The sequence below is a fragment of the Syngnathoides biaculeatus genome, chromosome 2 (assembly GCF_019802595.1).
Source record: "Syngnathoides biaculeatus isolate LvHL_M chromosome 2, ASM1980259v1, whole genome shotgun sequence".
Lineage (NCBI taxonomy): Eukaryota > Metazoa > Chordata > Actinopteri > Syngnathiformes > Syngnathidae > Syngnathoides > Syngnathoides biaculeatus.
Window position 1 is genome coordinate 43,976,651 of NC_084641.1, and position 70,216 is coordinate 44,046,866.

The following is a 70,216-nucleotide window of genomic DNA, read 5'->3' on the forward strand; positions in this document are numbered from 1 at the left end:
ACATTGTGGCTCAGTGTGCCCGTACTCATCTTGATGACACGCTTCTGTTTGAATTCACATTTCATTTTTGCGTGTGTGTGTGTGTGTGTGTGTGTGTGTGTGTGTGTTGTGTGTGTGTGTGTGTGTATACATATGTATATTTATATATATATACACATATGTGTATATATATGTATATATATACACACACACACACACACACACATGTATATATATAGATATATGTTAGCGTGTGTGCAGTCGAATGTTCAAGAATGCATCAGTAAGTACACAGAAAACGATTTTTCTTTGCAGTTTCAAACATTTGAGTTATGTGGTGTATTTTTTATTGAACTATTTGACAATGTCACAGAATCGACTTTGGCTCCAAAAGTAAACATTCATAACTGTGATGATTGCGTCATGGTTCGTTGCTTTGATCAACAAATAAAATTAGTATCAGCAATAATAACACGAGACAAAACTTTGTAATTTGCATTGTTATTGTACAGCCTGGTCACGACTTGACTAAGACGGGGAGTGGGGGGCAGAAGAAAAAGGAAAAGAAAAACAGAAAGAAAAAGAGAGAAAAAGAACAAGCATACCTTGCAATGGTTGCACCGCGCACGTCTTGTTGTCCTCCACTTCTTCAAGCTTCTCCTCGGAGCTCCTGGGCCGAGACGGTCCACGTCCTTCCTGGTCCGGAACGTGGACCTCGCCACGAACCCCTGGCAGAAGACCACCACTCTGTCCAAAGAGCAAAAAACAAAAAATAAAAAAGCCGACTAAAGAGCAGAGACCAAATGTCAACGCAAGGCCCCGAGACGTGGTCCGAAATGCGGCCAGAGGATTTCGCCCGACTTCCCCCTTTTTTATGTATTTATGGCACGCCATTAAGCATCAAGCACGGCTGTCTAGACGGCGAACCAACACCTTGTTTGGCCACAAACAAACCGCCTGCATCGCTGTCCAGCCCCCTATTTATTATGCACATTCTGCCGCCATGTCAAGGTCAAAGTGACTGCGTCGTCATGGTCAAGGGTAAAATCAGGCCGGCCAGCAGCAACTTTTTGCACAAGACCAACGAACGACGACATCTTGGATCGCAATCCACACCCTAAAAAGATATGGCAGGGTAAACAAAAAAAAAAAAGAAAAAAAAAAAGAAAAGTTTGGGCGCAGTCCGAGCAACTCGCAAACCGGCGATTATAGCAGCTTATTTTATTTTGAACTGAATGTCTCTGCGTTTTACTCACCAAATAAATCCGGCCAGGAAAACAATAACAACGTCAAAGGCGGATCGATTATTCAGACCAATAAAAGCGCAAGTGAAAAAAAAAAAAAAAAAAAAAACAGGTAATGGAAAGTCATCTCAATTTGACATTACAAACGTCCTACTTTTCTTGACTTCAAGTCTGCTTTGGAGAAGGCACGAAGCCTCGTGGTGTGCTTGTGAAAAAGAAAACAAAAAAACATTTGGCATAACTAAGACCAACTATTTTCATATGTCCGTGTGAAATTCTGCTTTTGATGAAACATCCGTTCGTTTGCTACTTTGGTGAAATAAGGACAACCGGGACTGACAATAGTAAACGCGAATCTAAAGCGAAAGCCTCAAGTTCAACTTGTGTCTAACCCACATCTTGAATTAAAAGACGACTTCAGATGGGACGCTCGCGCATACACGCGCGCGCGCACACACACACACACTCGCTCAAACAAATAATTTTGCGCTTCTATAAACGTCTATCGTACCGTACAAAAGTTGGAAATCAGCAACTACTCGACAACTTCGTGTATGTATTTGTGAAATACACTTTTACAATTAATACAAAACTGTACACGCCGTATGGAAGCAGAAAAGACGACGAAATAGTGATGGAGTATTTTCATAATTGCGCAGGAACCCCGCGAATCCTTTCCCCTCTTTGCTTGGCTACTTGGATCCGTTTGGTTGTTGCTCATCGACAACTCAACACGACTGAGACAAAAGAATCCCAAACGCCGAACGGCAGAGAGAAAATTGGAAGAGTCACCGCAAGATTTTCGTTGCCTTGTGCCTTTGGCCGCATTAAGCATTTGCAGTCATTTTCATCCCCGCTAAATGTGCGACTCATGCAAAACAAAGTACGAAATGATTTTCAAAACAGCAATAACGCGTAAAGGCAGGAGACCAAGACGACCACGAATGCGGTGTTTTTCTCCTTCCATTTGCTCTAAAGACGTCGACAACAAAACAACAGAACAGAACAGAACAGAAAAGGGGTAAAAATGTAGACGGACGGCAAGCGAAGCGGCTCAGCGCGGCGGGCGAGCCAGCGGGCCGACCGCCGCCGTCCGAGCTCGGTGCCACGGGTCACGGGTCGACTCCTCGGAATCGGGACTGCCGCGAGCTCGCCGCGACACAAAGAAGAAAACCAGCGCCGAAACATCCAATGTGTAATACTCGCTGACTTTAATGGCGTACAATCATTGCAGTTGCATGACAGAATCCTTCTTTCAAAAACAAAAACAAAAGGAGAACATACAGGTACTGCATACTCTAGTTTACACTTCGGCCGTACTAGGTAATAGGAATTAAATAATTAAAAGCCATTGCACTACACAGATAAACAACATCGCAGGCTTCGAACTTACGACCCCACGCAGACGATCGTCGCTTTTAAATTCAAAGGGAATAATAAAAGAACGCCAAAACTCCTCTTTCCCTTCTCTCTCTCTCTCTCTCTCTCTTTTTTTTTTTTTTTTTTTTAAGTCGTTTGGGTGCAACCTGACATAAAGTCCAAAAACATTCCTGTCTGTATCGGAATTATCCTTCCCGTATCAAATGAAATGAAAATGTCACAAATCAGTCTTCTGTCTTCTTTTTCTTTTTCTTTTTCTTCTGAATGTCATTAGTCCATTGATGATTTGGTTTGGAGAGAAGAAATAAGCTAATAATAATAATAATAATCATGAAAGAAAACACTTAATACTTGACTTTGAAATACAGATATGCTTTTAAATATTATATATTTATATATGTACAGGCATATAAAACAAATATGGAGTCAATTTTCAGTTTGTTCACAGTTTTTACAGACTTGATCTCGATGGGCCGGCCCTCTGCCGTTTGGATGGCCATGGAAGTGAAATGAAAAACAGCCAAAATGAGCTTTGACATTTTCGTTCCGTACACGTGACCCAGGAAGAAGGGAAAGGAAGCAAGGAAGCAAGGAAGGAAGCGGGCCGTCTCCTCAGGTGGCGTGCAGGTGGTTGCTCTTGGATTTACTGACGAATTTCTTCTCCTTGACCCGCCGGTTCTGGAACCAGATGGTGACTTGGCGTTCCGAGAGGTTGGTGGCGGCCGAGATGCGTCTCCGCTTGTCTTTGGTGATGAACTTGCTGGCCGCGTACTCCTTCTCCAGCTCCTTCAGCTGCACCTTGGTGTAGGGGACGCGCTTTTTACGGCCTCGGCGGTAAGTGCTCACCTCGGGCGGCAGGGGCACCACGTCTGCGTTCGGAGAGAGGAGAGAGGAGAGAGGAGAGAGAGAGGGGAGGAAAACAAGGTCAAACGCGCGTCCATAAATGCGCACGAATGTCAGCTAGCCACGACCAAAGAAAGACTGCTGCCGTGTTTAGGAATGGCGGGCCTGCCTCCAACACGCCAGCAGTCGACGCCGCCGGTGCCTTCCTTCCTTCCTTCCTTCCTTTCCGGTCTGCGTCTTTCTGGCCCAGGTTCGATCGAGCTCTCTTTCTACCCATGAACCGAGCCAGCTACCCATCGAACGAGCGAGCCCACTGTCTCGCTAGCTAGGTAGCTAGCTAGCTAGCTAGCTATTCTCTCTCGCTGTCTCTCTCTCTCCCTCCCTCCTTCCCTATCTTTCTATCCACACAACTGTCACGTCACGGTGTCATTTGGCCAAGGCGAAACGTCAATATCCAACCTGCTTTGCTAAATTAAAGCAGCGCCACGTTATGTGCGCAAAAGGTGGCTCGGGGAATTGTGGGTAATACTGTCAAGCACAAACAACTCCAGTGTGCTTTGACGGCGACACTGCAATTTGGCCATCAAAAAGTCTTTTTTGTCGTGTGTGTTCCATTTTTCGTTTTTCTCGCAAAGGTTGTTTGACGAGCTTATTTGTGAAAGCTCTCCATATTTTAAACGCGCTATTATCCTTTCGAAATTCATATTCAAATCTGCAAAACGAGTGTTAGGTCAAGACAAATAAGATGAATATTTTTTGATGGGGGGGATTGGGACACAAAACGATAAGTGTAGTCAAAGCAAAACAACAGCACACACAAAAACCAAAAGGTGCACGTTCGATGAGGCTAACTGGAGCTTCTTGGGTTGCCATGTTGAAGTAAAACCTCACGTGTGTCTCTCGCGGCCCTTATAGAGGAGATAATGTCGTATATGGGCTGGGGGCGGGGGGGGGGGGGGGGTGTCTTCGTACGTGAGAGCAACACTGCACGTCTGCATGAATACTAATGATGAAGAGGTACAGTAAACACCTTCTAACACAGCTTCGGCGTCGTCCATGTCAATTTCGACGAGAAGTGCTTTTGACACAACCGTAAGTGAAGGCAAATTCACGTTCTAGAATAAGTCAAGCTGCGCACTGAACCATTTCTGTGCGTGTGTAACACGATGCCCAAGTATTTAGACGTGTGTGTGTGTGTGCGTGTGTGTGTGTGTGTGTGTGCAACACAAGCGGGTCCTGATATATGCAACCCATCACAGGGCGTTGAGGTTTATTGGCACAGTCCAAACAAGCTCAGTCACTATCTTGTCATAAAGGCGGAGGGGGGGGGGGGGGGGCAAAGGTTCGCTCACTGCTCTTCCCTTATTCTGCGTGACTTGTGTTCATCCATCGAACGAGCCCAAAAAGGTTGTTTTCTGAAGGAAGTCACGCCACTAAGTGCACTGGATACCCCCCCCCCTCCCTGCCTCCATATATTTTCCCTTTTTGTTTTGATTGAGAGCACGGGTTCTGGGCTTTGAGAACCCGGAACGGAATTTTTAATAACAGTCGATAGACACGAATAAATAAATGGAGGTTGCGAGACGTTTTTGCTCGTTTGGCACTCTCGGGGCACCTCTGTCGATGTTTTGGTGTGTTGCGCAGCGGACGACGGTGTCATTCAAAATAAAAAAAAAAAAAACACAATAAAAAGAAAACAAACAAGGTAAACATAAATACAAAAAGACGCGAGCGCTCGCGTTGAAAATAGCCCCGGTGACTTGGGTACAAAATGGAGAGAGAGAGAGAGAGAGAGAGAGAGAAATAAAAGCGAGATAACACGGACCAGAGTTCTAAAAAAAAAAAAAAAAAATACCTGGAAATGGCGACTTCCACAGATGGTTGGACTGCGTCTGGTCCTTGGAGCAGTACACCTGCCCGTCCCAGCCATTGGACAGAGCCCAGTGCTGGTAGCCCTCCACGGGGATGAGGGCGTCGTGGCGCGGCTCGGGGTGGCCGCTGATGCCGGGCACCACCGACACGTCCAGGTAGCCCGGCACGGCCTGGTACGAGCCGGCGAAGCCCGGGTAGAAGGCGAACTCTTTGGCCCGGCTCGACAGTTCCTCGCCGGGCAGCGCCGCGCCGGCCTCCGCGTATTTGTCCGCCGGGTGGTACGAGCACGGCTTCTGCTGCAAGTTGACGTTGTGCGAGTGGGACAGCCGACAGCCGTAGTAGGGGCCCCCGAAGGGGTAGCCGTAGCCGAGCGGGGCGCCCGAGGACGACTGCGGGGCGGGACACTGGCGAGCGGCGTCCGGCGAGGACATATCCGAGTAGACGGAGCCCTGGTGGGCGGCGATGGTGCCGGAGTGTCGTCCCTGCAGGGCGGGGTGCGACATCAGGTCCCTGCAGTGGGTCGCGGGGCAATTGGCGCTCAGTCCCTCCATTGTTTGGTTTTTGTGCGGCCCGCCTTCATTCGGGCTTTTTTCGTAAACGTACATCAAGGTGTCCGCCCAGCGTGGGTGCACGAGCAGCGAAGTCGTCATATCAGGGGGCTGCCGATGCTTTTTAAAAGTCGACTTGTCCGAGACGGGCACCTCATTTCCAAGCGCGTGTTCCACGCGGCGCATGCGCGCACGGGCGCCCCTCGCCTGTCCGCTTCATTAAGGACGGGGCACGTGACACGCGAACAGGTCCTCGGCTGGGCTCGGCGCACATATGCGGCGCCACGGAGAGCCGCGGAGCCCTTTAAGAGCCGCTGGCTCGCGCGTCGGCGCTCCTTCCGCACGCCACGCGGCGCTGCCATTGGCTCGCGGCGGACAGCCTCACGCCCTTAAAGGGGAGTGCGCGCGGTGGGTGCGAGAGCCGCAAATCAAAACAATCTGGGGAATTTTAGGACGCACGCGCTCCGCTTCTTTCGGCTCTCTCCACAAGTTCCGAATACGGAGGGGGAGGAAAAAAGAAAGAAAAAAAAAAAAAAAAAGCAGATCCGCTTATCGTGCCAGTGTTGTCAGCGCGCGTTCGATCCGCCTTCCGCTCCAGCGGCGCTCTCCCGAAAGCGAGGCCGAGTGCGCGAACGCCTTGCGGCTCTCGCAAATCTTGCAAAGCTCCGCTGAGTGCGACTGAGGGCGACTCTCAGCCAGCCGTCGAGGCGTTCGAATCAGGGTTCGGGCTTCATCTTCGCCCGAAACTTTGAAAAGGGCGTCTGGAAGTGCTGCCTTTACCTGTTGATTTGACGAAAGGAAACCCAAACAAACTGTACCCTACCTACCTACCCACCTACCCACCTACCCCCACCTTCCCCCCTCCACACACACAAACGCAAAAAACAAAAACAAACAAACAAAAAAAAAAAAAAAAAGATATGCATCTTTGAAAGGTCCCCAGGTACTTTCATCTGGATTCGGAGCAAAATGGGAAATAAAACACAAACGCACCATTGACATCCTTTGCACATAATGAAAAGGGGCTTGCAATTTTTATTTCACAATATTTCCAAATGAACTTTTACTTCATTATTATTGATGCAAATACTCCCAGAAATATTTGGAGCTAAAAGGCAGATATTTCCTTCTGTCTAGACTTAACAGCAGATGAATTTTAAAAATATATATAAACACTCCGTGTGAAATCACATCTCACGGCCATACTGCACATTCGTAAAGATATTTTTTAAAAATCAGATAAAGAGTCACGAATCCACTCAATTTGAACTCGGATTTAACAAGTCATATACAAGCCATTTCCCAGCAAGTCAAAAATAATACTTTGATTAATAATGATTACTGGAGCGAGAAATCGACTCGTGCGTGGTTTTTTTTTTTTTTCTTTTCACAGCCATGTCGCAACGGTTTGGATAGATAGATAGATAGATAGATAGATAGATAGATAGATAGATAGATAGATAGATAGATAGATAGATAGATAGATAGATAGATAGAAGATAGATAGATAGATAGATAGATAGATAGATAGATAGATAGATAGATAGATATTTTTGAAGCGACATTACTTTAGCACGTGAACGTTTTTCTTTCTGTAATAACAATCGTCCCCCCCCCCCCCAAAAAAAAAAAACTGAAAAACATTTCTTCTTCTTTTTTTTTTTTCCACCGCAGTGTGATCGAAGTGAAGCTTCGGCGCAGAAGCTGATGCTGGCGCTTCGAGAGCCCGAAAATGAAGACCAAGCCAGCAGGCAAGCGCAACGCTGTCTTGAATTAGACGCACAAGCCTTTGACGAAATGTTTTGGGAGTTGAATCCACTCGCGTCCCAATGTTGACAAAGCCAAGATGGCAACTCCGCCGTCGTGGACAAGGAACATGTATTGATAAAGTGCACTTTTTGTTGATTTGATTTATATATATATATATATATATATATATATAATATATATATATATATATATTTTTTTTTTTTTTATTTTGCAAAGGCTATCTCATGACTTATTAGTCGATCAAATTATTTTTTTTTTTTTGCGGGGTTGAGTTATCCTGGGAAATTGTTGCCGTCGTGTGTGTGTGTGGTGTGTGTGTGTGTGTGTGTGTGTGCAGGCCAATGAGGAAGCACAGCCCCCCCCCCCCCATTTTGAGGAGAGGGACTAAAGCTCTTTTGTCTTAAGGCAAAACACAGGCACGAAAGGCGCATCTAGGCGGCAGCTGCACGGAAGTCCAAGGTCAAGGTAAAAAACACAGACAAACGGGGTCGTAATCAAAGTCTAGACAGGCAAGAATGAACTTCACACTATGCAAATGAGTTGTTATTTGGAGGCGCTGAGTTGAGTCTCAGTGTGTGAAGGCAGATCCACATCTCAAGTGGGGGGAAAAGAAAACGAAAAAGAAAAAGAAAAAAGGGAGCTTCGGCCCCAAGAAGGAAGTGGTTCCGCTCCAACTCGCTTTGCTGTACTCATACCAACTGTTGGCCTATTTGTTTCGATTTCTTCATTGTCACTTTCTGGATTTACTCAACTATTTCTTACTAGGATGTTGTGTTTGTCGCTAATCGTCGTCAAGGAGTGCAAAAACGTTCACTTTAAAAGAACCATCAGCATATTTATAGTTAAGCACTTTGTAAAATTGTTGTAAATGAACAGTATTCAGTTTTTTTTTTTTAAAGAAGAACATAACCACCACATATCGACCTTTCATCTACTCTCGTCAAGACTAACTGCATTTATTCAAAACAAATGATTAAATAAATAAGTCTGATTTTTTTCAGGGACAGTAAAAAAAAATGGCCAAACTTAATAATTCAACAGCAACAAATAATGAATATTTCCAATCACCGTATTAAATCTTTTTCCAACAGAGCACTTCGAAATCCTTTTTGTAAAGGTGAAAATTCCTTGTGACGGAAACAATTTCAGATGCGCAGAAGTTCTTTTGCAATTTGAATGCAAGTTCATCGTCACAACCTGCAAACCGTCCAAATCGTACAAATGCAAGATCATTTAGGGGAAAAAAATGTTTTTATTGTTAGCAGTCAGCAGAATGTGGACGAAAAAATAGCGAAGGAAGGAAGTGAAAAAGATGCGTGTTTTTAAGGATCGTTTCTAAAGTCTATATTTTATTGCATTCTTGCGACAAGTTTGCGAACTGACGTCAATTTGTTTGGAGAGGAAGTGAGCGCGCGTAGTTTGCAAATAGCGCCCAAAAATGAAAGGTAAAAAAAAAGAAAAAAAAAATAACATGGCAACCTGCGCATTTTACAAAACCCGTGCAAATGTTGTTTGTGTATAGAAAATGTTGTTTGTCAACATTTGAAAGTGGAAGTCCGCCCCCCTTCCATTCAGTACTTCTGGTCACCTCACCGCCGACTGCAAACTAGTACAGTACTATCTTGACGAGCAGACTTGGTGTGCCCCCAGTCCGAAGTGAAGGTTGGCGCAAGAGTGGTGGTGGTGGTGGTGGGGTCGGGGGGGCTCGCATCCACGCCCACTGAAATGTTGCCTACCTGCGGCTTTTCCGCTCTCAGGAAGTCGGCCTGCGCGGCGTTTATCTCATGAGCCCGTTTGGACCGTAGACAAATTTTGAAAAATGAATACTTTGCTACATTTCGTGGGGGCGAGGGGGACAATCTAAATTGCATACACACATTTCGATTCCGTTGAATAAAAAGGGGCTTAAATCTCAGGTGTGGACTGGCTGGACCGAGATACGTTGCGGGAGAGTTTGGCATCAGGTTCATAGCGGGGATGGGGCCGTGGGAGGGGCGGGGGAGGGGGGGGGTGTCACGGCGCAGCACACACAACTCGAGCTTGTAGTCAAGCCTTCAATAACAAGACGGCAAAAAAAAAAGCAGACAAAAAAAATATCCATGAGTGAAACCAATGAACACAAATGAGAGTGATTCAATTCATTTGACCGGAAATGAGCTTTGCGTGCGTGACACTATCTTCCGTTTAGCTTGTGCCACGTGACTGCATGCACTTCCGGCCCTCGTGTGAGGTCTCCTCATCGGCCACAACATTAGGTACACCTGCAGAAGCAAAATGGACCCACAACGTCGGGCCGTGTGCGGGAAAATAGCCAAGATCACAACGCGCCATTTGTGACATATCATCGCCTTTCTAATACTCGCATCATTTTTGCGGTGTCATTTCTCTACACAGAAGTTATGGATCAGAACAACCGCTCTCAGCGGTGCACCCGCAAGATTTTTCCTGGAATAACAATATGGCGCCAGGTTTCAGTCCAAATTCCCGTCAATACGCAGGCAGATGTTTTCGCTCTCCTCTCGACTGCATTTCAGCCTGCAGGTGTACGTACCTACTGCGTAATATTCTGGGGGGGGGGGGGGTGTAAGCACATTTTGACGTGCAAAAGGAACTTGAAAGTAGTAAGTTCGAAGATGTTCTTTCTCGTTTGACCTAAAAAAAAAAAGACAAAACTAAAGCTGGGTTCGAAGTTGTTTGTTTTTTACTTTTGGGGTTGGATTCAAGATGAAAAAATGTTGGTCGAGCTCATGCCAGAGTGTGGAAAAGAATGCGCGGGGGGGGGGGTAAACACAACTTTCAGATGCGCAAACACAAATGTGTGCTGAGGTTTTTTTTCCTCTCTCTCTCTCTCTCTCTCCTCTCTCTCTCTCTCTCTCTCTCTCCTCTCTCTCTCTCTCTCTCTCTCTCTCTCTCTCTCTCCTCTCTCTCTCTCTATCCCCCCCCCTTTTTTTTTTTTTTTTTTTTTGGACGACTTATTAAGATTGGCAAATTGCTGCCACATTTCACGAGAACTTTTCCATCGGAAACTTGACGCCACGCCACGCCACGCTGTTGCTCAAACTCGGTGAACTCCAAACAACTCACGTCCAAGTCACAGGAAGTTTGGAGAGGTTTCGTGGCCGTCGGCCCAAACCTTCGCCAAACGACAAGAACAGATACCTAAGTGGGCTCCGTCGGCCTTCGGTGCTGCCGTTGCAAGGTTTTGGGTGGCGCAAATATCTTCAAGCGTTCACTTAAATGAGAGTCCTTTGAATGCGCTTCATTTCAATAAGTCGATCGCCCCCGATTGCAAAAGGCGGTAAAATGACGCAATTTACTCCATTTCTGCCCCCCCCCAAAACCTCATAACACCGTTTTGAAACCGTGCAGCCGATGCACATGTTGAAATTCTTCTTTTTCACGTGTGTAAATTGGCTTCTTTCCGTTATCCGGCGCGCCACACGTGCGCGAGTGTTTTCTCTTCAAAACAAAATGACCACGCAAGCTCGTCACGACGGTTTGCCGTCCAAGACAACACGTTTAAAGACGCCCCCCCCCTTTCCCCCCTTCCCCGGCTCCAAAGTGGTTGGACGTGGAAGGCTTTTACACGGCCTGCATGGAGCAAAACGTCTGCTCCGCTCTCTGGGAAAACACACACGACGTCTACCGCACACTCGGATGAAGGAGACCGATTGTCTCCCTAAAAGGGTCCAAACACCTCGATGTTATTCTTATTTTTAATCTGTATGTATTGTTAGTTCTTACTATGAGAATACCAATAGTAAGACTGGAAATACTGCGTGTGAATGTGTACTGGTTGGCTGTTAGCACAATATACACGACAGGATTCAAAATGTCCAATAGGGAGAAATTTGAAACGTTTTTTTTTTTTTTTTTTTGTCAGCATTTTTTCGCATGCCGTGACCATGTTCGAAATATTATATGGCAGCGTGATTTTAAAAAAAAAACCTCCTGTGCACAGCATCATCTGCGGAAACAAATGTGAAAAAGTAGTGGAAAATCAGGTTTTGCAAAAATGAATTTTGTTTTTGTTTGATTTCCATCTACTGTATGCACACGCAATTTTTAATGTTCTATTAGTGCACACGGTTGAATGAATACGCACAACTACGAGACTGTTTAAAACCCGTATCATTCCATTTTTGAATGATTATTATTATTATTACTGCTATTATGTCACCTGTGTGTATTGAGCACGCCGAGGCCACAAGATTAGGAACACCTGCTCATACACGCACACGTTCACCAAAATGCAGGAGATGCACCCAAAATGTTTTGAGATGAGCGCTCCTATTTTTTATTTTTATTTTACTCCTACCTAGCAATTCATGTAATATGTTTGTAGTCCATCATGTGCACCACACTGCAAATTTTCTAACATTTTTCTTGCAACTAAAGCCAAATTTGCACGAGACGAACACCGCAATGTGGCGCTTTGACGGTTTTTCAGTGTTTTGTCCACTTTGGCGCTGCGTTGGAGTTGCGCGACGAAGAAAGAGGAAAACACACGGCAACAATTGCACTGCACCGATGATGTTTTGCTACTTGCGTGCACTCCTAAACTGTCGGGCTACGTCGCAGGTTTGAGCCCCGTCTGGATTTTCGATGGACCTCATCTCTTTGCCGTTCGCATCAAATTGAGAGTTTTGCGTTCCTTTCAGGGGTCCGCGACCGACACGAGCGCCCCGGCGAGAGCGGCCCAAATAAATCCTGAGCACGACGCGGCTCGTCGAAGTCCAAGTTCAAGTTAAGAGAGGCGGCGGCGGCGGCGGCGCTGGCGGCGCTGGCGGCGCTGGCGGCGCTGGCGGCTCCTCGCAGACAAAAGACACACACACACGCACGTTCGTCGTCAATCATCTCGGCCCGCAGACTGCCAAAGTGCCAAAGAGCTGAAGGCTGCCACGCTGACCCTTCCTATCGCACCCCACGTCACGACTTAAGCGCAGCTCGGAAAACAACTGGAATTATGGCAGCATTTTGCACCAAACCTGTCCAGGTAATCTTCAACAATCTTTTCTTTTTTGTTGTTGTTTTGAATTCACGTCACAACTGTACGAGGGGGCAACTTTGCAGTGCATGCACAAGCCAAAGGTGGGCCGCGGCTCAACTAACTCGGAGCCGCAGGCAGGCAAATTTCGCAGCAGAGGAGAACTTCTCTTCAAACTCAGACATTTGTATGGAAACACACACACACACACACGGAATATATTGTCAGGTGGCATTCATGGGCCGACTTGTTGATTTTGTGCTGAAAGTTTGGTGCGTGTCAGCGCAAAAATCAAATATTTCGCGTGACGTTCTGTAATTTCACTCACCGCCAAGCACAGCAATCAACAGACAGAACAAAAGTGAACATTAGTACGTGTGTGACGGCGTGTCAGTGTTCCCGGCGCGCACATTTTGTCGCCTCCTTGAAAGGCGACCTTGAAAACATCCAGACGGCAGCTGCCCACATTTTGCAAGTATTTCATATTTCGGGTAACTACCGCGTCGAGCTCAGTCCGATGCGATGAATTGAAGACTTTAATGCTCCGAGAACTCCAATGCTTGTTGTTGTTGTTTTTCAAGGAAGAGCACTTCTCAAAATGCAGCTACCAACTTTTACAAACAGAAGCACGCCAAACTGAGTTTATAATATTTCCCGAAACCATTTCACGCAGAATTCAAGTGTTCTGCAAAAAAAAAAAAAAAAAAAAAAAAACATTCCACACGCATCTCTTTTTGAATTAAACGTCCCAAAGCTTTTGTAAAATCTCAATAGCAAGGGCCATTGAAGACGACATACTGCAATCCCAGTTTTTTTTTTTCTTTTCCGCTACTTTATTATGAATCATTCTTGATATGCCGTTTCCGAGCATACACGAAGAGTACAACCAACTAAAGCTTACCAAGAAAGAAAATAAAAACATCAAATAAAGCAGAGAGAGAGAGAGAGAGAGAGAGGAGAGAGAGAGAGAGAGAGAGAGGAGAGAGAGAGAGAGAGAGAAGAGAGAGAGAGAGAGAGAGAGAGAGAAGAGAGAGAGAGAAGAGAGAGAGAGAGAGAGAGAGAGAGAGAGATTAAGGCTTCTCCAAGAAGGGCAGCCCTGCCTCAACAAACCGAACCGCCTGCAGGAACCTTTGGGCCGGCAGGTAGGTAGGTTCGGGCCTCTCTGCTGTTGTGCTTTTCGACAAGGTAAAGCGATTTCAGTTTGTGGCTGCAAACGTTCGATTCTACAGTTGTGACGCAAGAGGGGAAAAAAAGCACAGCGATGATTTGTTATCCAATAATATTTCGGTTTGGTGCTGGCCGGACACAGATGCTCGTTTAGATTTGGTTTCATTGACAGTGGAGGACGATGCCTAAATTAGAATGAATGACTGAACGTTTTCTTACAGTCCGCACTGCGCGTGCACGGGCCTCACTTGTCCGTGGAGCAAAGTGGAAGGAAAAAGCTCGTTTTGTTTATTTCATTTTACGTTATTTCTTTTTTAATTGTTTATGTTTTTTGTTGTTGTTGTTGTTGTTGTTGCTCCACTGCCGCAAACATCGCCCGTCGCGCGTTTGCATTGCAAACATGTACAAGTACAGTGCAGCTGTGCAAGTGTCGCAAGGGGCAAAATCTGGGACACTTTTATGCCTGACTTTATTCAAATTGACGTCAAAAAATGTGTGGCCTTCTCTTTTCCATTCGCAAGCTGACGTGAAGTCTTTAAAAGATAATACTACTAATAATAATAATAATTAATAAAGGGCGGTGGATACGGACGTCTTCTGAAGTGCATCCAGAGCGCACCAACTTGCCCGGGAGGCACACATTTGAGTGTCGAAATGATCCCCGATTATTCAGACAGAAGGAGCGAAGGGACGCTCCGATCAATGCAGAAGGAACAATTAGCGCAGCCTCGCAATATGGCCAAGATGAAGTTCAAGTTCAAAGTCACCTTCCGCGGCGCTTCCAAAGACCACGTCGGAGACGCTTTTTCAAAAGAAGGACAGCAGGCGGCCTTCGACTATTGCTGAGACATTTTAGTTTCGTCTTGGATTTGGAAAATGCAACCCGCGGCGCTTTTTTTCAAATGAACGACAGCAAAATGCAGGTGCTTCGTCTTTAACCAGCGACGAATATCGTACACGCGTGAATAGAAAGTCATATAAAAGGGGAGCGGAAATGATCATTTCCTCGATGATCAACCGACATTTACTTGGGCTCCAATCGAGCGACGATGTCAGCGCACACCTTTGGGAAAAACCTTGCGCCAATTTTGTCAACGAAATGTGCGCCGACAACAGCGCAGCAATTTGTGACCTAATCAAACAACAACAAAGGGGGGAAGGCAAAACGGGCCACTCGACTATAAAGTTAAGTTCCAAAGTGCCGTTTCGTTTTCTATTCGAACTGTATTTCCTTTTTTGAGAGTCGCATTTGGTTATTACAGGGACGAAGGGGATGTCACGTGGTATTTATACAAACGAATTGTATTTTGTTGGGGCGTCGCCGTAACGCCGAGCGTGAAAAGAATCGTTTCGAAACGCGTGATTTTCTTCAAGCGAAAATACAACGAAAAAAAAAAATCTCTCTCTCTCTCTCTCTCTCTCTCTCTCTCTCTCTTTCTCTCTGTCACACACACACACACACACACACACACATACAGTAATGCCGAGTGCATTCTTATTCGGAGGCTAAAACTGTCGCAAATGAGGACCACGTGTGGCGTTTTCGGCACTCAAGGCGATTTCACGTTGTCCTAAAATTGTCCCGCAAAGGTGCTGCAGGCGCCAGCCGGCATCAGTGCGGCCTGCCGGCTGAATTCGTTTGTCAGTTTTCCTCCCGCCAGCGTGGAGGTCGAGACCCGTGCGGGATTCGAACGGCTCTTGCCCAAACTCTTCCGGGTCCCTTTGGACTCTTGCTAAACCATGGAAATATCCTCAGGGTGAATATTTGTTTGCAGCCATTTCATGGCCAGGATGCACAAAGTGAGGCTAAAGCTGCGTCAGCACACATTGTTAAAGCGTCAGTGCGGAGCACAAAGACCCCCGAGGTCAATAATGGCAGCCGCGTGTGGGTCGGATATAGAAAATGAAAGCTTTTCACTGCACAGCCCATCTTAAATATGAATAATAGTGGAGTTTGACTGTTTTTGCTGGCAGTTTGAAGTTGTTGCTGTCATTTCTGAGTGGGCTTTCTTTTACGTTGCCCCCTCGCGACGACCATTCCGCGCACTCGTCAGTTGGCGCTGAAGCGATCGGCTCGCCCCGAGCGAAGGGCCCCCCCCCCCCCCCCCCGAAAAGCGCGGCACTTTTGCCCCCCAAAACGATTTGAAGTTGTCAGAGGTCGTGCAATGCAGAACTGCACACCAGTGGGCTTCGGTGCTACGTATTTGGCAAAGATGAAAGTTGTACAGATCCGCCCAAGCTCCACACAATCGAGTCTTCAAACGGCACCCGAGGACCCACTTGGTTCTTGTTTGGAGCAAGGCCCAAGGCAAAGAACCTTTTGAGAGCCTTCCCGTGTGTTTCTGCTTTCACGCCGTCAAACAATTGTCACACTTGGGATTTCAGCGCTTAAAGTCACGTCATCTGAAGCGCGGGTGTCAAAATCAAGGCCCGGGGGCCAGATTTGGCCCACCGCGCGCATGATTTGACGTGACCCGCCAAGGCCAGTCAACGTCCATCATTGTTGTTCAAATCTGTAGCAAAATATTGCCAGCATCAAACATCAGCACGATCTGAATAAGCCATTCCTTCATTGGGTTCTCATCACAAAAGCAGTCCCTCAATTTCATGCGCAAATACGATGAGGCCATGAAACTATTTGATGGTTTCACCGTCGTAATGGCCCTCTGTGGGAAAGCGGAAGCACAATGCGGCCCGCGACAAAACTGATCTCAAGCTAAGAATCACACTTGAGTTGAGTCACATTCCATCCGTTCCAGCCGTTTGATTGCTCGATTGATGTCGAAACTCAAGTTGAGGATTTCATTGTTTCCTCTTCTTGGTACACTTTGTGGTGATTTAGTGCATCGTGGTGACAAATGTCAGCCATATATTCGGTTCTCTTATCCAGCCACACATGATACAAACTTGCAATATTGATATGAACTTGGATTTTCTTGCATGGGTCTCGCTGGAACTTTTGGGCTCGGATTGCGTGTTGAGGCGCTCGTTTTCGCCAAAGAGGAAAATCCTTTGCGCTTGCCCCGAGACACAAACAATTATGCAAAAATAGCCTCTTAACTTGTCCTTCGTTTTCTCTGGATAGTCAATTCGCAAGGTTGTGGTCCGTGTTTGAAACCCTTGCAAACCTGACCACTTTTAAGTGCAGCAAAGCCCCAAATCATATCTGACAATACCTTCTGTGTGACTGGTGTTATTCAAAATTTGCAGCTCAAGAAACATTCTCCCAGGCAGATAACAATGGCGCTCACCTGAATGCGGGTCAGATAAGGCCCCCGCGGTGACCCGGCACTCACCGGAATCCGGGCGAGTCCGCTGCCCATCTCCCCATCAGCTCACTCTTCAACGGACGTGCACCCGCAAACTTTCTCGCAACTTTGATTGAACGAGATGGGGAAGAGATCGACATTGCCGTTCAAGACTGGACATTTGTGCAGGCGTTGACGTTTTCGATCGGTCGCCTCGACAACATTCCTAGGAAATCACAATGTCCCGTGACCGGTGAGCAAATTTGAAATCAAGGCCTGGGGGCAGGTCATGCGACTTAGTGTAATCCTTTTTGTTTTTTTTATAGGAAGTTAGTTTTTCTCTTCTTTCCTTTGCACACAATGTTTAATGCACAACACGGGATTATGTGCAACAATTTTAGCCCGACATTGTTCAAGGTCTATTCGAATTGGGCTGCTCTTCAACCTGCCCAAAAACTTCAACATTTAAATCACAATTCATTACGGGAATCAAATTTGTCTTGAGCACTGACAATAACAGTTTTGCTGCAGGAAAAAAAAAAGAAAAACACACACACACACACACACAAGTCAAGTCATGCGCACATCCTACGATATAGACCCCCCCCCCCCCCCATAGAATCGAATAAAATACAGGAAATGTGCAATACGAATGAGCGAAATCGCAGTACGGCGGCTTGCAGCGCAGCGGAAGCGAGTGATCTTGCTGATGATTTTGGACCTTCGGCGCACACCTTCTGCGTCTGGATGGGCTGCCTAACCCGCTTCATTCCTGCCACGCCGGAGGCCAGTTTTGTCCTGTAGCGCACCGGTGCCAAACTCAAGGCCCGGGGGCCAGATCCGGCCCGCCGCATGATTTGAAGGCGGATCACGCGGATCAACTTCCAGGTTTTTTCTTCAAATGTCTACCAAAATTTCAAATTGTCATTTTATAAATGATAATGTTGAGCTATCAAAAGCATTTTTCTATCACCAAACATTACGGCTCTCTGAGGGAAGCTGGAACGACAAAAACTGGCTTGACACTCCTGCTCCGGCAAACAAAGAAATAATTCAAACAGAGAAAACAATAAAAGTAGAGTTCAAACAGGGTGAAATGTAAGAAGTCAAATTCAAAAATGGAAATATTTGAAAAAGCACAAGAAAAAAAAAAGTGGGGTTTTTTTGCCACAGTTTGAACTGGCGAGTGCGAGGAAAAGACGTGGCGGACCAAAAAGTGCGCGCGGAGTCTCAACAAAATCAGAAGTTTACGTCCAAAATAGGCAAGCCCGACACAGTCCAATCCATCAAAGTGACAAAGAGAGCCTGAAATCAAGCACGAGGACGGACAGCGACATCCAACCGAGCCAGCGGAAGCACACCTGGACCGGGCGCCGGTGGCCGCGGGGAGCCCATCGGTCGACGCCAGCTAGGAGGGGCGGGCACAGGCAGCCGAAACACGGAACCGAAGCCGGCCAGGCAAAACGTTAGACGGTGACATTTTCAAGCCAAATAGCGCTTTTTTCCCCGTTTTTTGTGTGCGGCATAAAAGCTCGACGCCGTTTGCTTCGGACTCGGCGCCGCACTTGAAGAAGTTGCTGTCCGGGGGTCCAAAGGTCAGTTGGACTGCGAAGGTGTCGTCATCTCACAAAGTTGAATTCTTGGCAAAAAGCAAAAGTCATGTTTTTTTGAAGATCATCAGCAAGAAATGCATTTCCAAAGTAGCAAATCGATTTTGCTTTTCGTGGCGCACGCCAGCAAAAAGAAAGACAAGTAGCGCCGACGTTTCAAGCGTTCAAAATGATTTCTACCTGTGGTTCATCCCGTGGCGCAAAATACGCTTGTGCACATTAATCTATTGGATGATTTGAAAGAAATATTCGTGATTGGGAGGAAACCCCGCTTCATCCCTTTTTGGTCTTTATGAGGACATTGCAAAAATGCTGACTGGCTCTTCTCAAGTCTTTGTGGACTTTTGATGGTTTCAACCCTTGAGTGTCAACCGGTGGGACGGGACCCAAAAGCCGGTGATGGGCCCAGCTGGCGGTATTTTTCCCCCGGTACATTATAGCAAGTTCCCACAGGGAACCAAGTGTCAGGAAACGTTCCCCACTTGTACTTTAGACGCGAGTTTCGTCCTCATACAAATACCGTAAGGTCTCCGGCTGGTGAGTCCACAAACGATTCTGGCCTCCCGCAAAAAGTCAGACGCTTTTGAAAAACATAACACACCGGGTGTGCTTTCGTAACCTATTGTTATTATGGTGTAACCCTGTTTATAAAAAAAAAATGCTACAGTTAGAATATTGTTGGATATTCTGGTAAAAAGTTACAAGTTCAAAAGAAGGCAGTCGCCAAGAAGTTCTGGCTTCGTGCTGAATTGATTTTCTTTTGGAAGAATTGGTATTGAAAAGTGTTTCGGTTAACATGTGGAAGAGAAAACGACTTTTGTTTGTTCGTTTATGATTCGAATAAACGTAAACGAACGAATCACATCTGAGGTCAAAGGACAACAAGTGACGTGAACGTAGGGGAGGAGCCAGCGAGATGGGCGGGCCAGAGGACGTTAAAGTGAATAAAAATGAGAATCATCATCAGCGGGGTTCGACAAGGACTTCTGGAGTTCCGTAGGGTGTCGTTTCAGGTGGACTCCTCAAAATAAGACGTACGTTGTAGGCGTTAGCCGCGAAGACACTGAGAGGCTGACCGGAAGTTGCGGACTTTGCTAGAACGCTAGCGACGAGCGAGACGCCGCCTGGCTTAGGTCGACGACGACGACGACGACGACGACGACAAAAAGCTGCTTCCACGGAGAAGGACAGCGTTCCGACCTTGCCGACGCCGGCCGAGGCACTCAGCGTTCTTCACTACTGCCTTTTGGACCGCGACCGTGAAAAGGTTTGTGCCTCCGTCGAAGAAGCCATCTTCCTTGGCTACTCGGCACGCCAGCGGCAATGCGGCCAGCGACGTTGCGTTCGGGTTCGTCACCTTCCATTGGGCGCTTGGTTTAGTTTAGTGTACGCGGACATTCTGTCTTGACTTTATTTAAAAGAAGGTGGAATTTTCAATGTTTATTCTAATATTAAATGTTCAGGCTTGGGGGACAGGTTGCAGCCAATCCCGCCCCCTCCTGTGAGGACTACGCATGTCCTCCCCGAGCCAGCGTGGCACTCCGGTTTGCTTTTGCAACCCCCCCCAACCCCCCAAAAAAATGCATCCATTGGAAAGTCTAAATTGGTGTGATTGCAAGTGCCATTGGTCGTTTCTATGTGCCCTGTGATTGGCTGGCAACCAGTTGAGTGTGTAACCCCGCCTCCTGCCCAAAGATAGCTTGGATTGGGTCCAGCATTCTCGTGACTCTCTTGAGGATAAGCGGCTCCAAAAATGGATGGATGTTCAAACTTGGACTATCTGAAATTCAGTACAAAAAGTAGCAATTTTATGCTTGGACCTCAGCGGGATTCAAATGCGTTAAAAGTGCATATTTCATGATTTGCGGGGAAAAGCTGGGTGGGATTTATGTCATATCACATTTTGATCATGTTGAACCAAGTGTCGTCTTCTTTGAAAGACTGAATTACTTTTTTCAGCCTCACGTGAACAACATTCATTGTTTCAGAGGTGACAATAAAGCGGAACACATTTGAAATCCAAAGAAATATTGAGCTGGTTGCATTTCTTCCGTGGATTGCGCCACTCGGAGACGTGTCCGCATACGAAGTTCAATAAATGAACTCATAGACTCAAAAGGTTCTCTCTTAGCACATAATTACCACAGAGCAACAAGGCATCCAATCCCGTGACACAGATGTGATGCTGATGCCGCCCACGGCCAATAGGGGGCGTATTTGCGCGCATTGCCATTTTTCACGACCATTTTTCCATTTTGGTCTCAGTGCTCAAATTACAGTCAGGAATACAAAATAGTGATTACAATACAGCGATGCCTCTACTTACAAACATCTCTCGTGACTAAAAGTTCGGTTTATGAAATGCCTCTTTGCAAAAATAAGGTCTGTAGTTATGAAGGAACATTTGTGGTACAAAAGAGGAGAAAAATAGGCACAGCTCTTCGCAGCCCCCAAATTGCCCATCCCGTTTTTGGTTTGTGCTGCTCTCCCATTGGCTATTGCCGTAGCCTCTTCCTGGCATCGCGTTGGCACTCGACTGTCGCACGCTTTGTCACATGGGCGGCGTTTTTTGCAAGTTTATATAAGTTTCTTCACCATGGGCCCCAAGAAACTTTGATGGAATGAAGGCGTGTACGTACGTGCACGCGTGCGTTTGTACATGTGTCTTCTCTCGGCTGTCACACGTTTGCCTCCTCCTCCTCCTCCTCCTCCGTCCCCCACGATTGGTTGTCAGCAATTGCGCTATTGTGAAAAGTGAAGGCTTCCGGCGTGCAGTCGTGGCGAGGCATCGCTCGTCAGCACTGGGCGGGGCCCGCCGAGACTTTGGGGAGGGAGAGACCGGGTCGCAAAAGACCCCTTGCGACTTCAGAGGACTTTGGCGCCAGTTTGTGTCCGGAGAGGGTGGAGCACGATGCAATTTTGCCTCATCAATGTCATTCCACTGCCTCTCATTCATTTATACACACACACACACACACACACACACACACACCTGGCGCCTCATGTTGTTCTCTTGTCACGTTCCAGCCTCTTCCTTGCGCCTCAGTCCCGTCTCGTATTTCTCGTTCCACGGTTTTGACTCCGGGGAATATGACCTTGCCTTGTTTTTTTGGGTTTTTTTTTTTTTTTTTGCGAGCGAGCGCAAGCATACTGCGGGGCATTACATGGCAGACTTATTCAGTAAATTTTTTTGTTTTTCATTTTTTTTCCCTTTTTTTTGTGTGTGTTTATTTTGAAACAATGTTTTATTACACTTTGACAATAGATCGGGACAGAAGTTCTTTGATCAAATGAAATCAAAGTTACGGGAACTTCTGCTGTCACGGATGCAGATTGTTTCCACACGTCACTCCCTGTTCTGCCCGTGTTAAACGGAGCACGCAGGGAATTGTCGCCGGGCCGGCCACGTTTCAGCTTCACGGCGGTTTTTAACGGTGTGGACGTTCAGACGTGGCTTTAGTCGTAGTCGACCGCTTCGTCCGTCCCGACCTTTGGGGAATTTGAAAGGATTGCTGTGTCGGACAACGCTAGTAGGAAGGACGAGCTGAAAATATAACCGGCATTCAAATTATATTGGAGAACTTTGAATGGGGGGTGGGGGGGGGGGGTGTTTTTGAGGTGTGAACAGCTACTCCAGCTCTCCCGTAAAGTATAAACTATGGCGTTTAGAAATACCCTCCTGATAGTGGCTGCAGACACCGTATAGAAGAACCGAAACCGTCAAATCAAATTCATCCAGAGTCTCTGGCGGTCCACCACCTCGTTTTCGTTTGCCTTTCCAAACAATATACAGGAAGTAATAGTCGGTATTTGGTCAAGAATGGAAGTGCACAAAGTGTTGCTTTTTTTAATCTTACATACTCGTTTAGGTCTAAAGATTTGTTCATATCGTCACTGTTATTTTATTTATTATTTTTTTCTTCGGGGGGGGGGGGTGACTAAGCTTCAATGTGAAGGCAATCTAATTTTTTTTTTTTTTTGCAGATGACAGACACCCCAAGATATTGCATTTTACTCTTGCGAAACCATTTTACTCCAGCAACTTAATAATTGAATAAACACTTATCCTTGTCTTCTGACGTCAGAAGTAGGTGATAAAGAATTATGAATTGGTGATTATGAGGGAAATCATAACTACCTTGCGAACCGAGACAAAAATGAGTTTGAAGGCCCGATTTACATCAACCCACATGAAAATTCTACAAACTTAATTTCAACCTGTTAGCCGTTCATACAGCTGAAAACATTAATTTAAAGCATAACTTTACGAATATGTTTATTTTTCAAAACCCTATAAATGCATGCATTTATTATTTGCGACAGACCGTTGCGCTGATTTTCCTGTAATATTAATATATTGACTTTGCCAAAACACATGAGAACGCACAACGTAATACGGGTATAAATCAAGTGCATTTTTATCTATACGGCATAAGACAATTGCAGTAATATCAACGGGGAGCAGCAGTCGAAGCTTGCAACCCCCAACGCGCAAGCACTCCACCGGCCAGTGAGGCAGCAAACGGTTTCCTGTCGGAGGCCCGCTCATGCTGCTTCGACAAACTCGTAACTTTCTCAAAATGTACACAGAATGGACGGGGGAGAAGCCCGGAGAACCTAAACGTCCAGGCCGGCGCTCGCGCGCCACGTGAAGACAATTTAAGAAGCCAAAGGCTCACCGCATAACCCCCCGACAATAAAAATAGAGTAACAATTGTAATAAAAATGTGCACTTTAGCGGGACCGCAAAGCAAGAAGCGTGATATAGTGGAGCATTACTTTATCCGTATTCTGTGACGATAAATCGTAGGCACTCGTTGTTTCCGGTTTGGGACTCATTGTGTCCGAATCGGAATCAGAATCCGCTCGAATGGCCAAGAGTGGAAACGACACACAAGGAATTTGTCTCCTGTGGTTGAGCCGCCCGAGTACGACATCCATGTTGAGTAACAGAAACAATCGAGACTTTTCACGTGACGTCATGAGTCGCGTGACTTTTGTTTACGACGCCTACTGGCCGGAAAAAAACTACAATACAACTCGCGTGTTTTAGTGATCTTTTTGTGAACATTGGCTCGCTTCTAAGCGTCTTACGGCCTTTTCATTGCGTGACTTGTGGTTGTAAGAACAGACAGAAAAAGGACTCTGTCGCTTCAGGCGTTGTTGACCTTTTGCTGGGCGTTCAGCTCGTTTACCGTGGTGTCCTCCGCACTTGTTTCATATCTTTACCGAGGTCTCTGGCCTGTCACTATGCCTACTAGCACCCGCAGTGAAACTTTGCTTTCCAGGTTTGCGGTGGATAACGTGAACCTCGTGGCTGTCGCTAGCCGTAGCCTTTAGCTGCACTTTTGCTAACTCGTGGGAGCGGGCTATGCCGATGGCTTTTTTTTTTCGAGCGTGAGCTCCGGCCCCTGGCTGAGTAACTTTTCGCGCACACTCTGTGAGTTGCTAGTGGAAACAATGCGGTCTCTGACCATCTCATCGCTGGTTTTTTTTTTTTTTTTTTTTTTTTTTTTTTTTTTTGGTGTAGTTAGTCTTTGAGCAGCAGCTTGAGTTCTGTCACAGAGTGCTCAAATGACTCACAGTTACCTTGCGCCTTCTCGTGAAACTTCCATCTAGCGAATATGGAGTTTCCTTTTGGAGTGAGGTAATCAGAGAATTTTTCATCATGAGTTTTCAACAACTTATCCTCGTCTCCTGTCAGCGTCCACGTATTGGCGACATCCCGTCCTTTATCTCCGGTCCGCAGCAGAAGGAAACTGCACTTCACCTCTTCAGCTCTCTTTTTAAGCGGTCCCGTGAACGTGAGTTCGGCGTGTTGCTTGAATCTCCGCCACGCGTCTGCTAAACTGGATGAGTCCCAGTCCGTCCTCAGGCTTGGCGCACCGAACGTACGCCTCCGTTGTGGTCAATTCGTCGTCTTCCCAAAAGGAAAAACCTTTGTCGGTTTATAGTACGTAATTGTTCTATTAGGCAATGCAAACAATTTTGTACTGACCGTGATGTCGAGTCCGCGGAACCTCTGGGCTTGCTTTCCGGCTACTCGGCGGTCCCGTCTCGGGGTGATGGGAGCCAGTGACAGTCGAATTGTGTTTCCTATTTCCTGTTTACGCCGTAGTCTTGTTTTGGTGGCTGTCACCGCAGGAAAGGCCACCTCGCAAAGATGGGCGGTTGGAAACCCAAGACTTGCGCTTTGACTTGAACTCGGAATGCAAAGAAATTGGATGGATCACAACGTCTGGCAATGTCAATCCGTTGTTCCTCTTTGCGTAGCGGGAGGCTTGGTTGCAAATGGGCTGCGGATCCGTCTATTTGCCATTTTGGGGTCTTTTTTTTTTTTTTTTAATGCTGAAATTCTTTTGAAAGCTGCAACAGGTGGTCCTGCACCGGCTGGCAGAAGGAAGGTTCGACCAGAATCCCCGCTACTGTGTGGAACGTGCAAAGTCCCTGCGTTGACGCTGTCGGAAAGCCATCTAAAGTTCTGCGTAGGATGGAAGGCGTCCATCTCTTCACGGAGCCGATCAAGCAGACGTGAATCGAAGGCATTTACGTCGATGTCCTTCATAACTTGAATCGCAACTCGGGTGACTCCGTTTTGGGCTCGCCAGCATTTCCCAATGAAGGATGACACAGTGCGAAGACTCAGTCCCATTCTAAAGCAACCTGTGTTGTCAGACCCAAAAGTCGTCGTCGCGGCCGCCGACGCAAGACCACCGTTGAAGTCTTTCCGTTGTGGAACCCTTCAAGGACGTCACTAATTTCTGCTGCTTGCTGCGATGTTAAATTGGTCTCCTAATAATTGCTAGTGCACATCCTCTCGGAAGACAAAAGCGAGCAAAATTGCCTCGTCATCAACATCAGCAAAGTTGTATTGCGTACCGCGGTGAATCATTTCTCCTCCTCGTCCTCCTCCTCTAACAACTATGCCTCAATGTCTTGCACTATTTCATCAATTCTTCTTGTGGTGGTCATAGGTGAAATGGGCTCATTTGCAACCTTTTTTTTTTTCTCGCCTCCTCCTCTCCCAAAGGTTTGTGAGAAATATCCCTCGCGACGGGCAGAATCAGTTCTTCCCCGATTATGAAAGGGCTTCTTAGCTTTAGCAGTGCGGTCCGCAACTCCGAACGAGTCTTTCAGGGCAGACACGTTTGTCTGCTGTTCTCCTTTCAAGTTGATGTTTTCTTTTGTTTCAAAAAAAAAAAAAAAATGCAAAGGCATGTCCTTTAACAGCGGGTGTTTTGTCTGAATAGGTTTTGATGGTTTGATTGCATCATTACTTCGCTGTTCAACACCAATACCAAACAGCGGGTGTGGCTCTTGTGTGTCATCTGTTGCCATGAACACGTAACTTAGGAAGGAATCTTGATATTTTCTTTTAAATGAAGCCTTCTTTTTGCTAGCAGTCTGCGATGGTTCTGCGGTCTCATTTCCTCGTTTCCTCCTCCTGAAAAATCTCTCCAGTAAGTTCTGTTTTTGACTCGTTTTCTTCCAGTGTTGGCTTGCGATTAGCTTAAGACTGTAATTGCGGTTAGCTAATGTGTGAAATGATGCAACAGAAGTCAACTGCGGCAGGAAGGCCAAGGTGGAAACAGTCGTTTTTCAAAATAAGATCCGGAAGCTTTCATTAAAAAAAAAAAAAAGACAGTACCATGACATACACCGAAGGAGAATTTCCTTTCGGCGGGCGAAGAAGAAGAAGAAGAATCTACAGCAATTGTATGTAGAAGTGTCCTGAAGAGAGGATGCTGCACGACGCCCTCAAAGGCATTTAAAAATCTTTCACAAAAAATAGCCGTATGTGAGGCTCTTGCGGTACATTTTAAATGCGTGAAAGAATCTCCCATCACTAAGGGATTAAAATCCTCGAGGAAACGGCACAACTTGTGCAAATGACGATGGGAGCGACTGGGAGACTGAAATGACATGTGAAAATCTCTGAGGTGCTTCCACGCCGATACTTTAGTGGGATCAGTGACCAGGAAGACGATGGATTTAAAAAAAAAAAAAAAGTATTTCTGTGTGAATATCTCATTTTTGCAACGTACCAGTGTGTACAGTTACAGGCGCTGCGCGGCTCCTGTATTGGGGGAAGGGGGGGGGGGCGAACGCTACACAAACGGGGCGCGGCCTATGGAAAATACCATATTTTGTTTGCGGAGCGGTATCAAATGGTCCACGGACCGAGGTCGGGGACCCCCGTGCTAGCCTCTTCTAATGGAGTTTCCGCTTAAGGAAACTCAGCGTACGAATAATGCGTTCCTCCCCCAGGTAATAGCCGAGCAGCTGTGAGGACAGAGCGCGAGGTTACCGCTGCGGAGCATACGTCTTTTTATGAGTTATTTTTATGTCAGTTGGGGCGTGCACGCGCGCAAGGACACAATGAGAATATGCGGGCTGGCGGTACACACCGTGGTCAAGTGGAACACAAAGAAGAGTCGTAACGGCTTTATGAAGTGAGGAGGAAGGCCGCAGACTGACCGTGAAGCCTTCTAAACAATCTTAGCAAAGCGCCGGGATAAAAGTCGACACTGGAAGACGGTGACCGGTTCTACGGACGGCACTTTGTGCGTTTGCAACAAGGCCCGACGTAGCGCGCGTCAATTGGTTCCAAAACCCCACCCGGAACATTCTGAAATTCATCCGTCCAGATCCCCAGGACAACACCAACCAAACAAAAAGAAAAATAACATTTCGATTGTGCTTGAAAAGCTTCTTTGCAATGCACCCAGTCCAAGTGTTTTGGACGCAGTTGCTCCTCCCATTCAATGGACGTCGTGCTGCTTGCGTGACCTCAACGTCCCATTTGGCTTGTCGCTCTGTTTGTATTTGGTAAAAGCAATACTCTGCGTCGTAACACGAGCATGTCCTCGTGACCGATCTGGGGGCGTGCCTCGGCTTTTTTGCCCACATCAGGCCAATCGCTCATCGGCAACAATCCCAGTACGTGCTTGACTTGTTTTCTACTATGGAATCTTGTTGAAAGGCGTGATGACGTGAAATTTCAGGAGAAATAATAGGCAACAGTATGAGGCAAAATTGACTTTTATTTATGATCCCTCCATCCATTTTCTGAGCGGCCAATCCCGGCTGTCATCGGGCAGCTGAACTGGTCGCCAGTCAATCGCCGGCAGGACACATAGAAAGGAAAAACAAAAAACAGTTTGCACTTGCACTCACACCTTGGGGCGATTTTAGAGTCTGCAACGAATGCCAGCATGTTTTTGGGATGGGGGAGGTGAGCGAAGTCCCCACCCAGAGAAAAGCCACGCTTGCAGCCACGTGGGGGGGGGGGGGACGCTTAGCGGGTGCTGACAAAGGAATCTTTCTGTTGCATACGCCAACGTCGCAAAAAAAAAAAAAAAAAAAGTGGAACATTTTCCTCCTTGCATTGTTGAAAAGGATCAGGTGCGATGGGCACGGACCGGCGGAAACCGCGCGAGCTCATTTGCGGCGCAGGCCAGCCGCAGGACTTCGGTCACCCAAATGCAGGCGTGCGCTCGTTTGAAGCGTCTGCAGCCGACCGAACCCCAAAACCAATTTGAAGAAAATGTTGATGATCCTCTGAGGGTCAACGTGTTCATGCCTATTCTTTGCCAGTCGCTCTTCCTCTTCTCGTGTCAAGAATTTGGATTCTTCCTGTTCCTCCAGAAGCTTCTTCCTCCCTTTGTTAGGCCGTCTCGTAGCGACCGTCAGAGACGAGCTTGCCTTCGAAGGATGGCCGTGTTCAAAGCAACCAACGGAGTGAAATTTGCAAGCTGCCGCAGTGAGACAGGTGCCATATTTCACATGGCTCTTAATATTCTGCCGATTCATTGCCATTCAACTTGCTTGCCCACGTTCTCCGACGGTCTCCCCTTACAACCCCAAAGCTGACATTTATAGTTTTGGAGCCAAATAGCTTCACATCTCGCAAACGATTTGCAATGAAATTTTGCTTCAGACTTTTACGTTCCGCTCAGCATGGATCAACGGGATGTTTCAATGACAATTTAGTGGCGTCTCCTTCAATATTCAAATCGAATCAAAGTGAAAACGAAATTTAAAAAAAAAAAAAAAAACCCAAAAACGTGATGGCGGACCGTATTTGTGTCAGCGGCCTTTTCTGCGAGAACGAGGCACAAAGCAGAACTCTGGCGCGCTCCAAGCCAAACGTAAGATCGGATGCTAAGCGCCACACGTGACTTTTGTGCTTGACTCTGATCACGATAATTTTGTGGGAACTGAAAGCCAAAACGTGGGACTGACGTGAGCCTTTGCATTTGTTTCCGTGTCCAAGCTTTTTGGAATGTTTGTCAAAGTATACACTGCCTAATACTTGTGTATAAATTTGACATCAATGCCCACATGTGACCAATATGGTGGGATCGAAATGGTACCGTTAGGTTTGAAAATCCTTCTTCTTCTTTCTTTCCAGCGTGCCATCTTTTTCCATCTAAGCCCATCTTATCTGGTGCATCTTCCTCTCGGACAGCCGACGTCCTCATGTCCTCCCTCATCACGTCCAGTGACCTTCTCTGTCTTGCTCTCTTTTGCCTGGCACCTCCATCCTCAGCACCCTTCTGCCGACGTCGTCAGTCCCTCACCTCCGAACACGTCCAAACCGTGGAGGTCTGCTCTCTTCTCTCTAAGCTCGTCTCCAAAACGTGCAACTTCGGCTGTCCCTCCCTCTAATGAGCTCATTTCCAATCCTATCCAACCTGTTCACATCTTCATTTCTGCCAAGTCCGGTTTTGCTTCCTGTTGTTTCTTCAGTGCCACACCGTCTCCACTTTTTTTTTTTTTTTTTTTAAATAATCTTTGCTCTTCATCCTGGCGGATACTCTTCTGTCCCGTAACACAGCAGACACCTTCCACCAACTGTTCCACCCCGCTTGGACCCGTTTCTTCACTACTACTACTACTACTGTGGCCTGAAAATGGATCTTGTCTCAAATTCTTAAATTCTTTGCACGGTTTCTCCACTAAGATTGTCAAACAAATATAAATAACCAAAGTGAAGATAAAATTTGAGCTAGCTGACCTCAGAGATATAAAGTACTGTATCTGTCTGGAAATGGTTACAGAGCCATTTCCACAGTTCTAGGACTCCACAAAACCACAGTCAGCCATTATCCCCAAATGGAGAGAACACGGAATCGTGGCGAAACTTCCCAGGAGCGGCCCGGTCAAAGTCTGGACTCGAACGCGATCCAAATGTTGGAGCGTGACTTTCGAAAGGTCGTTCATGCCGGAAAGCCTCCGTTATTGAAGCGTTTTGCAGGGAAGGCTGGCCCAAAAGATCCCGACAGAGAAGCTGCAGACTTCCTCTTTCCGGTTGGGGGCGGGGGGCCCAGGCGGTAGAAGGTCTTGCCTTGATAAATCCAAATCGCCATCTCAGAACTGCATTTGTCACCTCCCTCACGTTTTTTTTTTTTTTTTTTTTTGTTGTCATATCTCTCTCTTGGGCACTTTGGCAAACATTTGAGAAGGAGGACAGAACTCTTTCACAGCACTCTATCAAATTTGCATTTACACTTACGGCAATGAATGTACTTTGCCCGTCTATGGCAATCCAAACCCTTTTTTTTGTCCTTTTAAGAAAATGTACTCTGTGGATGTGGACGTTTTCACGTCCACATTTTAAAATTGTGTTTGCGATGCTTGCTGATGATGTTGTGGTGCTTCTGTGCAATTTTGTTGGGTTTATATGCAATGATGATCAAATGTCAACTTAAACTTGAAACTTGTTCTGATATAATAATGATGTTTTTTTTTTTTTTATTATTTTCATTCTTCCAATGAAATTGCTCTAGAATCCGAAGAGGCTTCAAGTTTCTGAACATTTGCGAGTTATAGATCGTAAATACACGCATCCATCCATCCATCCATCTTCTTTGCCGCTTATCCTCACGAGGGTCACGGAGCTGTCGTCGGGCAGGTGGTGGGGTACGCCCTGAACTGGTCGCCAGCCAATTGCAGGGCGCACGGAGACAAACGGCCGCGCGTCCAATGAATGTTGCATGTTTTTGGGATGTGGGAGGAAACCGGATGCATGCAGGCACGGGCAGAACACGCAAACTCCACACAGGCGGGGCCGGGATTGAACCCGGGTCCTTGGAAACTGTGAGGCCGACGCTTTACCAGCTGAGCCACCGTGCCGCCCTTCAGTGACTACGGTGAGGCTCAAAGGTCGGATGTTATCGGCTTCAATTGACGGAACAAAGGCCAACTTTCGAGTGTTGAAATATTTCAATGACGCATAACGAGAATGTGTTGAAACTATTACAGTATCATCCAATAAGTAAGCCCTTTGAAAATACATGGGGAAAAAAAAAAAAAAAAGAAACGAACGGACGTGCGCGCACACACGTGCCTGTAAATGTGGCAGCGGACGAAGTTTCAGCAGGGAAGCCGAAATGATCCCGATTGATTTGTCCGGGTCAATCGCTTTCGAATCGGGAAAGAATAAACTGCATTTTGATCCTAGATGATAATTGCAGTTTTCAAATGTGGATTTGGAGAAGCCATCACAATGCAAATGGATCCCACTTCTGTCGGAGCAATGCTGCTTTTTTTGTTTTGTTTTGTTTTGTTTTTCTTGCCCGTTTCCAGTTAACGCCGTCGTCGCAAACTTTTGATCACGCCGGACTTTGAGCGCTTCAATTGTTGACACGAAGAAAGTAACGTTTACTGCAGTGAGCAGCCGGCGGAGATGACATCATTGGGATTTTATGACCTGCGCCAAGGAGGAAGCTCGTAAAATTGGAGGTTAGCTTTTCATGACCATTTGTTTGTTGCTTGTCCACCTCTGACTGATATCAAAACTTGACTGGAAAACATTCCCCCGCCGCAAAAGGAAGACTTTTCACCTTCCGCCCTCGCAGCAATCGACGGTTTTGCACGGCAAACGTGGAAATTGGTTGGCCGCGGCGCTGAAGCTGACCGCTGCCGGCCGCCCGGTACAGTGACGTGAACGTCTTTTGTTATGTTAAATGCGGAGAATCCGCGTCGAGGATTTTGTAGAAAGCTGTAGAAAGTTCTCCAAACTAACCACTTGGAGACGATTCTAGACAGTCGAGTCTTCTCATTTGTATCGGGTGTGCTTAAAGGGACACGCCGAAAGAAACCCACCACGAGGATTACGGCCGTTTCCTGACTCCCGGCATTTCATCACCGCTCCAGGTTTGTGTCAAGTATGTTGGAATGTTCCATATTTCAATTGAAATATTACTCGTATGAGTTTGACCATTCAGAGTCTGTGTCGCGTTGCAGCGGTCGCTAACGCTTGTCCCTGGATGCTTCATCGTGCTGCCGCTGGACATACATCCCAAGTAGTTTTTGGTTTGGTCTTTGTCCAATCTAACGAAGGGACTTTTGGAAACCGAATGTGCTTAAACGGCCGTAACACGTCACAACACACGGGGACTTTTGGTCTGGACTTCAGGAACTCGTAAGACTTGTTGACTTTCCTTTCTTTTTTCTAATGAAAACCCCTCAAAGAGAGGAAAAAAAAAGATGTGGTCCATTCAATAATTCATTTTCCTGCAATTGTTTTGTCCGCCTTCTTCTCGGCACAGCGTCAATCAAGTTGACGCTTTTGCGCGGCATCATTTCCGGCGGCGGTAGAAACGCCCGTTTTGGCTTTGAAATTCCCTTCATCCGTCCAAGTTTAGAGGTTTGGTTTTGCCCGTCCACGTCCGGCGCAGTAACGAGCGCCTGTGAATAATTCCTCAAGTACGGCGGCGCAACTTTGTCGTGGGGGGCCTCGCAAAAGGCAACTTTTCTTGAAAGCACCACAGTGTTTGCCGCTTGCTCGGCATCGTTCGGCTTTGAGGGACCGATTTGGGCGTGTGGGAGGAGCTTTAAACACACACCAAAAAAAAAAGGTGTGTTTGGTGGGGGAGGGTTGCAAATGGTGGAAAAAAAAGCTGCGACATGACTGCGTTGAGTCATCTATTTGCGCAATGATTGTCCGTTCCATGATCAAATTCAGTAATAACCCAATTGGGGGGGGGGGGGGGGCATTCATCCATTCCCACTGTTCCTCGTGTCGGGGGTGGGGGGGCTAAAACGTTGGCATTTCTTGAACTGGCAATCGACGCCTGGGGGCCTTTTCCAGCATCAATTCTCCCCAAAATCTTCGATGTGTGATCGTGCGTCTCCATCCATAATTGATTGAAAGAGACTTTTTGCAGATAGTTTGGGGCTGTTCCTGCACTAAGCCAAATAATTTGAAATATGCAGGCAGACAATATATGCATGCATTTGTAAATTTGCATCCTGTTGTCACTCACGTCCTCGGATTTTATGTATCTTATCACCTTTTTATCGTTGTGCATCGCTGTAAAAAGCAGTAAAGCAAAAACCACATTGGGGATAGTTTGCCCATCTGCTCATTTCCATTTTGCGTTCCAGCTATTATTGGATTAACGACGTCGATCGAGCTTCAGTGATGTCTTTGCGTGTCGCTCAGAGTGGGCTTGGGCCTCTCTCGATAAGACGCCATCGCGATGCTTGAAGAAGAAGAAGAAGAATTGTCGACTGTTCATGCTTTGACTGTAATCCTCGACCTCAAAAAGGAAAAACACCCCCCCACCCCCCACCCCACACACACACACACACACACACACCCCCCCCCGACCCCCTCCAAGTATCAACATTGACTTTGGCTATTTTGAAGACTTTGCATCAGTCAATCAAAGCTACGCCACCTCGCGAGGACTGACTTAAATGAATCGAGGTTTCCGGCTGACTTTGACAATACCGTAATTAATAATTTGAGGGTGGAGGGAATCTCAGCACGTCGCTTCGGCCATTCCCGCCCCCCTCGCGCTCTTGAAACTTTTGTATTCAAGCACGGGCCAGATATCACTTTTGAGGCTGCTCGGCAGATGACGAAGAGGTCTGAAGAAACAAAGACTTCGGGGCAAGCAATAAATCAACAACGACCTGGTTTCCCTGGGGCTATTCAGACACTCGGGGTGTAAAAGTCTCAAAGGCAACGAGCACTCGAAAGTCCGGAACTGTGGACGGATTCTGCCCGCGCGCACCCTCAACGCCGCATGCCAGATATCTGCGGAGTTCTTGGGCAAGAGTAGGCGTCGCGGGACAGACGTCCGGACGGGAATGACCACGGCTCGGGTCCTAAAAAAAAAAAAAAAAAAAAGAGCACGCTGACACGTTATTGACGACCACGCGAGCGACGACCGGCGACAAAGCGATTAAAAACGACACAACTTGCAGCGCCGCTCACTTGTTTTGTTACTCGAGACAGAAACCTCGGAAAGGTGCGCATCCCTCGTCGCCTACGCTTGAACGCGAGCGCCGCCCGGGGACGGCGCCTTTGCTTTTTGGGCTGAGCGGCACCTGTCGGGAGGATTGATGTCTCCAGCTGCTGGGTCAAGAGACACGGGGGCAGGGACAGAGCGCATTAAATCTGACGGGCGAGGCGAGGCGAGACGGGACGGGACGGGCGCGGTCGGGGCCGCAGATGAGGTACGACGGAGCGCCGGGTGATTGCTCGAGAGGGAAGGGGCTCTACCTTGAATATCTTCAAGGTGACTCAGTATTGCCTGGACATTCCCGGTGGTTTACTACTGCTGAAAGGGATTGAGCGCGATAATTTCAAGGTGCAAAAGCTTTTTGCACATGTCCAAATATGCAGTAAATCACTGCAAGGAGCCGAGGTGGCTCAAATGCGTTCTCCGGTGAAATGGCTCAAACGCTAACGGAAGCGTTCAGGGCAGCGGCGGCGGCGGCGGCGGGGCTGCCCATCCCCCCCCCCCCACCCGTCGGCAAACGGGAGGAGGAACCAAAATGGCCTCCGTTCGCACGACGGTCGGCTCAACCGGGCAAAGTGAGCGGACCGCGGGCCCGGCGTGTGTGCCCACCCTGACCCGTGAGGGGACGTCTTGCGTGGCGCGTTGCGCTCGCTCCAAAAGAGGAGAAACGGAGACGTTCCCGCTCGGCTTCGTTGGAGCGACGGCGGCGGCGGCCTTGACAAACCAGGATGGCAGATGCGCGACCGCCAGTGGAGAAAAGAAGACAGAAATACTCCATTTTTAAGGAACATTCTGCGTACCTTTGCGTGATAGTGACAGTAAATTGCGCTACCGGCCTCGTGATGTGTCCTTTTACTTATAACGTAGACATATAAACATATGCATACGTTCAATTTCATAAAATGCAATATTCTTAGATAATGGACAGAGGGACGTCATGTGAAAACGACTCAATTTGAAGACGGCAGACCCGTCAATCAGCAAAGAGCAGTCACGTATGATTCGAGTGATTTTTTTTTTTTTTTTTTCCCCTCTAAGTATATTAAAAGATAGAAATAAGGTATGGGTGAATATTCAGTCAGACGTTTAGTGCTGCGCCATTATTCAAATGTGCTGTAACATTGACGTGTCTAATTCTTATTGCTCATAAATGGCTCGACGGTAAAATGAGGAGTATGAAATTCTTTTTGAACACTTTTATGGGCATAAAATTACAACTCTACATTTTGAATTCACTCGCACTAACTTTGGAGCGAGCGTAAATGTTCTTTTGATGTATGCCGTCGGGTGAAAGTTTTTGCATGGCGCACTTTGTTTAATTGAGCATCTCCTTTGCATCCCTCTCTTTGCCTCTTCTACGCTCGGGAAGAAAAATAAGACATAATTTAATGCCCGCGTCCTCAACATTGATCGGGAAGTAAAGCCGTATAATTATCAGAGACTCACCAAGCTCTCACGGTGATCGATATATGCGGAGGGGGGGAAAAAGTGCTCTTCTTGACCAAATGAATACCTACAATTGCAATTTGCTCTGTGCTGCCAAGTTTTGGAGCTTTGAGGGGAAAGCCTCCAAAAGTGACGGGCGTGTCGTGCTCTACTGCCCCCTGGCAGCCGCCGATGTCATTGCACAAAATGGCTCGAGACAAAAGACCACTCCCTCGAGCCACAAAACCACACAGAATACAACAACAAACGACCCAAGCCTCAGAAAGGCGTCATTTCACAACACCACAGAAGAAGAAGCCGCCTGGCTGTACCAATGCAGATATGATGTCAGCCTTGTGGGAAATGGACACGTTCCATGGTCTGCAACGACACAAAAATCCCGAGCGCTTTCCAAATCCCTCCTCTCGGGTAGCCTGACATTTTATTCACGCTTCCTGTCAGTCGGCGATTTGAATACGCAGCATTTGAGTGGCAAATTTTCCACACGCCGGATTCGCCAGCACCGTGTTTACAATCCATGAACAGCCAGGATCCGAATGAGAACTTGTAGGACAAGTCAGAAGGAAAAGAAGGAGAAATTGTCTGTCACCAAGTTTATTCACGTTTATCGACGTGCGCGTGACTTGCATGCACAACAGCAACCATCAAGGCTACTTGAAATGAATATTGTTCGGCACCGCGGCCGGTCCAAAACGGACACGGCGCAAAAAGATCATCTCATCTTTGAAATGACGGCGACGGGGAAGCTTTTCCCCACAGCTGGGCAATCAATCTGCCTGACGGAGAGTTTCACATAAAGCTTGCATGTTCACGGCCGCGCTGGCTGTAATCCGCTCAGGTTAGACGCGCCATTAAAGTGCCCTCTGTCGCAAACGCGGCTGCCGAGTGCGGCAGAAAAGGGCAGTACCGCAGCCGAACCGAAGGTGGCGGCACAGGCCCTGACAAGAGCGTCCGCCCGTCCGCGGATCCCTTCGCGTCAACGTCCGCACCTCCACCGAGTGGTGACTCCCGACTGCGCGGACCTCGCGCAAAAAAGCCCTTCCGGCCTTGGGGAAACGCGCGATACGACTTTGGGCGTCAATGACCGATCGATAGCGTCGCCCCCATTTGAGGTGAGAAACACAACGGCGTCCCCAAAGAGACTTTTGGGCTCTGGTGACTCCCGACTGCGCGGACCTCGCGCAAAAAAGCCCTTCCGGCCTTGGGGAAACGCGCGATACGACTTTGGGCGTCAATGACCGATCGATAGCGTCGCCCCCATTTGAGGTGAGAAACACAACGGCGTCCCCAAAGAGACTTTTGGGCTCTGGTGACTCCCGACTGCGCGGACCTCGCGCAAAAAAGCCCTTCCGGCCTTGGGGAAACGCGCGATACGACTTTGGGCGTCAATGACCGATCGATAGCGTCGCCCCCATTTGAGGTGAGAAACACAACGGCGTCCCCAAAGAGACTTTTGGGCTCCGCGACACCCGCCACACTTTGCAACCTGATGCTTTTCAATATTATTCATCAGTCCTATTTAGCAAAGTGTGTGGGATTGTACTTTGCGCCGCCTCCCACGTTCTGTTCAGCTGCCGTACGCGAGGCAGGCTTGATATCACGAGTACTGTGCAAGCAAAACATCTCTTGACAGTGGAAAATATTGGAGTGTGTCGGTGGAAAGCCTCTCAGTCGTACGTTGGTTCGTTAAAGAATATCCATCTTGATGAGAGAAATTGCCCCCCCCCCCCCCATGATAAAATCCTGAAATAAGATGCAAGATTTGATTTGGAGAATGCGCTAGCTCGCTGTGGAGCCTCTCGGGGAGACAACTTAGTCACAAGGTTTGTGAATCTGGTCTTGTGGGCAGAGGATAACCAGGCCTCAAGTAGGAGATCAATACAGAAAGCGTGGAAACAAAACGGGGGTGGGGGTGGGGGGGGGGTGAAGAGGAGATGGATACGAGAAGCATGACAAGTGAGCGTGACCACTAGTGCTTCAAATAAAGATACATCGCATTGAGGAGCAGCGGGAATGCAAATGAGATGAGATGCAAGACGCTGGGCCACAAAGGAGAGAAGAGGAGAACGTCCCACGGAGATGGGAGGGGGGCAACAAGAAATGGAGGGACAGAGGAAAACGCTTGTGTATAAGTGATTTATGCTAGTTGTATAATTTTCTACAACAGTCGCTCCCCCCCCCCCCTTACACACACACACACACACACACACACCCACCCTGGCTCCCACCCTTCCCTCTGTGGCTCTCCTCCCATTGCCCCCCCCCCGCCCCCCCGCCCCCCCACTGTCACACTAAGAACCGTCCCCGGCCACGCTGGCAAAGTGATTAAGATTCTGCCGTGATGCGACTGCAGCACTTGGCAAATGGAAGACTGGACATAATTTCCCTAAAATGCTGTTTTTTATCACCCATTTCCCCTTCATCAGCTTGCCGCACACGATTGATAGCTGATGGCACCTCTGACAACTTAACGATTTTATGGTTAGATTTATGGGCTATCTGCTCCTCTCCTTTTACAGCTCAAACTCTGTAAAAATGCTTATTTCTTCGATAAGGAGAGGGAGGGCGCGCCTCCACGCAGCAGCGGCATCGCCGCATCGTAGCCGAGACGGGCCTTTTCGGGACCTGCTCCCGTTTCCAGAACCCAAATCGTGTCTGCGCGTCACCCGACTGTCTGCAGCTTTTGATCGGCACGTTACAGAGCGACGAGGACGACCTGTTACGGTGCGATCTTTTCCGTGAAGCGCGTTAACAGGAGGCGACTGCAAAAGCAACAAGACGCCGAGTGTCATTTTTCATTTCATATCACACACGTTGTCCAAGTAGACCGACTGAAAGTGTGAGTGATGGACATTGGGAGCTACTGTACATCGTTTCTCAAGTCAGGACAATCTGGTGGACTTGAAGGAATATACCCACCCCCTCCCTCCCCGGCTGGCCTCCTCCTCTCCCCGTCTCCACCGACGAGCCCGGCAGATCGCAAACGGACGTTTGTGGCAGGCAAGGAGAAAAACCGGAGCCAGCCAAGGAGGACACGCCCAGGATTGGCGCTAACAGGGCGTGGCCATGGTTGGGCAACGGTGACCGAGGATACGACGGTGGGGGGGGGGGCACCACGTGCACCACCGGGTGGCTAAGTCACATTTGGGCCCCGCGTGGGGAGCGGCGACCATCTTTCATTCCATCCAAACAACGCGTTTGTTGTCTTCGCCATCTCAATTCGGTTCACGTTTCCCGCCTTCCACAGAGGGAGCTGCTCACATTTTTTTTCAACCAAATTAGACGTTTGGAACATTTGCCGTTCAAGAAAGATTCCAACCCGTGCTCGGCTTTTTCCACAGTTGATGGCCGCAGACGCTGGCTGGAGCTGATTGTGACGTTTGCTTCTTGAGTCGACAAAAATAACGCCAATAACTGTTGTTTACGTCAAAAGCGTCGAGAACATTTGCATCAACAAAGAACAAAACGCTTTCAAATAATTCACCGGGTGGGTGCCCACATCCGACATTGGCAGATTTCACCGATTAGCGAATTTTTGAGGGAAACTATCCTCGCTTAATAATCGGAGAGATGTGAACGACCGTTTGTGTTGACGTGCCCTGCAATCGCCCCCCCCCCCACCCCCACCCCTCCCCTTCTTGGATTATACTGTCTCTTTAAGTGACACCATCACAAACAAACAAAGAGCAAAATTCAAACCAGTCGCCTCCCCCCCAGTCAGAGCAACAGGACGGACGGGAAGCAGAAGGTCCAACGCTAACCGGCGCCGACTCACTCGTCCGTTTGAAAATCCGATAACTCGGACACGGGCGGGAGTGCGCTCCAAACCGAAGACCGCCGCTTTTGCGTTTGCGTTCGTCAGGAGTAGCGAGAGAAGATGGCTCCGCCCACGTCAGCCTTGGCGTTTGCATCATTTGAAAACAAGACTGAAACTTTGGTATATACATTCAGGATATGGAAGTTTATCTAAACCGAACGAGAACTTGACAAAGGCTTCCCAGTCTCGGTTTCCAACCCGAGGCCTAACCTGCTCCCTGCGTCTGGGCAGCCATTTTGTCTGCTGTCTAACTGGCTGAAATTGATAACCTTTAGGGCCTTCGAAAAGCTCGTATTCTTCACCGTCTTCGTGGGTCCCTTCACAATAGTCTTCATCGCTCGAAATATCGGAAAGTTCACCGTCATTCTTACCACGTACTCCGAAGCTCGCCATTGTTGACACCTGCGATGACGTCGCGTTCCCACTCGGCAGTTTCCGCTTCATTTTTCGTGAATCCAGCAACGTGCGATCATTTTTATGTTTTTTGCTTCCTTCGTAACGGAATTCTGATTTTTTTTTTTTTTTAAAAACGGTCTTATATGAACAAAAAGGTGCACTGAGGACATTCCATACACTTGAAATGACAGCCGTGAATGAAATACCGAGCGAAGGAATCTCGCTTGGAGCGTTCTGAGGACCGATCCCGGTTCGGCTGGTGTGGAGTTGCCACGTTCTCCCTGCGCCTGCGTGGCTTTTCTCCCGGCACCCCTAACCCGTTTGCTCGCACATCGCCAAAAACGCATTCATCGGAGACTCTAAATTGCCCGTAGGTGCGAATGAATGAGCGCGTGTTTGAAAACTGCCGAGCCGGTTAGCTGGCAGAACATCCTGGGTGGGTTCTGCGAAAGCCAATCTTCATTTTGGGGAAAACGTCTTGGCGTCACGATTGGGCCGACCCAGTGTCATTTGCAGCCGCCGTCAAACGTGGCGTCTCGCTGCGTGCAACCTTTTCAAAATGCTGTTTTATGAAGGTTAAAAAATGAATTCCATAAATGTTAAGAGAGCGGATGTATGTTTCGCCAGCAGTTATAGCCTCGAAACTTCGGTCTAGTCTCCTATTGCACGAGCCTGTTTGTCGCCCCGCCCCTCCACGCCGGGTGTCAATCTGTCAGTCCCAAAAGATTGACAGACTCTTTGCGGCGCCTCCTGTCGACTCGCTATTCTTGCGCCGCTGTGCCGACTTGTCAAATATTCATCGTTCCCGCTTTAAACTTCATTCGGGAGCAAGTTGAATGAATTCTCATTTTGAAGCCGCCACCGTTGGATCTGAAGATCTGTTGCGCTCAGGTAGATTCCTGCCATCCGGCCAGTCATTTTCTTCGCTGCTGATCCTCACGGGCAAAGGCACTCTGTACAAGCTCAACACAATGTGGGACGTTGACACGCTCTTTCTTATCTGCGACTCGCTCTCAACGAAGAAGATTTTACATCAAGACTTCCCATAAACACAAAATGTTTCTTGTTCTTTGTTCCGATTGTCGTAGCGGGACAGCCCCGACCGACTGCCGGAGACAAATTGCTCGTGTGTTTTTACAATAAAGCTGATTCTGATTCTGACAAGGGTCGCAGGGAGTGCTGGACCCAATCCCAGCTGTCAACGGGCTGGAGCCAGGCCACACCCTCAACTGGTCGCCAGCCAATCGCGGGGCAACTGGAGACAGACAAACAATCACACCGACGGGGCAATTTCATGTTGGATGTTTTTGGAATGTGGGAGGAAACCGGAGTGCCCGCCCGGAGAAAAGCCGTGTCGCCACAGGGAGAACACGCAAACTCCACAGAGGGGGGGTCTGGGATTCGAACCCCGGTCCTCAGAAGTGCGAGGCCAATGCTCTATCCAGTTGCGACACCGTGCCACCCGAAAAACAAACCATCATCCCTCAAAAAGCTACGTAAACACTTTTGCCTAAAAGAAATCCTCAGCGATTAAATCCAAATGTAGTCAAAAGTAAAAAATAAGGGAACAGAAAGTGCACTTCCAAACAGAACCAGTTGGAACCTTCAATTTGGATCCTTTCAGGTAGCACCGGGAGGAACTTGCGCCGTAGGACACTTTGACCCTAACCCTAACCTTTATGTTGTTGTTTTGTACATAATTGCTCTTCGTGTGCGCCTCATGGGATTCTAATTCCGATATTTCAAATCGTGCCCTCCCCCGCCGGAGTGACGACAAAACGTCACGGACCGCGACGGACCAAACCACATTTGTCATCTGCGCCCCGACAAGGTCTTTCCAATCGAAATTCCGCATCAAGCGTGGTAGGGCGGCTCAGTGTTGCCATGACGATTACTTCCGGGAGGACAATGAAAAAAAATGTGGATGTCCGAGCAAGATTGCCCCCACCCCAGTACCTGCAATGCTCCGTCCCATCGATGATCCTTCACAACTGGCCGATCCGGAGGTGACTGAAGCGCTCCGATGATGCTTTGCACTCAATTTGGGCTCATTGCGTTATTTCTGCTTTTGCAAGAGTCGGCCAGATTTCGTGACTACAATCCCCCCGGAAAAGGGTTGAAGCTGTGACTGGAGCGCACTTAGCGTTGATCATGAAATGAGTGATTCTCCGAAACGGGAGGCTTTAATCACGATCATGAAAACTGCCGCGTGCTCTGAAGGCCTCCGACTGCTTTCACTTGGAAAAACAAAGACATAAGCGGCCCAGTTGTAATGAGCTGCCACACGCGTGCACGTGCGATGAGACCAGTTTTACAGTGAGAAATTGCAGGCGGGGGGCACGTTGAGATGGTGGCCTCTTTTACCACGCGCTGCTCTTTCGGATGTTTCGGATTAGTGTGAATATTAATGCCGACGGGAAGCGAGCGCGGATGTACAGAAATGTAAAAAAGGAATTTGGAAGAGCGTTTTAAAGAGGGCCATTTCATCAGAATCATTATTTTTTTGCGGTTCTCCAAAGGCTCGTAACTGGCGGCCTATGAAGAGAGACGTGCCGCAGTGGGGCTTAATTTAAAACCAGAAAGGTCACCGCACTAAGAAAGGTCCTCAGCTCAGCCAAAAATATAAAACGGGGAGAAAAGGCAAGCGGTGGGGGGGGGGGGGGCAGAAAGAAAGAAAGAAAGAAAGAAAGAAAGAAAGAAAGGAGAGCAGAGGGTTCTGACTGAGAGTGGGGCCCGGCCGGGCAGGGAGGAGGGATGCGGCTTCCTTCCTATCATTTGGAAAAAGGGATGGCAATGCAGAAGCAAACGTGAGGCAAATTGCAAATGAACTGGAAGCGGCCTCGGATCAGACAGATGCACCGGCGGCGGCGGCGGCGGCGTTGTTTGCTCGGATGGTGCTTTTGCAAGTCATTTGTTCTAATGGCCCACAATATTTGGGAAAAACACTGCATCGCACGCAGTCTGTCCAACAATCTGTGTTGGCACAAACGCAAGCGCCCCGTCCGTGCTCAGAACTGGACCCGCGTTGTAATGGTCCGACGGGAAAGCGCTGGGACTGTTGACATTTGATTTGGCTGCCAAAGGTATGCCTGTCATGTGTTGCATTTGGCCTTGTTAACAATTGGAAAGTGATGGGGACCGTTCCCCCCGTCCGTCCCCCTTCACGCTTTCTACAAACGAACATCCATGTCTTCAATCACTTGTTTATCTCTCAGCTCGCTTTAGTTGTCCGCCGGGTTTTTGACTGCACGACATGACATAAAAACTCACAGGAGCCTCATGGCAGCGGCATGACAGCCTCTGATGGAAAGCCTCATGCTTCGCACAGATAAGGCGGGTTCAATTTTAATGTCGCCAGCACACCGAGACGCACCGGGCTCACTTGTAAAACGGAATGCCCCCGTCGCTTGTAAACGCGGCAACCTAGGATGGGGGCTGGGGCCGCATTAAGGAGGAGAGGAATTCCGCCCGCCCGACTCCCGCCATACGTCGGCGGATCAATTTGGCCTCTCAAATCCCCGTCTCGTTTCAAAACTAATACCCAATTCCAATCACAAGCGCACTAAAGCGCATCTTGTAAAAGGTCAGCGCGGCCTCGGAGTTCTCGCTTCCCTTTGAAGCAGCGCCCAAACAAATCTCCGCAGAGTCCGGGCCCGAACGCGAGCCGGCGGGACGTTCGGGGCCGAACGCCGCACCCCCCACCCCGCCCCGGCCGGGGGAGCTGATCAGATGGACGATCAAAACGCTAATCATTCCCTCACGGCCCATAGCGAGTAAAGCTGTCATTAATTTTGCGGAATTACATCAAATCTGAGACATTCTTTATGTGGCCCACGGCCTGTCGACAGTTATACGACGGGGACTGCTGCGCTAAGCAGATGGGGCAGCTCGGTCGTGCATGCTAAATACCTCCGGCCGCCTCCCTCCCTCCCTGCCTTCGCCGCTACCTATTCGGAGGCATCCGCCGTCTTTGTTTTGCATCGCTGCACCCCGACTGCGTGCGTCACCCGCCTTCGATATTTCCCCAAAAGCGCCGCAGATTGTTTAATTGGGGCTCGTGGGCTGAATGTAAGACGAGGGAGGGAAGGAATTGCTGGCTGCTTTTCCTCTCCGACGGCGACAAATGTAATGCTTGCGCACAACAGAAGGTCATCATCCCATTTGAGGTTTCCCTGGCAACTGATTGCCGCTGGAGGCGATGCGCAATTTATGGCCGGTGACACATACCTGCCATTCCCTTTGAACGAGACATGTGGTAAGCTATATTCGGAATGACCACCCCAGGTAATGAAAACGCCAGTAGCGCTCGGGGGCTGCGCCATTTCCCTATATTGAGAGGAATTCCGGGCCAGGTTGGAAATAAATACAATCAAGAGAAGAAAATAAAACCGACAGACAGGAGGAATTCAATTGGTGCGCACTGATGAACAGCATACTTAGACATTTGTGCCACAACTGTTGTTTTTGTCTCATCTCGTGCTAAAAAACCCGCATGCCCGCGTGTGCGCCCTCGTCGCTCCTTCTCGCCTCGTGTGTGTTTACGACAGCCGGAGGAGGCGTAACGGCAAGCTGCCAGAACGAGAGCAAGCCGTTCTATGGACAATCAGTCTACAAGTGACGCGCACGCGTTCTTGTCATTTAAAAGTCAAAGCCATCCTCCCGAAGACAAACCGCAACTTGCTCCAAATCTCAAGCAAAGCCAATAAAGGACGACGACAACATCGGCGAGTCGTTGCGCTTCAAACTATTTCATGATCCCGCCGCGCGATTAATCCACTTAGAGACAATTTATGGGGACTAAACATCGACTGTCCGTCGACATAAAATGACTTGAAGCGTCCTTATAGCGTCTTGAGCGGACTAAATTAGCCAAACTGGACTTACTAATTGAGGAGGAGGAGGAAATGTACTGTGCGTCTGCAGTGAGCACAGATAAATAAGACGGCTATAAACTGGATGAAATAAGCCATCATTATAAATGAGCAGCCTTATTTAAGATCAGGTCACTGATGCGGAATTTCTCGTTTGGAGCCTTTCGCGGACGCGCTGGTGGCTTCCGTTTTGAACCATTAAAAACATTCATTCTCATTTGGATCTTTGAGAATCCTCATCCAACGTCGCTTCCAGTATATCTTGAGAATGCTGAAATAAATACACCACCACTTCATACTGGCTTTTTTTTTTTTTTTTCTCCATTTGGGTCGTCCAATAACTTTCATTGACGGAGAGTTTCCATTTTTTCCTGTGTCGTGGCCAATTTGGAGAGTTCCAAAAAAACAAAGATTCGACTTGAGAAACGTGAAAAATAAACACGCTCCTTGTGGGCTCTGGCTTCAAAATGTGTTGTGTACTATCAGATTTTTTTTTTTTTTTTTAATCAGTATGTAAAGGCCTTCTTCAGAAAGCAATTGGGTCTCAAAATGGTTTACTGCCATCTGCTGTGCAGCAGCGGTATAGTTTAAAAAAAAAAAAAAGCTGCTTGAAATTCACCTTCTAAGCCGGCCCGTAACTTCAAAGCACAACCTTTTTGCAAGTCTTTCTGAAATAACAACATCACCCGAATTTTCAATGAGAAGATGTTGTAACAGCCTACTCAAATATAGTTTTGAGAGCGTACAACTTGTCGCACGGCGTTTTGCATGAACAATGTTCATATCGGAGCTTCCCGCATTCATAATTCACGTTCCCACCGCTAAAACCAAACCACAGCAAAGAAGTCGTTCGAAGACTTTGCGCTGCAAACAAAACAAATTTGACTTCCGCAAAGAACAACGCGAGCTGGTGACGAGTGTCCTGTTAGGAAAGCGTCACTTCCGCTTTGCCTTTTGGATTTCTGGGACTCGTAGTTCAAAGTCCACCCTGCGCGGGTCCGCCGGTCGTCGCCACAAACTACAAGTTCCACAATTCCACCGGAGAGCGCGAAACCCGTCACGTTGGCGCTTTTTGTTATTGTTGCTCGGGGTCGTGGAGCGAAGCTACCCGAGCAGGAGAAGGGACAGGGCGCCCTGTTCCTGTTTCTGTTCCCGTCTTGGCTTGTTTTGGACAAGAGTAAGTTGCCCGCATTGAGAGGGGGAAGGCGGTCAAAAGTGAGCAACTTGGCGAACACACGCCGAGAAGTGCGCACGTTCGCTTTAGTGTCCGCGATGTTTGTTTTTGCTTGCCACGCGCGTCAAACTGAATACCAAAGCTTCGAAGTTGACCTTTGTGGTTGTTGTGGTTGTGAACACACGCGAGTTAGCACGTGTTGTCGGGCCTCCCCGTTCTTGCTCCTGTGGAAACACGCCGACATGCACAAAGTGACCAATCCGTCATCGATGCCATCGAGGACATCAAATGTGGGGCAAGTTTGAGCTCCACGTGCTGAATTTGTTCAAAAAAAAAAAAGCCCTGCCTGCTGTGTTTTTCTCGTACTTGGCAAAATGAAAGTTTTTCTGATACTCAGGGGAACGCCGCTTATCCTCACTATCCCAGCTGTCATCGGGCAGGCGGCGGGCTACACCCTGAACCGGCCGCCGGACCAATCGCCGGGCACAGCAGTCGCAGTCACAATCGCACCGACGGGGCAATTTGGAGTGTCCAATCACTGCATGGTTTTTTTTTGTGATGTGGGAGGAAGAAAAGCCACACAGGCACGGGGAGGACATCCAAACCCCACACGGGATTGATCCCGGGTCCTCAGAACTGCGAGGCAGACGCTTTACAGCTGACTGTTCGGGACGTTAATAGATTGTGAAAAATTGCCACGGACTTTGAGAGCCAAACGAAAAGTCCTTGCGGAGGTTTGACGTCGACGTCTCCACCCGACACCTCCTGGCGCGAGAGTTGAATGGCTCGGAAGTCTCGACATGACTGAAATAGCCCCGGTGTCACGTGGCCGAGACCCCCCCCCCCGGTCGAGGGGCTCCGACAACACAGCAACGCAGCCCGTGTGTCCTTCTTGGGCCGACGAGTCAACTCCTCGACGGAGCTTTGGTGCCTTTGTTCCAAAACGTGGGCCTCAGCTACTTCCCCCAGAGCAGTGTGGACTGTCACTACGCGCTGAGCTCCCAGCACGACGTCTTCAAGGTACTGTCCGGCCGCACGTTGCCACAACATCGCGGTACTCCACCCCCCCGGACCCCCACGTCTGCTCCTTGATGCTCATCGGTGACCGACTCGCGCACGTTCGTGTGGGCGCTGGCCCCCGGCTGACTATCAAGCGCGAACGGATGCCCGCTGTTGTGTTCAATTTCAGGCTACTTGTGTTTGTTTCCTCTCCATCCAATCCCGTCGTTAGACGACATGATGCTTGCGCGCGTGAGTCAGGTCGGAAGAAGGCACGCGGACGACGACAAGCTCGGATAAACGTTGACTGTCGTCTGACAATATCTTCATAACCTCGATGAACGGCACACTGGGGCAAAATATGCAGTCCAGCACAAAATAAAAATTGGCCATTGTCAGGTTTGAAGCAGGTGACACATTCATTCATTCATCTTCCCTTCCGCTCATCCTCATCTGGGATCCGTGTGAAAGGTGCAGTCCACGTGGACGCCGTGAGAAACTGCTGCTATACTTAACAGTGCCCATTGTTTTAGTGATACTTAAAGTCTTTGTAAAGGCATTTTTGTGATGCCACTCTTTTATTGGCTCATTATCTATCAATTTTCTGAGCCGCTTATCCTCACGAGGGTCGCAGCAGCGCCGGAGCCCATCCCAGCCATCAACGGGCAGGAGGCGCCAATACTCGCAGGAAACATTGACGCAAACGAGCATTTGCACCAAAAGTCTCCCAACGATGTGGGAGGAGAGCCGCGTGCCTACCCGGAGGAAAAACCACACAGCCACCGTGCCGCCCTTGTTGAACACATGCAGGCGAAATGAGGGAATGGGTCTACGCGTTCAGCCCAGGCCTGCGTGCACTTTTTTGCCCCAAGATCTACTTTTCAAGCAGCCAGTCTCTCGCTACCTTTCTACGAAGGGGGCGGTGACGCGTAAGAAGAGGCCAGGATTGGTCAAACGCAATGTCAATCAATGTCCCCGCGCGACAGACCCTTTGATGAAAAGATGGCCGAAAGGCTGATGTCATCTTTTTTTAGGGGCACGCGGTTGAGATGGAGCGTAACGTTATCGCAGATCCCAATCGACGCGTTGGGCACGTGTGGCATCCACGCCTGTCGTTGAAAGCTTATTATTACCTATCGTCTGCGTGCTCCACGTATGCTGGACATTCTTTCACCTGCTGCTATTTTCCACTTTTTTGTTTTTTGTTTTCATTTCACAGCTCCCTAATGAGTGATGACTCGACTTGTGTACATGAGTAATGTTTGCTGCCCCCGGTGGTTGCAAACGATATTGGTGCCAAACTACCTTGATTTCTACTTTTTTTTTTTTTAAGCTACTTCACCGGAGCTCCCAAGTTCGAATCTTGTGTAGTATTTTTTTTTTTTTTTTTTTTTATAGGAAAGAGGCCTCCGTTAAAAGGGAAGTTTTGGCGATTTCCAATGCTGAGCGTGTGCGGGGTCACTCCTCCGTCGGCACACGACAACGAAAGCCGATGGAAAAACCGTATCATAAATTGTGCTGTCGGAAGGACGGTGACGATGCTCGTTTTGATCGTGTAAGAACACAGTGTCATCGTTTCCCGTAATAATGGAAATGTTCAATGGATGTATACATCATCCAGTACAGTTACCGCCATTCAAAACCTTCTGAGCCCATCTAGTAGAATACAATACATTTGCATATTTTTATATTATTTCTGAGTTTCATTCAGAATTGCACATCTTGTAAAGCGTTGCAAGACCAATTTTGTCGTCAATATTGAAAGATTGCGCAACTGAAATGCTGACGAGAGTTTTTGTGTTATTTTCCCGAATCATTCGGAATCTAACCCGTGTCCTTTTTCTCTCGCGGACCCCTTTGCAGCGTCCGAGAGTACGAATTTGTGGATGTGGACGCGAAAGGGGACGTTCGCTCCCGCAGCGGCAAATTCACATTCTGCGCCCCGACGCCCCCGCGGGACCTGCTGACCCTTGAGGAGGAGTCGCGCGGGGACGGCGAAGGCCCGAAGCGGAAGAGCCGTCAGACCGGCGATTCTCTTCTTCCTCTCGCCAGAACCGACTGCAGGAATGCTTGCGAGAGACGAAGAGAGGGAAGAGCTCCGGAGGGAGAGGCTCGCCCGGAGCGGACTTCGCCGTCGTCGACGGGTTGCGCCGAGAACTGAAGCGTAGCCGAGGAACGAGGGAGGAGACGGTGAGGAAGCTGACGGTATCGTCGCAGACTGCCCGCGGCTAATGACATCCGCGCTGTCTAAAGTTGTGCTTTTCTAAAATAAAAAAAAAGCAATCACGCAACCTCTTCGCGGATCAACTTAGGGGTGCGCTATCATTGAATCTGTTTGGAGTTTGCTGCGCTGTCTTACCGGGAGCGGTTCCTAATATTTTGCTCGCTCACTCTGTCGTATTGGCGGCTGTTCCTAATATTTTGCTCAATCACTGTCGTATTGGCAGCTGTTCCTAATATTGAGTTGAGCTCGGAGACTTCAAGTTGAATAAAACAACCGGTTGCCAGCAGGACGGGATCGTGCAGCGTGAACATCTGGTTGCCCGCGTCACGCGTAAACTGAGCCTCGTTCTCGTTGTAAGGGGCAAATATCGGATTGAAGATCTGAGCGCTTTACTGGTTTGATCGGTCTTAAAGTGGCGACGTCCTCTTGTACGTGCCCGCTTGAAACAAACCACGTGAACTGCAGCATTTTCTTTGACTTGAGTTTTGTTTTGCCTTCCTGCGGTCCCTTCGGAGGAAATGGCTTGAGGGGAACGTCTTGCTCAACAAAAACAAGCCTTATTGGAAACAAACTGCGACTTGAAGAACCGGAGGGAGATGTTTAAACCCTGACACGGAGCGCCCTGGAACGAGAGATGGAGCTGGAGAGGTTAGTCGCTCTTCCTAACTTTCCTCCAGAAACATAATTTCAAGAAGGCAACATTTTTTTTCCCCAAGTCCCGTGCGGATGGATGTGTACAGGATGAAAGAAAAAGCCCAAATGACGTGTTGTAGCACGTATGTAAGCTACCAGAAGGTGGCGCTCGTGAGGCAATTGCACTTTTCAATCTGTAAGCAGAAGAAGCTTCCATTGGCCCACGTGCTGCCTGCGCGGGGCCCGCGCGAGTCACACGACATTTGCAAATGTGCGCGTCGAGGGCAGCACGTTGTACGGCGACCACGTCTCATGCGGTGCCTCCTCTAAGACCTGCGATTGGGAAAATACGTGGCATTAAAAAGACAAAAAACGGCGAGCAAAGTCCGCGAATATGCCAGGTCGTGAACGGCTCACCGCAAATGGGCAGAGGCACACTTTATCTGTGTGCGATATTTTGTTTGTTTTGGTTTTTTTTTTTTGCTTTTGTTGGGGGCTTCGGGGACTCGCATCGATATTGCCGGGCTTTGTTTACGCATTCAGAACAAAAGTTTTGAAAAGTCGAAACTGTCGGCTGAAAGCTGCAGAATGGCAGAAAAATGGGAGGAAATGAAATCCCACTGCAGGGACGACCGAGATCAGAATCAGAATCGGAACCGGCTTTGTTGGGATCTGTTCCCACGCCGGCGACATAACTCGGATTTCACCGTCAGTCCAAATTGACGATGACCGCCGGCGATTGGCTTCAGCGTTCCCGTGACCCTTGTGAGGATAAGCTTGGCACAGAAATGGATAGGTGTTGGTAGTTGATATAAAACAAACCAACTAAAATACATTAAAATAAGAAATGTGAAATCAAATGGCGAAGAACGAAGGGAGGCTGCATGCATGAGCTCAGCTTTTGAGAAGAAAACAAGCGCGCGTACGTCGTCGTCGTCGCCCTCGCTAGCGCTAAATTCGCCTTTCTGCCCTTTCAAAGTTAGGAAAATATGCCGTGGCTTTTCCCTCCGTGAACGTTGGGCTGATATGAGGCCTACGTCGATTCGGATCCTCCGTCCATAACGGAAGTCATCTTTCATCAGTCATCTCGGCAACGGTGGTAGAACGTCGCTTGGGTTTGTTTTTCTTCACAGAAAAAGTTGCTTCGCGATCCCTCAGGGCGCCAAACCCTTCACGTGCACTAAATATACGTCATATGTCCTAAATCATACTCATCACGCTCATCCCACCGAAACACTTTTCTTTTTGGTGATATTAAGCTTTGTTTCCACGGTCGTTGCTTTCCGCAAGAGAAAACTGAACTTTGAACCACAGTCCGCGGTTTGCATGCTCCTCCGACTGCGGCACTCGGCGCACGCACAGGAAATTCTTCTTTCCCTTTCGGCTTGTCCCGTTAGGGGTCGCGTCGGCGTGCACGAGAAATGCGCCCACGTCAAGTTGCAAAATGAAGATCTGAGCATTTGTTTCATGTTTAGGTCCAACGGAGTGAAGCTCGCCGGGAGCTGAAGGCCACGCTGAGGGTTGCCCGGAAGGAGAAGGAGGAAGAGGAGGAGGAGGAGGTGGAGAAGGAGCGACTGCTTTCCCGGAAAAAGGTCTCGCACTCGTTGTATATCCTTAACGCTGCGTTTATGTTCTCTTTGGAATCAGCTGATAAGCTCCAGAGGCCACTTAACGGCTCGTATGGATTAGCAAATAAATAGCGGCTGTTTTTGCCCCTTCTTAAGACGAGTACTCCCATTAAACTGCGACTTCCTTCGACTGCCGCCATTAGCAGCTCGCAATTTAGCTCGGGCAACGTTTCGGAGCGCTCTAAAGTTCCACGTAGCGACCTGAATCCGCGAGCATATTCGTCCCCGAGTTGGGCATCTTTGGTCCATTGTTGTCTTTTGAGCCGTTATTGTGCAATATAAAGCCTTTACGGCACCATATAAATCCGTCAGCGCCGCTAAATGCCCGCCGTTTTTGCTCGGCCCGCCGACAAAACGGTGCCAACGTCGTCCAAAGTGCCAGTCCGCTTTTGCCACGGCACGTCGTAAATCTCTCAGGTGGAACGATGTTTGACGTCGAGGAGTCGTCGTAAAGTGCGTGTTTACCTAACGGCGGCGTATTGCGTGGCGTGCGTGTCCACTTTATGTGGCAGCCGTACGGCGGTTATGAGCGCGCTCGCTACTGAAGCCGTGATTATGGAAGGCCCGTCCCGCTGCGCCTCTCCCGCCGCAGGACTTGATGGACTACATCTGTCAGTTGGAGCAAAAGACGGGAACGGCGGCAGCCGCCGCCGCTTCCACAGGTGACTGAAGCCGCGCATTAATCTGCCCGCCGCCCTCGCAGATGGGAACCGTCAACGCCGTGCCTTTCATTGGGCCGCCAGACTAAATAGCCCTCAGAATGCGCCGCCAGCGCCCGCCCTGACGGTCTGCTCCGGCGTTCCTGTCGTCCGGCCCGGCGCTTCCGCCCTCCCCGCGGGAGACGGAGGGGAGTCTCGTGCTGATCAGCCAGCCGGCCTCCCCCTCCTCGGATTCGGTGAGACCCGAAAGCCCGACGCTCGGCATGCTTTTGTCTTGACCGCGTGTTCGCGTCTGCGTTTTGTAGGAGGAAGAACCCGATCCGCTGAAATGCGCACGCCCGGACGCGGTCCCAAGGTGAAAGAAACATTCTGCCCAAGCGGGAAGCCAAATGAGGTGTCGTGCCGCAACCTATTCACATTCAATTTCACACTTGCTGAATTAACGGCGCCTATGTAAGGCCACTTCGCCACTTGGCCACTTGGCTTTGAGCACCTCCCGAAAAGTAAAAAAGGAACAACAAGACACAAATAAATTGAAAATTGTTATGTAGTTGTTCATCTACATGACGCCCTAGATGGGAATACATCGAGGAAATCTTATTTTGTCTTTAGGCCGAGGCAGCGCGTCATCCCGGCAAACTGGCAGGAATACACGGAAAAGAAAAGAAATTTGCTGCGATTGATGCGGAATCGACTTTTTGCAGCAGCTCTCGGTGGGGAGATCTTGAAGGTGCAGCAAAATGGCGACAGGAACACACAAACGTGACCCCGATGAAACGGAGGCTTGTATGTACACAAGGGGGGGGGGGGGGGGGGGGGGCTTATGAATTGAGAAAAAGATGAGTCATCTCGTGAGACTTTAGAGAGTTTTTCGCAACCTTCCTTAAAAGGCTCAAACTCTGCTTCTGTGTAATTTTTACAGTCAAGAATGCAATGCGTTTTATTTATGGAGTGGGCGCTTAACACACAGGACCTATGAAAAATCCACACACCCCCTTAGAATGCCTGGATTTGGCCGGGGGGGGGGAGTCCAATGTAAATGATTTCAAACCATTTTGTACACGTGACAACAATTTCCCATCTTCTACGTCAGGTAACAAAACAGACAGAGGGAGGAAAAAACATTTGGGAACGTCCCAAACAGGTGGCAAAATTGGAGCCCTCATTCCAAAAGGCAGCTTTGGCGCTACCAAATACGGATGAGCGACAGATGAGCAGTGAAGCGGGGGCGGGGACATCAGGCTTTACTTTGCTTTTCCTCCGACGGAGCTGGGGCGGCGGAAACCAGGAACCCTTCCAAATAGCAGTCGGCGTTGCCACAAAACCTGCAGAATCTCACAAGAAAACAACAAAAATGTCAGGAAAAGGCGACCGGAACATCCGAGCTTTAAATTGTGGCGGATGCCTGCCGGCTTTGAATTGGATTGTTTGATTCAAAAAGCAGCCACGTAGTCTCATATGGGGGTGATCCCAACTGTGAGTTTTTTGGTTTTTTTTTACGTGCCAAACGCCTCCAGTTGAGCTGTACTGACCCACGTTAACTGTCAGGGGTGTGTAGACTTTTCTTCGCCCTTTGTCCGCTGTCATTCCTCCTCGCTGCTGCTCTATTTGATTTTGGTCCTTTTGTGACGATTTAGGGCTTGTGGACCCCCCAAGCAGGAACGCGTCCGGCCCACTTCGCGGTCAGACATTCCACACGTGAAACTATTGCAAAGGTATTGAAATGAAGATTTCCTTTGACGAGGCCTCCAAATATGACTTGGGCTGATTTCAACATGAGCAATGCGTCAAATTTGATGACTTGATTTGTGCGTCCGAGCGAAAGAAACGCCGCCAAGTAATTAGCGAAGCCGGCCGGCGGGAAGACGGCGCCCAGTCAAAAGTAACATCTTTCTCCCTGAAATATTGTGTGCAAAAAGAAGAAAGCATCCCAAAATGGCGGAATGAAGTGCCTCCGCTAAATTGGACCTCACACACACGCGAGAAAGTCGGGGGAGAATTGCGATGTCACTAATGCACACGGACAAAACGGCGGCAATTATTTATGGTGACAGGGTGAGTATGGCCGGAAGATGAAAGTTTTGAATATGTGCTCGTAAAAGAAGTTGGGTCGACGCGGGAGGACGAGGGGACGGCGGATAAGTTGACAGCAGGCCGTAGCAATGATTTAGCCGCGGGGGTGTCGCGCTGTCACGGGCCAATTTTCAGCCTCATTAAAGTCTTCGCTTCTCCTCTCAGACACTCCCCTCATCTAACCTTTTGCAGCCACATTTCGCTCACTTGTGCTCGCTCCGCTCTGCTCTGCGCCGCCCCCCCCCCCCCTTCCCCTTTCCCACCAGTGAGCTCTCCGACACATCGCTATGGTAACCGAGTGGAGTGGACGTCGCGCACGTGAGGAGAAGCCCGTCCACCCACCCCCGCCCCCACCCCACGTTTGTACGCAATCGTCCTCATTTCAACCCTTCGTTGTGACAAGAAAAGGCAAAAAAAAGAAAAATCCCCAAACGTTGGACGCCGGGCCGGGCGTCCAACACCCACCCGCGGATGTTGCGACGTTTGCGATTGGGAGCCACGCCCGCCACCGTCACGACGATGCCGAAAGCGTCGAGCTTCCGTCCGCCGAGACGACGTGTTCCAAATTCCAAAAGTCGTCAAAGTTTGTATTGCTAATATTCAAAGTTTGAAGCCGCTCAAAGGGAGGTTTTAATATCATCTTCCGCTCTGAATTCATTCCCGCAGCTCCAAATTTGGCCGTGAATAATTAAAGAGATGAAAGAAAATCTTCTTTCTCGATGGCGACATCATCACATGCTGTCAGCGTGTTCCCCGAGGCGTGCGGCGAGATAGCGCCCAGTAAAATATGTTTTTCATCAATCCTGCATGCATTTTGCATTTGTCGTGAAAAGTGTCATCGTGCTGCAATTAAGCCAAATGGAGACGATTTCAAAGAAACCTTCATGCTTATTAATGGACATTTTTTTTTTTTTTTCCTAGATGAAGGTTTTGGGGGATATTTTTATGAAGTTATTCCGATGATTCATCGCTGCACTCCTTTCATTGTTGGGAATTCAGTTGATTGTGTGGAATTGAACGCAGTTGAGGCAAATTTGAGCGCACTTCTTGGCTGCAACCAGCAGAGGTGCCGCTCATCCTCACGAGGGCCGGGCCCTCAACATGCTTGCCAGCCAGCAAAACGAACCAACAATTCGCATTTGGGGGGGGTCGCGCGCCGTCGGGATTCGAACCCCGGTCCCTTTAACCCGCTCCACCCGACGCGGAGTTCAGAACATTCACAGACCGGGAGCCACAGGCCCCCTCCCTAATGACGTCTTGTGTTCCATATACAGTATGAATTTTGTTTTCTGTGATTATTTTCCAGCACTTGTTTTGAAATAAGAAGGGAAGAGCGAGGAGCGAGCGTTTGTTGATTGGAATGTTGACTCGTCTCCTGCGGGACGTTTGAGGCCTTTCGGGTGGTCCAAAGTCGTCGTCCACGCGTTTGGGACGTTGCGGTCTCGCAATAAAGCTCCGACGGTTCCGGTTTGTTTACGCCGTGGATTTTGTTTTGTCTGGTCCACGTTTGGGCTTTTGGGGTTGTTATGTAATAAAAGGCTCGACGGAGGCATCGTGGAGCTTTAATGTGTCTTATTCTGGCCAAAGATCATGGCAATATTTGGATCCTGCCGTGACATTTCACCGGCAGTTAACTGTGCCATTTCTTTTCTCACCGCTGCCACGTTCCCTTCTGGCTCATTGTCTTGCTTCCAAAAAAAAAAAAAAAAAAAACGGGCGGGGGGGGGGGGCCTTCACCCCAGGGAGGGCCAACCTCATTTTCATCCTCACGCCTCGCTTCTCCACTTTGACGGTTGCGCCGGTCCCACCCCCGCCCCGATTTTTTTTTTTTTTTTTTTTCCTTCTTACCTTGATTTTTTTTTTTTTTTTTCCGAGCACCCCCCCCCCCCCCCCCACCACCACCACCATCCCCCCCACCCTCGGTCTTGAGTAGCTAATTATAAAATCAATGATGCCGGGCTGCCTAGTTTACGGCCCCCTCTAAAACCTTAACTGGGAAATCACTGCGGGATTGATGACTCCCTCACTCTTTATCTCTTTTAATTAGAAATGTAAAAGATATGAAAGAGCCAGAGGCCAGAACACATCTCTGAGTTTTTTATGATCCCGCCTCCTCCTTCCCTCTACCTGGGCCATGTTTATTTCCTCCGGCTTCATTTTCCTCCCTGCCGTCGCGACTGTGCTGCTTCTCCATCACTTGTTCCATTACGCTTTCTTTCAGATGGCCCGCGCTGGCGCGTGGGGGGGGGGGGGGGGGGGGCAGCGTTAAATTTACGGTCTTTGCGCTTGAGAGCGTTCCTCACCTTCCCCTCACCTCTCCTCTCTTTTTCCCTTGACTGGTCCGCAACCCTCGGCGCACGTGGAACAAATGAGGAGCGCGTCCTTTCCGTCTCTCTGACCCGAGCGAGCAGGCGCCGTAAAATGATGTCGCGTCCCCCCCTCCAGTGCACATCTGTCTCGTAGACAGCGTCAGGTTGCCGCACGGCTTCACATCGCGTCAAGCTGCAGGGGCGCACTTCTGTTTCGGGGCTTTCTCGGGGTCAAAGGTCAATAGATTCACACTTCAGCGCCGTTTGAGTTGATTCTGCCGGCAGCATAAAAGAACCTCCGTATTTGCCATTTTGCTCTCTGGTGAGAGTGAAAAATGTGGAATAAATGCGTAGACCGCGCGTGGACGGCGACGTAGACGGGATGGACATTCGAGACCTGCGGAATCGCGTGGATGACGCGAAGGAGTGCAACTCTGCGACTTGAAAATGGGGATTGGATTTTTCAAGGTCAACTACAATTGTGACGTCATTATTGAAGTTGTGCAGAGCAATGGCGTGTGCGGTACACTTAATGCGTACCCCCCAGGAAAAAACCCAAAAAAAAGATGTCCCTTTAGGGGCGGGGGCCAATCATTTCTTCCAAAATGACATGCGTCCATTTTCCATCCAGCCGCTGAACCTCACGAGGGCTGCGGGAGTGCCGCAGCCTATCCCGAGACGAAAGATGTGAGCGGCCAAAACGTTTGACGTCGTCTTTTTTTCCATTTTTCTTCCCTCCTAATATGAGAGGTTTGTGCGCCAGCCACATTATCATGCAAATTTTGGACTTTTATTTTGAAGCCGAGTGGCTTCTTCATGATGGGCGAACAAGTCGAAAGCCGCGGCTGTCCGTCTCCGTGACACCCCCCCCCCCCCCAGTCGTAAGCTGCGGGGAGAGGATTGCGGACGAAAGGAGCTTCCTTCCGGGCTCGCCGTCATCCATGAGGGACTCGAACTCGGCGTTGAGAGGAGGAAACGGATGATGCGGCTCGGTCATTTGATGGGGACGCCCCCCCGCCTGCCCCCAAACCCCGTCCCGGACGCCCGCCTTCGTGATGTCGACGACCCGAGACACACTGGAGAGACTTAAATGCCTCGACCGGCCTGGGGGGGGCCACGGCAAAGTTTGCGCCGCTCTACTTAGCGTGAGCCGACTCCGGACGAGCGAGAGGAAATGAAGAGATGGCGACCGACGCCCGTGTGACCTCTTGGAAAATGTCAAATATTGGCAACGCTTGACGACTTCGGCACGTTTTTGATGTCAGACGCGACAACCCACAGAAAGATGGAAAAATGTTGCTTTATTTTCAAATTTCCATTCCTTTTTTGGGCAATTTTGCGTAGCATTCAGACAAAAGCGCAGCCGCGATCGTCGGGTGGTGCGACCGATCGTGCAAAACCGACCAGTCTGTTTTTTTATCAGATGGATCCAATTCAATGTTAAAACGCGAGCTGCAGAATGTAACAATACATAACCGTATCTCTCTGTGTACGCCTAATATAGCCCCAATCACAGGAGGCGGGGTCGCTCGCGCGCCAGTCGCAGGGCGCACGGCGACAGACGACAGTCGCCCTCGCAATGGCCCCCGCGAATGTTGCGCGTTTTGGGGTTGTGGGAGGAAAGCGGCGTGCCCACCCGGAGAACAGCCACGCGCAGTCCACACGGGCCAAACGTTTACATCCGCTGTGGAAAAGTTTTGTCTCGCTGACCTTGAAGAAAATAATTCTGTCTCTCGGCTCATTTTGTTTGATCTGACCTGAAACGGGAGAGGTTTGCTCTGATTTGACTTCAGACAGTGAGACAAAAACGGAAGCGTGTGAAATGCGGTCGGTTGAATTTTTATCTACGGCGCCGTCCAAAATCTTCGCTCAACTTTTCTCGACGCGGTCGGTCACCAATGAGAGGAAAGGGGCCGCTCAAAGCCAAATATGGACAAAGCAGGTACAAAAGCGGGTCAAGCAGTCGTAGCTGTTTGCGAGGCCTCTTCTGGGCACTTCCATTTAGTTCCTCTCAATCCGAGTCCGAGTCCGAGGTCTTTCAAGTCCTCTTTCGCGGCTCAGCGGCGTTGTGCCGCCCTGGTGGGTGTCCCGTACGATTCCAACGTACTTTTCGAATACGGTATCGTCGTCGTGAAAAAGGACGACAGGTTTCTGCACTCCGGCCGGCCGTCTCGGCACGTTTTGAGTCGCGTGTCGCTTTCCGTCTTCGACGTTCCGTTTTCGAATGAGGCCAGCACGGCGCACGTCCGGCTCACAGATGAGAGGTCTCGGGTTTGAATCTCGGACCTGGCGTCCCCCTGTGCGCGCGTCCTCCTGGCGCTGCGCTTTTGTCTTCCGGTGTCAAGATGAGGTGGACGGGTCGGTTCTGACTGGCCGACCTGACGAGGGCAACGGGACCGCCATTTCAACAGCATGACATCACAGAACTTCCAAGGCCCCCCCCCCCCCCCCCCCACCCGCGTGGATTTCGGTGGCATCTGTACTAAAAACTTAGCAGTGCTTCCAGTCTACGAACTTGTAGGTGAGCCACAACAGAAGATTCTCATTTGCCCCCCACCCACCCCACCCCGTCTATTTCATAGGTAATCATGTATGCCGCCCCCCCCCACCCGGTTACCATGGCAACCCCCTTCTTCCAGAAGCCGGGTATATGAGGCCATTTGATGGTTCCTTGTAAAGTAGCGTATTATGTATGGGCCTTATTTTAATTTGAGTCTGGCGTTATTGATCTGTCTTTAATGATAGTTAATTAAAGCAATCATATAATTGATAGAATCTCATCTCCGTTTATCACGCGGCTCCATCTATGAATCAAATCAAGGTGAGGCGTTTGTATCCGAACGGCACACATGCGGGGGTAAAAAAGAAAAATAAAAAAGATGTTTACTATGACTCGAGCTGCTCGGCTCTGACAATTTATGGGAATATCAAAATAAACGGATCTGATCAGCTGAGGTATGCGCCGCCGTAAACTTTGCGCTAAAAGCATAAATCCCCATTATTGATGTGACATTTACGCAGGCCATCACAAAGGGTTCTTTTTATTCATTTGCTTGTTTCCGATGTACTTTGGACAAACATTTCCAACTTTTAGGGCCCTGATGTGCAATAATTTGTCACTCACATCTCGGAGGCTTCTGCTATCTTCTCTCATAAAAAAACAAACAAAAAACCAAAAAACCCAAAAGGATGCTCACCCTGCACGAGATCGAGGAGGACTTGGGCATCTCCGCGTTTTGGGACATTTCCCGGCTCCGCGTTGACGACACTGTGTATATATAGCGGATGTGCCTGTATATATGTATTTCATTTCCCCCTTTTATTTGCACATTTGAACGTTTTCCACCAGTGTTGCCGCGAGTGGGCGGCGATTGCGGAACTCCGTCACCGCACGTTGCCCTCGAACTGGAGCCACGAATCACCAAAGACAGCCGGCGGAGTTCTGTTCTCCAATCTGGGGACCGAACGCCCCCCCCCCCCCCCCCCCAAAAAAAAAAAACAAAAAAAAAGAGCAGACTTGAAGGCGATGGCCTTGCTCGCCGCACGCTTGAAGAAGATTGACCAGCCGGCGCTTCTCCTCACGACGTCAACATCCGGGCGGCTCCGCTTTTGATTTGATGTTTTTCTTTCCATGTCACTCACGGTGCACGACTTCCCTCTAGTGGCGGAATCGCGCGTCTGCTTCGACAAACATGGCCAGTCCAGCAGTACAACGGTCTCCTGATGTTCTTCTGTTCCGTGGTTTCTGCACCGACAATAACAACAAAAAAAGGTGACAAGAATAATCACGCTTTTGCTAGAGTCGGCTGTACTTTTTAAGCCATCAGATCAAAGTGTCTCCATAATTTTGATAACAAAAGAAAAAAAAAAAGATATATTCCTTCGTCTCTGCGTGGTCGTACATTTCGGAGAGGGAAGCATTCCCACCCAGCAAAATGTCTTCAATTTTGCTGTCAAATGCTCCTGAAAGTCTAACCTCGGTATGAATCACCTGCCTAATTTAGTTATACCTCACAAACAATCATATTGTAGCGCCGGAGAAAAGGAGTCGGAGGCGGAGTGTCGGACACAGGAACAGAACTTGCTTTATTGTTCGACATCACCAAACTACTCGCATAACGGCGGGAACTCTGTTAACCTTTCCTCCGGAAGCGCAACAACAAAAACAGTCCGTGCGGAACCCCGCACCCCAACTCGAGGTCCCGCGGGTGAATTATGTAAACACCACACAAGCCCCCCCAGAATTCACCCATAGTCAAAATCCTTGTGCCGTGGAGGGATGATGACCCGACCCCGGCGAGTGTGCACTGTAGGGGCCGATGGGGGCGGGGCCGCACTGTCCATTGAGTCACGGGACAAGGGCTCAGGCGGGGTCAAGGGTACCCCGGCGGGCGCAGGGGCACAGGGCAAAGGGGGACGACCCCGACGCGGGGGGAGGGCCAACCCCAAAGGCTGGGCAATGTCCAGGTGCGCGGGTTTGACCCTGTCCACGGAAACAGTCTCGGGTCTGCCGCCAATGTCCACGAGCAGGCTCTTATCCCCGTGCTCCAGGACCCTGAACGGCCCGTCGTATGGGGGGCGGAGAGGTCCACGGTGGGCGTCATGACGAACAAACACAAAATCCGCAGAGCGCAGGTGACGGGGCAGCCGGGCAGCTGGGGTGCCATGTTGCGACGTGGGAACCGGCGCAAACCCTTTTGCGGCCTCCAGCAGGGAGGACCGTTGCCTGGCTGCGGACCAGGGCGCTGTGGCGTCCGGGATGAATTCGCCGGGGACCCGCAGTGGCTGGCCGTAGACGAGTTCGGCGGATGAGGACAACAGGTCCTCCTTGGGGGCGCACCTGAGGCCGAGCATGACCCACGGGAGCTTATCCAACCAGTTGCCGTCCGTCAAGCCGGCACGCAGGGCTGCTTTCATGGAGCGGTGGAACCGCTCGCAAAGACCGTTCGCCTGGGGGTGATAGGCGGTAGTGCGGTGCAGCTTGACCCCCAAACTCTCAGCGACTGCGTTCCAGAGTTCAGAGGTAAACTGAGGGCCACGATCTGAAGAAAGGTCGCACGGTGTCCCGAAGCGTGCAACCCACGTGCCGATGAACGCCCGGGCCACGTCTGACGACGTTGTCGAGGAGAGGGGAACGGCTTCGGGCCAGCGGGTCGTCCTGTCCACCATGGTGAGCAAGTAGGTGAATCCGTGCGAGGGAGGAAGTGGACCTACCAAGTCAACGTTGACGTGGTCAAACCTCCTCTCGGGGACAGCAAAGGGCTCCAAGGGGGCTTTTGTGTGGCGATGCACCTTAGCCCGCTGACAGGCCACGCACGAGTCGACCCAGGCCTGCACATCTTTCTTGAGACCGCGCCACACGAACTTCTGGGCCACCAGCCTCACGGACGGTTTCCTTCCGGGGTGGGAGAGGTTGTGGACCGCCTCGAAAACAGCTCTTCGCCAGTTTGCAGGGACCAGCGGCCGAGGCTGGTCAGCCGAGAGGTCGCACAGCAACCTGACGCCCGAGTCACCAACCGCGACTTCCTCCAGGCGCAAACCCGTGTCAGAAGTCTTGAGGGCCTGCACCCCGTGGTCCGAGGCCTGGTCTGCGCTCATGCGGGAGTAGTCGAGACCCAGATGCACAGTGCCGACGATCGCCCTGGAGAGGCAGTCCGCGACCACATTGGATTTGCCGGCGATGTGTTGGATGTCCGTAGTGTACTCAGAGATGAACGACAGTTGGCGTTGCTGGCGGGCGGACCACGGCTCGGCCACCTTGGACATGGCGAAAGTGAGGGGTTTATGGTCCACATATGCCGTGGACTCACGGCCTTCCAATAGGGAGCGGAAGTGGCGGATCGCCAGCCAGAGGCCGAGGAGCTCTCTATCGAACGTGCCGTATTTGCGCTCCCTGGGGACCAGCTGACGGCTGAAAAAGGCAAGCGGTTGCCAGGCGCTGCCGACCCACTGTTCGAATACGGCTCCAACAGCGTAGTCCGATGCATCGGTAGTGAGAGCGACAGGGGCCCCGTGGGTCGGGTGAGCCGGCATAGCGGCACGACTCAGTGCGGCCTCGAAGGCTTCCATCCTCTCGGCCGTCCATTCAACGTCCCGGTTGGGGGCCTTGTCTTTAAGAGCCTCATAGAGCGGGCGCATGATGTGGGCCGCCCGGCGGATGAACCGGTGGTAGAAAGTCACCATCCCCAGGAACTCCCGGAGGCCCCGAGCCGAGCGAGGTCGGGGAAAAGCGGAGACGGCCTCCACCTTTGCCGGAAGGGGGGCGGCGCCGTTCTTGTCTATGAGGTGCCCGAGGAACTGGATAGAGGGCACCCCGAAAACACACTTTGCCGGGTTGATGATCAGGCCATGCTGCTCAAGTCTTGCGAAGAGGTCGCGGAGGTGCATCAGATGTTCATCCTCCGAGGAGCTGGCGACGAGGATGTCATCCAAATAGACGAACACAAATGGCAAGTCCCTGAGCACAGAATCCATTAAACGCTGGAAAGATTGTGCCGCGTTTTTAAGACCAAACGGCATCCTCAGAAACTCGAACAGTCCAAACGGAGTGATTACAGCTGTCTTGGGAACGTCTGAGGGGTGCACGGGAACCTGGTGATACCCGCGCACCAGGTCGACCTTGGAGAACAAGATTTTGCCTGCCAGGTGGGCTGAGAAGTCCTGAATGTGTGGAACAGGGTAGCGGTCGGGCGTAGTGGCGTCGTTAAGGCGGCGGTAGTCACCACACGGTCGCCACCCACCACTCGGTTTAGGGGCGATGTGTAGTGGCGAGGCCCACGGGCTATCCGAGCGGCGGACGATGCCCAGACGCTCCATGTTGGCAAACTCGGACTTAGCGACTGCTAGCTTCTCGGGATCAAGCCGTCGGGCCCTCGCGTGGATCGGGGGGCCCTTGGTCTCAATGTGGTGCTCGACCCCATGTTTAGTCGTGGCAGAGGAGAAAGTGGGCCGTGTCAAGGCAGGGAACTCACCAAGGAGGAGTTGGTACTTGGTGCCGTCCGATAGCGAACTGGAGAGACCACCATAAGTCGCCTCATTGTGGACGCAGGCGACCGTGGAAAAAGTCAGTGCATCCACCAGACGGCCCCTCTTAACATCCACCAGCAGCCCGTGGGCACAAAAAAAATCAGCGCCGAGGAGAGGGAATGAGACATCCGCAGTGACAAAGTCCCATGTGAAGCGCTGACTCCCGAAACACAAGTCCACAGTCCTCATGCCATAAGAGCGGATAGGGGAGCCATTAGCGGACAGTAGGGGTGGCCCATGAGTCCCGCCAGCGGCGTCCTCCGCAGTGGCCGTCAGGACGCTCCTCTGGGCGCCGGTGTCACAAAGGAATTTGCGCCCGGAAAGGTTGTCCTTGACGAACAGCAGCCGGCTCTTCGCGCCCACGCTCACGGCCGCTGCGAAGCGTGGGCTTTGGCGTTTCCCGACGCGTCGTAGTTGCAAGGGGCGCGGCACCTCTTCGCTTTCGCACCGAAACGGGCATGGAAGTAGCACAAGCCTGTGCCGGCACGGCCGTCGGTGCCGAAGGGGCCCCTGCTGGATGCCACCCCCGCGCCCGAAGGTGAGTAACTGCGCGTCGCGGCCAGCGTCTCAGGGGAGAAGCGCTGGGTTGCCAGGAAGAAACGGTCGGCCTCCTCGGCCAGGGCCCGGGGCTCAGTGATAGTACTGTTCGCGAGCGCCGTCTGAACATGCGGTGGCATTTGCCTGAGAAACAGTTCCATGAAAATGAAATTGGGCTCTTCCGTGCCCAGCAGGTTTAGCATCATTTCCATGAGTTCGGAAGGTTTGCTGTCCCCCAGTCCATTAATAGCCAACAGACGTCGGGCACGTTCCGGCCGTGAAAGTTCAAAAACCTTGAGAAGGCGAGCCTTGATCCCAGCATACTCATCTCGGGCCGGGGGAGAGGTGATGAAGTTCACTGCTCTGGCCGCCGTTGAGCTCCCGAGTGCTGAGACAACGTGGTAGTAACGCGTGGAATCATCTGAGATCCCGCGGAGGGCGAACTGAGCCTCCGTCTGCGCGAACCACGCTGCCGCGGACGTCTCCCAAAACTCCGGCAATTTGAGGATGGCGGTTGCCATGTTCGTTTCGGTCTCGAAAACGCCGGGACTGACGTCGGGGTCACCAGTGTGGCGCCGGAGAAAAGGAGTCGGAGGCGGAGTGTCGGACACAGAAACAGAACTTGCTTTATTGCTCGACATCACCAAACTACTCGCATAACGGCGGGAACTCTGTTAACCTTTCCTCCGGAAGCGCAACAACAAAAACAGTCCGTGCGGAACCCCGCACCCCAACTCGAGGTCCCGCGGGTGAATTATGTAAACACCACAATATCTTTTCATACTTTGGGGGGGAGGGGGGAGTACTGTACAGGTACTATCCATGTTTTTTGTTTGTTTGTTTGTTTGTTTTTTAAATCCCGGCAGCTCACTGGAACAGGTGGTAAACCGTTGGCCTCAAAGTTCCGAGGACTCGGGTTCAATCCCGGACCCGCCTGTGTGGAGTTTGCACGTCCTCGGTGCAGCTGCGTTGGCTTTCTCCGGGTGGGGACTCCGCTCAGACTCTAAATTGCCTCCGTCGGTGCGATTATGAGTGCAGCTGTTTGTCTCGATGTGCCCTGCGACCGGTCCAGGGTGTGCCCCGTCTCCTGCCCGTCGACGACTGGGATGGGTCCCAGCACTCCCCGCGACCCTCGTGAGGATACGCGGCAAAGAAAATGTATGGCTGGATGTTCTGTGCACAACAATGTGGTTGACTTTTCGATGCTCTTGTTGTTTTTTTTGTTCTGAATTGTCGTCGCGGGGCGGCACCGACCGACGGAGACAAATTCCTTGTATGCGCGATAACTAACTACATGTATACATTTTTACGATGACGATCCGGCCATTTCCATTTCCGACCCGTTTCTGCCTACTTCAGCCATCTTGCTTCTGGAGATGCCCCATCCAAACCTTTTTTTTTTTCCAACCTCAAATGTAAATCTTTCTCTATTGATGTGTTTTTCACGCCGTGCCGTAATTCTTGTGGAAGTTGAAAAACATTAACAATCCCATTTGGAGTAAATTAGCGTTAGGAAGTAGGCTTGCACGTGTAAATATAGGGTTAGTATAATATATATATATATATCAGGGGGCAAAAGTAAAAACTTGTTAGTAAAATGAATACGAGAGTAAAGTCCATATATGTGAAGAAAAGCAACACAGCTCCAGTCGTGGAGGATTTGTGAGCCCTCTCCGCTTTGTCACAACGTGACGACGAAGCCAATGCAACAATTGAAATAACATAACAATTATTCATGTGCTTTTTCTTGCATTTCCCATTTCAAAGTCGCGCATCCGACACTTTGTTTGCATTTTTTGCTCAGTCTATATGGAATTGTTTCACATTTGGACTTTCTTTTGTTGTTGTCGTCGCTGAAATGAAAGTGTCCACGAGTCTCACAAAAAAAGTACTTTATTGTGCCTCTTACTGTTTATATGGCTTTTCTTTGTATTGTATAACAAGAGTTGACATAAACGAGGGCTACGCAACACAGAAAAAAAGAGCATCACCTCAAGTCGTCCGTCTCCATGGAGACGCAAACAGGCCAGCCGAGAGCCATCACACCAAAACACTCCCGAGTGCGCGACGGCGGCGTAACGGCGGACTTTCCTATGGCTGGAAAAAATAAAATACAAATCAAAATTAAAAAAAATAAAAATAAAAAAAGACGCACAGTTAGCCCAAAGTCGTTCAGAGCCAGGATCCGTTCGGAGTCGACTTTCATTGGGTCAATCGGATTTTGCTCTGTTGTAAAGGATACGGATAACTGATCGGGTGATGGTAAAAAAACAAAAAAAAACGTCAAAACTCAAACGCACCGCACGCCAATCATTGGCCGGCATTTCACTTTCCAGCTCACGACCTTTGTTTGTTTTCACTTGGGCGAATCCAAACATTTTGTGAGTGGAGTGCTGGCGTTCAAACGCTTTCGACTCTTATTAAAGTCTGCATCTTCAAATGTCTTCTTGGGTGGGAAAGAAACAAGTTTGAGTACAGTTGGCACGCCCGGAAAGAGAAATAGGAACAAAGAAATCAACACATTCTTAAGTCATTTCCTGCTAGATATACACATTCCAAAAATACTCATTTGCGTGAATCATTTTGGCTAAACTGTGCGTACACATCCACACAAGTGAAAAAAATGACCGACTTTGGGCCCTCTCGTGGCGTCACTTTGTATTGCTTGAAAGAGAAGAAAAGTCCAATTGCAGATTTCTGCTGCCTTTCCCACGCCTGCTGGCCAGATGAGTGATTTTGGCAACAATACAAATGATAAACAATCACTTTCCTGCAGACTTAAAGGAGAAGCGCCGATGATGATGACGATGACGATGATGGCTTTTAGGGACGAGAAGGCAGCGTGTTGCACGGACGCCGGCAAGTACACGCTCAGACTTCCTGGTACACAGCTAGGAATACACATAAATATTGCCGTTTTCTAGTGCCTGCCTACGAGCAAGCAGCTAGTGTTTGGTCCTCTTCGAAAAGCCCTGAGTCTTCTTCTTCCGTGAGAATTGTCCTGCTCGCGCGTGTTCCGTCGCTCTTGGTCTTGTTTCTCCCTCGGCGTCTTTCAATATTTCCGTCGACGTGACCGGAAAGAGCTCCGAGCTTGATTGGAATTGCCGGCTGAACACGCCCACGCATTCGTCTCGTACAAAATGGCTACACGTACGCACGATGGAGTGTGAGTCCGAGACATCCGAACGAATGCGGTCGGAAGACCCGCCGCGAGTGGAAATCCTTCAGCCAAAGTCTGAACTTTTGCAAACTTTGAATTGAAAAGAGTTTGCTGCCAGCTTCTCAGATGCGATTATTCATAGGAAGGTGACAAGAGCTTGATTGACCCGCAGCGAGGCCCCCCCCCCACCTTTCCCACTGCCCCCAAAATCAAAACCCCGCTCGACAGTTAGTCTGCGTTCTGCTTTCCGCGGGAAAGCTCTTCAAAATAAACGAAAAGTCATATTAAACCAGAACGGTGTGTGTGTGTGTGTGTGTGTGTGTGTGTGTGTTGAGGAATGAAAAACACATTAAGAACAAACAAACAAAAAAAAGATGAACAGAATGCGATTTGGTTTGTAGAAATGTGTTTTTTGTCCTCCTCGGATGGGAAGAACCAGAGTGGACGCACCAGAGCGTGCCTTCCTTCTTTTTGTCACCACACTTGAATGCTTCTAAACTCCAAAGGCTGCACTGTGCGGATGGAGGACACCAGGATGTGGGGGTGGGGGGGGGCTTTCTTACCGAGCTGCGAGATGGGCTGAGGTTATTGATCTATGTGCGTGTCATCAATCAGCGCCGGTGTACGAAATGGGCTGTTCACTGAGCCACCCCCGACGAGGCCTTTCCTGCTGCCGTCTAAATCGATGGCCCCCCGACCCCCCGCCGCTCCCCGTCGCTGTCTCTCTCTTCGTTCCCCGCGTCGTCCTCGTCGTCGTCGTCCTCGTCCTCCTCTTCCTCCTCTTCCTCCTCCTCCTCCTCCCCCGGCGACGGCTCGCTGCCGTTTTCTGTGGCCCAGCTGTCGTCCTCGTCCTCGGCCTCTTGCTTGAGCGCGAGGGCGGGGGCCGGCGGCGGGCTGTCGTTGCGCTCCGTTTGGTCCTCGAAAGCCTCCGGGTTCTCCAGCATCTCCCTGATCAGAGGAGGCATCGGGCCGGGGATTTCCATCTTCAGAGTGATGGCTCTCTCCGCACCTAAAAAAACAAAAACAAAAAACGTTATATATGTATTCATCTTCTCGTATGTGTTAGGTCACCGCGTATGGCACTTCAGCACCACTAAGCTTCGTCATGTAGCGCAATTGCATTCAGAACCTTAATCTCGCTGCCCCCCCTCCCCCCAAAAAAAAGGCAGATCACAGGAGTTTAGCAGCTTGAAAAGTAGATCTTGGGGCAAAAAAAAAAAAAAAAAAATGGGGGCACCCCTGCAGTAGATGAAAGATGAATCCTTTTCAGAGCAAATTTCTGCCTCATATCTACATTAAAAATCCCTTTCATCGTTTCTTGATTAGGTGGAGCCACTGGTTAGAGCGCGGGCCTCACAGTTTTGAGGACTGGGGTTCAAATCCCGACCCCCGTGCCTGCGGGCTTTTCTCGCGTTTCCCCCCACATCCCAAAAACTTCACTCGTTCATTGGAGACCGGCCATGGCGCCGAGGTGTGATCGCTCGTCTGTCTCCATGCGCCCTGCGACTGGCTGGCGACCAGTTCAGGGGCCTCCCGTGACCCGAGTGGGGATAAGCGGTACAGGCAATCGCACATGAGGTTTTGCAAGTGGAAGCGGCATCAACGGTTTCGGGACGCTTGTTGTATTACGAATACTGCTTAGTGGGGAAATATGCAAAGTAAGCAGCAAGGCACACTCTCAAAGTGAACCGTCAGATTCACAACGCGGAACCTTTTTTGCCTTTTCCAAGAAGCGCCTGCGAGGTGCCATCCCGACCGCTGTCAAAAGCGGGACGGCACATTTTGTTTGTTGCCACGATTGTCGACGATCAAAACACGAGCGGAGTTTACCTTTGGTGCTGATGCCCCGGAGGTCCGTAATTTTCATCAGCATGCGGGGGAACATGTGGGGCTTGTTGGGGCGACGACGGCGGGCGTAAATCTTCAGCGCCTCCAGAAGAGGCTCTTGCAGTTTGTCCACTTTCTTGGGCTCCTCCAGATCCATACGATCTGATGGAAAAATGCAGAGGGAGGGAACCCATTCTTAGTACTCTTTTCAACCTTTGCATGGCGTCAATGGTAACCTCACCCCCCCATCGAACAACCGACAACGACAAAGCGGGCCGCGCTACCTCCACAGATGAGGCAGATGGCGCTGAGGAGCCCAGTTTCGGTGTCGTCCATCTCCAGCGGTAAAAGTTGGCCAGCAAAGGCGAACACCAAATCTGTCAGCGGTCCAAAACCGGCATTGTGCATCTGAGTCCGGTTCAGAGTCAGGCCGTCAGAGAAGGTCATTGTGTCCTGTTCTGGAGTGTAGCGTGTGCAGATCCTCAGCATCTGTAAGGAGGGGGGGGGGATTAACTGGTGCCTCGCGGATCTCAAAACCGACGACACGACCGGCGAATCCTCTTGCACTACCAGCCGTGCCCAACAGATGACACTATTTCCTCATATCAGAACCGGCCATTTCGTTCATTTTACAAGGCAACTCCACGAAAAGAAAGAATCTCACCAGAATGTCCAGACAAGCTGATTTGAGAAGCGTGATCTGGTCAGCGATGGTCAGGGTGGTGAAACCTGGCAGGCGTTTGGCGAATTCCACAATCTTGATGATGCACTTGGTGGACAGCTCGCTGAACTTGTCCCATAGACCCAGATCCAGCTGAACGCGGTGGTCCGAGCTGGAGTTCTGAATCCACACACACACACACACACACACAAGAATCGGCTCAGCGCGTCCGGCAGCGAGCCGAGCGGCTTCGCGTTTACATTTCACATCCGTCAAAGCGCTGAAATCGATTTAAATGCATCGATCATCGGGAGGGCGCCCAGATGGCAACTGAATTCATCGGGAGAGATGAGATGTGGCGCACTTCAGTCCGTGCGAATTGGGAACTGTCAGCGGCGCTTGAGCGTTAGCATGCACCGGAAGTTGGGAGAAAAAATGCAAGGAGGGGATGCATGAGGGCAGGGGTCAGCAACAATTTTTTTTTTTTTTGGGGGGGCTGCTTCGTGAGCGGCAAACTTCCAAAATGACAAAACTCCAAATACTTTACGCATAAAAGAAATCTATATAATAATATAGAAATAATATATAGAAATAGTCTAGAATATATTATTAATGCGAGCAAGTCCATTTTCGCATTGAATGATAACAATCATTTGTCTCGAAGACGCCTGGCACCTGAAGCGCCCCCCGCGTGGGTGGAGGACTTACGGTGGTGTATTTGCCCAGTTGGCAGAGCGACGGGAAGGTTTCCTGATGAGCTTTGCTGACTTTGTTGACCAACTCCTCCAGCTCCCCGCTCAGCTCGTAGCTCTCTGGCAGCGCCGCCTCCTCCTTCACGTCCTTCTTCTTCTTGTTTCTGTCGTTGCGT

The 70,216-nt window shown here is 49.5% G+C and overlaps 2 protein-coding genes and 3 long non-coding RNA genes across 20 annotated transcripts in view; 3 read left to right on the forward strand and 2 right to left on the reverse strand.

The window, feature by feature from the left end:
* Positions 1-2,417: 2,417 nt before the first annotated feature.
* Positions 2,418-6,154, reverse strand: hoxc13a (homeobox C13a). The gene is made up of 2 exons (XM_061807293.1): positions 5,302-6,154; positions 2,418-3,472 (listed from the first exon to the last, which is right to left on the reverse strand). The coding sequence occupies exons 1-2, from the start codon at positions 6,050-6,052 to the stop codon at positions 3,216-3,218; spliced, it is 1,008 nt and encodes a 335-aa protein (XP_061663277.1). The 5' UTR covers positions 6,053-6,154; the 3' UTR covers positions 2,418-3,215.
* A 1,837-nt stretch (positions 6,155-7,991) lies between these two features.
* LOC133495961 (uncharacterized) lies at positions 7,992-17,611 on the forward strand. Its single transcript, XR_009793694.1, has 4 exons — positions 7,992-8,101; positions 12,087-12,217; positions 12,298-12,632; positions 17,001-17,611. It is a non-coding gene; the product is annotated as an uncharacterized LOC133495961 (long non-coding RNA).
* A 1,729-nt stretch (positions 17,612-19,340) lies between these two features.
* LOC133493659 (uncharacterized) lies at positions 19,341-34,744 on the forward strand. Of its 3 annotated transcripts, XR_009793097.1 has the most exons (5): positions 19,543-19,915; positions 31,240-31,395; positions 31,737-31,809; positions 31,900-32,077; positions 33,043-34,744. It is a non-coding gene; the product is annotated as an uncharacterized LOC133493659 (long non-coding RNA). The 3 variants fall into 3 exon arrangements; XR_009793095.1 differs by lacking the exon at positions 33,043-34,744 and having other exon boundaries at positions 19,546-19,915; positions 31,900-32,643; XR_009793094.1 differs by lacking the exons at positions 31,240-31,395; positions 31,737-31,809; positions 31,900-32,077; positions 33,043-34,744 and adding an exon at positions 25,015-26,352 and having other exon boundaries at positions 19,341-19,915.
* Positions 34,745-45,477: 10,733 nt separating this feature from the next.
* Positions 45,478-55,373, forward strand: LOC133493670 (uncharacterized). Of its 8 annotated transcripts, none has more exons than XR_009793104.1 (6): positions 45,485-45,615; positions 46,010-46,632; positions 48,475-49,483; positions 50,944-51,060; positions 51,800-51,991; positions 52,061-52,331. It is a non-coding gene; the product is annotated as an uncharacterized LOC133493670 (long non-coding RNA). The 8 variants fall into 8 exon arrangements; XR_009793103.1 differs by lacking the exon at positions 46,010-46,632 and adding an exon at positions 48,010-48,166 and having other exon boundaries at positions 45,486-45,615; positions 52,061-52,316; XR_009793101.1 differs by adding an exon at positions 48,010-48,166 and having other exon boundaries at positions 45,501-46,632; positions 52,061-52,316.
* Positions 55,374-65,575: 10,202 nt separating this feature from the next.
* Positions 65,576-70,216, reverse strand: part of rarga (retinoic acid receptor gamma a) — a 42,365-nt gene continuing 37,724 nt past the window's right edge. For all 7 annotated transcript variants that reach the window (XM_061807421.1, XM_061807406.1, XM_061807400.1 and 4 more), the window contains 5 exons: positions 70,057-70,216; positions 69,352-69,528; positions 68,972-69,176; positions 68,691-68,849; positions 65,576-67,869 (listed from right to left, as the gene is read on the reverse strand). The exon at positions 70,057-70,216 is cut by the window's right edge and continues 4 nt beyond it. In XM_061807421.1, the coding sequence (XP_061663405.1) occupies positions 67,538-67,869; positions 68,691-68,849; positions 68,972-69,176; positions 69,352-69,528; positions 70,057-70,216 (1,033 nt within the window). In that variant the 3' untranslated portion in view covers positions 65,576-67,537. The remainder of the gene's footprint in view (positions 67,870-68,690; positions 68,850-68,971; positions 69,177-69,351; positions 69,529-70,056) is intronic.

Excerpts from the sequence above, each read along its gene's own strand:
- hoxc13a (XM_061807293.1), bottom strand. The coding sequence starts at position 6,052 with ATGCGCCGCGTGGAACACGCGCTTGGAAATGAGGTGCCCGTCTCGGAC. Across the intron at positions 3,473-5,301 it reads GTGGAAGTCGCCATTTCCAG|ACGTGGTGCCCCTGCCGCCC; the intron begins GTATTTTTTTTT and ends CTCCGAACGCAG.